Raw genomic sequence first — 72089 nt, forward strand, 5'->3', positions numbered from 1 at the left:
TCCCCCCCCACCACCACTTCCCCTGCCAGTGGCGGACTCCCTCAGACATCGGCGCGTTGGCAAGGCTGGGATGGTCAATTTGGTAAAGTAAATCCGTGGGGCATCTTTCTTTGCCTTTAGACAACAATTCTGATGGCAAAAGAGCCAAACGGGACAGGCCAAAAAAAAAAAAAAAAAAAAAAAAGAAACATTCAGGATGCCATTGTATCGTCATTTATATCTGTAGAGACCTTGTTTCAGTTGTGTGTGACAAATCATAATGCCTTTGTCTTTTTCTTTTCAGGAGAGAGCTGACATATTAGGACAAAATAATAACCATAACAAAAAACACCATTGTACACACAGAGAACGCACTTTATCTGCCAACATAATAAACAACGTGAGTTTCCACTTTTCTCTCTATTGCAGGCCTTCTGCTTCTTGTTTTGGCAAGAAGCCACAATGCTGCAGAGTCCAGGTGAAGAGAGCCCTCATCCTGCAAATGAACAGTTTAGAGTCACATACAAAAACAAAAGCAAAAAAAGAGACTGTCATTGCACCCATCTTATTCATGACTGTCTGGTGCCTTGTAAACAGATAATTTTGGACTTTTAAAAAGCCATGACTGAGTGCACATCTGAGTGATACTGCTGAACAAGTACAAAATTGCTTTCCTTGAGTGTCATTTACTTAAATCAGAGATATCAGAGAAAAATCTGATGAAGCTCTAAAAAGAGTAGAAGAAATCTAACATCAAAAGGCAGAATGAGTGCTACAAATAGGATAAGACAGCTTTGCTGGCAATTCACGGTTAATGTTGCAAAATCATACTTTATATATATATATATATATATATATATATATATATATATATATATATATATATATATATATATATATACACCCAGCACGCACCTGCGGGCGGTTTATCCTTCAAGCTCGGGTCCTCTACCAGAGGCCTGGGAGCTTGAGGGTCCTGCGCAGTATCTTATCCTGCGCAGGATAAGACAGCTTTGCTGGCAATTCACGGTTAATGTTGCAAAATCATACTTATATATATATATATATATATATTTTTTTTTTTATTTTATTTTATTTTTTTTTTTAATTACTCCTTTTTTTTATATAAAGGCTATCACAGTTATAAATTACCTGTAACACAGCTTTTGAATAACAAAAAATGTTCTCCATCTTGTTTCTTTCAAGATGCAGCTCGTTCTTTGAGGCTAAAACACAAGGTAAAAAGTTAGAAGTTTGTACATGATTGTTACAGATAGATGAGGATGTTTAATAAATCACTTTTTTCTGTACCTGCATGAAGCTGCCTCACTTTAATAGCCAAAGCAGCAGAAGTCATCATGAAGAAAACAGCCATGCTGATAAACATCACAGTGCCAGCTTTTGTATTTCCATTACACTCTTCTGCATTGATTGAAAAGGTATTTAAATGGTGTTAGAAAGTTACCCTAGCATGCCAAACTGTTTAAGTGGATGTTTATCAATTGCAAATACAAGGCCAATCAGACCAGGAGTGACATATTTAGCCGCATGTTCTCCTTAAATTGCTGGCTGTCTAAGTGGTGTCCAAAGTGGTGTTTCCTGAAAACCCTCTCCTGTCTGATCATTTCCTGATAACATTTACATTTACAATAATGGATTAAAAAGCAGTGGAGAGTAGACTTTATCATAATAGATGTCTTTCTGAAAGCAAAGACATCTTAACTCAGTTTAAAAATATAATCCACCCACTGTTATCATCCTCAATGCCCTGTACCAACACAGAGCAGAGCAGCTACCTGAACGCTACTCCAAACCAAGGTTATTATCGTTAACGAAAACTAACGAAATAACGAAAACTAGAAGTGAAAAAACATTTTCGTTAACGGAAATAAAAATAAAAACAAAAAAAGGAAAACTAACTGAAACTGTAATGAGTGTTCACAAAACAAACTAAAATTAACTGAATTTATAGCAAAAATTCATTGATGTGTGCGTGTCATACAATAGTCAAGGGTGAAAATGAAGTTTAGTTTCCAGATTTTTTTCTTGCTGTGTTTCATTATGCCAGCAGGTGGCAAGTACGTTAGTCGAGTCGTCTGTGTTGCTGCTCCGTCCACGCGCAGAATCATGTCAGGAAAAGTCGGGAGAAAGCGCCAGAGTCCAATTTGGGATTACTTTGAATATGACTGTGTTTTGGATAAAGCAAGTGTCTTGTAGTGGAAAGAGACAAATTATGAGGGACATTTCTAAAGGGAAAAAAATCCCACAAACCTTAAAGTGCACTTGAAAAGCTCACACAAGAAGGCTAACCTAGCTTACCTTGAGAAGGTAAGGGAGCACACTCATCCCTCATCCCCAGAAAACAGAAGCTAACCCCAGGCAAGGCAGCGTGATGCATCCCGAGAAAACAGTAAATATCTTAATGACCTTATGTACCACATCACCCTAATAGCGCATTCTTTCCTTTTTGCTAAAGCGTACAGTTAGGGCTGGACCAGGTGACCCTGAATCCTCCCTTAGTTATGCTGCAATAGGCATAGGCTGCTGGGGGATTCCCATGATGCATTGAGTTTTTCCTTTTCAGTCAACTTTCTCACTCACTGTGTGTCAATCCGGTCTTTAAGTCCGATGACATTAGCCGTGCCTGGACTCAAACTCTGCTGCAGGTAGGGTTGCGAACCGTCCCTTAAAAAACGGAATCGTCCTGTATTTAGAAACAAAAGTACACGTCCCGTATTGAGCTAATAAGGGACGCACTTTGTGTGGGGGCCTCCCTGCTGCTGCGGAGTCGGGGCGGTCTGCCTCTCCCCACCGCAGGGAAAAGGGTAACACCACCTGGGTCTGGGTGCAGTTCCCCCCTCCAGGGGCAAGGGTACCTAGACCCGGTTTGTAGAGTACGCTTGGGGAGTGTGATCGTGTGTACAGCGTCTCTTTATGTCTGTCTCCACGTTGGTTGAGTGTGGAGCAAGTGCATATGAGAGCATGAGGGTGGGAATGGATGTTTGTGTCTGTGTGTGCCTGTATGTCTGTGTCTATATGTCAGGTTGGGTATCAGACACCACCTCTCTGGGGACATCTCAGGCCCTCCAAGGTTTGGAGGCCTATCTCCACCCACCACCACTTCCCCTGCCAGTGGCGGACTCCCTCAGGTGTCGGTGCGTTGGTGGTTCTTTGTGTGTGGGGGTGGGCGTCTGGGTACACACCGGCTCACTCCTTGGCGGCCGCTTATCGGGGCCTGGAGCCTGGGGCTCGCTCGGGCCACTTCGGAGGTGGGGTGCCCCCGGCCTCTCGGCCTGGGGCTCGGTCACTCAGGCACAGCTGGCTGCCGGCGGAGCTCACGGGCGCGTCACTGCAACTCCCCCTGGCTTCTGCTCCGCGGCTGCTGAGTGAGCCCTCATCTGGGACTCTCCTCAGCTCTTACTGGGACAGTGGCGCGGCTGCCCCTCTGTTGGTCTTCCTTGGTCTCTTGTGTTCTGGGGGCCTCTGGATGTCTGGAGTTTTGATCTCCTCCATACCTGCTTCATACCATAGAGGACAGGGCTGTGGCTCCCCACACTCCCTAGCAGATCGTTACATGGAGAAACCTTTGGAATGCAAGCGCGCTGATCCACACAGGTATGCACACAGGTGTACACACGGGTATTCACAGACGCGGACTACAGCTTTCTTGGCTGCTGCCTCAAAGCACATTGTGCGCTGTCTATCTTGCGTGCTGCACAATATCGTTTATTATTTAGTATCTACTGATATCTACTGCTAGCTAGTTTATTGTGATGGTGCTTTTTTTTTTTATGTTGCTCTTTGTTGTTTGTTTTCTCTTCTGTTTTTTTTTTCTCCATACATTTTGTTTTTTTGTTTTTTTTCTTTCTTCCCCCCCTTCTCACCGTCTCTTCTCCCCTTTGGTTTTCTTTCTCTCCCTCTCTTTCTTTCATTCTTTCTCCCTGTCCTATCCCCCAGTCATGTCTGTCCCGTTTGTAGCAACTGAAAATAAAATAAATTCATAATTATAATAAAGGTCAATCAAATGGACCAATATGGCAAGGCCATGATGATCCACTTGGTAAAATAAATCCGCTTGGCATCTTTCTTGGCCTTAAAAAAAAAAAAAAAAAAAAAAGGGACGCACTTTGTCCCGTAATACAGTGATAATCAAAAGTAGTCTATAACTTTTAATGGAATTAACGCTTTGTTTGAAAACATAATTCCCAGCCCCTCTCCTGCTTTGTGACCAATGAGCTGACAGCACACTTATGACAATTCGAGTATGACAATTCAGATTACCGCTTATCTCATTGGTCGAGGAAAGGTCGCTTGTGGAGAAAATACCGGAAGACAACAGATGACCACAACAAGAAGCATGGCCAACAGGGAAACAAACGCAGACACTGCGGTGCAAGTCTCGGATGACAGTACACCTAAAGCTGGGCAAACACTGTGCGATTTTTTCAATTTTTTCAGTCACGTTATTCAGCTCCTGCTCAAACTGCACGATTGACTCGCAGGGGTTAGACGTTGGTAGGTCACGATGCAGGGTCTCACACTATACTGCCTGATGCTTTGATGCGACCTGAGTGCTCACACTGTGCGTCCATAAAATGAAGGTTATAGCAGAAAATCTGTCGCTCGCTCTCTCTCTCTCTGTCTTTCACTCACACAGACACACCACCACCATCAACTTTGCTAAATTGCTAATGAAAAACATTAATCAGACAGCTGTGATTGAGCAGCAATGTAAATGCAACTACTTTCACGGTTGTTGTGGTCGTGATAATTTTGTGATGCCACATCGAAAAAGCTCGGATGAGCTTTCCAAAGTTCTACAAGTTGTGCCTCCATCGCTTGTGTCCAGATCACACGCCGCACAGCTGTGCTGCTCCATCTTTTTCACCGACGTTTACGTGTTTGCGCGTGAGCAGTGTGAGCAGCTGCGGTGACACCCTCACGAGCGATTGATGATCGGGAGCTGGTCGTGAGGTGTTAATCGCTTTTCGTTACCCCACGTATACTACACGATGCACGATGAAGGCCAAAATTGGTCCGATCACCAAATCGGTCGCACGACTCAAAAATCGGCTCAAAATGGGCCAAAAATCGCACAGTGTAAGCCCAGCATTAGAGCAGCAATGTTTGTTCGCTCAGAGAAAGAAAAAAAAAAGGCTGGAAAAGTACAGGGAGGAATGGGAAAAGGAAAACACCTGGCTGGAAAAGTGCACGATAACACCTATAAAGCGCACTGCACTGTGTGCCGGCGCACTTTTTCCATAGGCATGCTTCTAGTGGTGGGCACATGAAGAACATGAGGGGCGTGAAAGCTCGGGGAACCCTTAACCAATTTTTTGTCCACCAGGCCACGGCAGAAGCAGATATGGTATGTAAACATTGGTTTGTTTTTTTTAAACCCTCTGGTTAAGGTTAATATGGGCATGTGCAGTGAATATCAGCGCTATGTGGCCAGAAGTGTGATAATATAATTTATTTTGTGTAATAAACAACTGCAAGGATAGATGATTACAACAAATAGATCACTAATACATAAAAGTAATACATAGATGAATAATGATGATGAGTTAAGATGCGTAATCATGGGAACAAGCGGGTTTACAAACAGGAGCAGCTGATTAGCATTAGAAAAGCTGAAATAATACCTCAACTGAAGCCAATTGTACTAAATGCACTATATGTGCACTGTTACAAGAATGTTTTTCGTTCTATTGCCTTCTATTAATTTATATAATTTTAAGTTAAACAGGACAGAGTTCTTTTAAAGAAAGATTTACTTATATTCTCAAAAGTTAAGCATGACAGGCCTGAAAGAGAACTGTTTTATTGTGTTAATGTTGTCATTTTGAGCTAAAAATAAATGGCTAAATGATCATTTGTTTCCCATATGGTCATATCACAAAGAATATGCATCTGCTTAAATCAAATTCAAGTCAAATGCTTAAAAAATAATTTCACACACAAAAAAAAGAGCTACCACACTGGGAAGGGTGAAGACAACTGGGTTGCCCGGCCCTGGCCACGAGTTGTCCCTTATTTATTTTTCAGGGAGTTGGCAACCCTAGCTGCAGGTCCCTAATTGTGGCATCACTGAGAGTTAAAAACTGTCTAAATCCTTTCATCTGTAATAAAATGATCACCATTGCTGCTCTAAGTTTAACATCCAGGCATCCACGAAAACAGAGTTTAAGAAATTTAGCAGAGTTAGAAGTTAGCAGGAAGTTAGCTTGCTACTTTGCATCTACGTGATTGCTAGCGACACAGCTATGTTAGCATAATATAAACAGTGAAGCTGGAGGATGAACGCTAACTTTTTTCCATTCAATAAAAGTTAAGGTGAGGATTCCCAAAGGTTCGGGACAAATGCAATCGCATGTCAGGATGCTGTAAACGGACTGAACTTCAATTGGAAGAACAACTGAGATAATCCATGAACAATACGAGTTTAGTTATCAATACACTGGCTGAGCTCTAGTTATATTGTAAGGTTTTAAAAATGAGCTTTAAAATGATTAGTGATAATAAAAAACGAGAGGGCCTGCCAGTGATCACTGACTGCTTTCAGGGGCTTGTTGAGATTAAATAGAACAACAAACAAGGTATTAAAACATGCAAAGAACACAAAAGCCTTATTAAATGTGGAGTCGTTTGGGCTCGGAAGCAGGATTCATCACGTCATCACTTAAAGACCGGATAGACCTCTCTGCATTGAATCATGCTTGTTATTAATCTCTATCTCTCTTCCACAGCATGTCCTCTATACTGTCCTCCTTCTCTCATCCCCAACCGGTCACAGCAGATGGCCCCGCCCCTCCCTGAGCCTGGTTCTGTAGGAGGTTTCTTCCTGTTAAAAGGGAGTTTTTCCTTTCCAGCGTTGCCAAAGTGCTTGCTCATAGGGGGTCATTTGATTGTTGGGATTTTCTCTGCATATATTATTATAGGGTCTACCTTACAATATAAAGCGCCTTGAGGTGACTGTTGTTATGATTTGGCTATATAAATAAAATTGTTTTGAAAAATTGAATTGGATATAGGATTATGTATTTCAGTTGCACATAAAAGTTTCATACATTTGTATTTGATAGTTAAAAAAAGATGTAATACACTTGGTCAATCAAAAATTAAAAATGAAGTAACCTAAATTGATGTTAAATATTTTTACACAGCAAATGTATTTAAAACAAAATATGTAGGTTTATTTGCTAGATTATTGCTGTGTTTTAAAACATAGAAAACAGATGCTTACTTTATCTTTAAATGGCAAATATACAACACATTGAGTTACACTGTTACACTGTTACAGATATATAGATGGCGCCGGTGAGGTCGGCTGCCGTCACGACCGCTCCGACCACTTTTTCTTTGTCTTTGCTTTTTAAGTTAGTTTTCAGCGTTTCTAAATCGGTAAAATCATCACCATTGGGTACATTAGGTATGACAGTGACACTCTTGTTTCTATTGGTATACAATGTACTCACAATTCGAAGTTTTTAACTCCGGATCCGAGCTGGCCGAGTGAGATCTTGAGGGAGAACAAAGGGAAGCGGCGGCCTAGAGGGAAGCGAGCCGGCGTCAGGAACAGGCTGAGAGCTCGTGCACACCGCACACCTCTGCCTAGCATCCTGCTCGCCAACGTCCAGTCACTGGAGAACAAGCTTGACGACCTCAGGGCCAGGATAAAGTTCCAGAGAGACATTCGGGACTGCAATCTCCTCTGCTTCACCGAGACATGGCTGAACCCAGCGGTGCCGGACCACGCCATCCAGCCGGCCGAGTTCTTCTCGGTTCACCGCATGGACAGGACACGGGACTCGGGGAAGTCAAGGGGAGGCGGCGTGTGTTTAATGGTGAACAACAACTGGTGCAACAGTGCGAACGTTGTTCCTCTCACACGCTCCTGCACACCAAATCTGGAACTACTGTCCATCATGTGTCGTCCCTTTTATCTACCTCGGGAATTTACATCGGTCATTATAAGTGTCGTTTATATTCCACCACAAGCGGACACGGTCACCGCCTTATGCGAGCTGCATGAGGCACTCACACAGCACCAGACACAACACCGGGACGCTGCGCTTATTGTGACGGGGGACTTTAATAGCGCCAACCTCAAACGCGCAGCGCCGAACTTTTATCAACACATCACCTGCCCCACCAGGGGTGAAAGGACACTGGACCACTGCTACACTACGGTCAAGGACGGCTACAAGGCACAATCCCGCCCTCCGTTTGGCAAATCTGATCACGCCGCCATCTTCCTCATGCCAAAATATAAACAAAGGCTGAAACAGGAAGTTCCGGTTCAGAGGAAGGTCGCGCGCTGGACGGATCAATCAGTGGCCGCGTTACAGGACGCACTCGATGACGCAGACTGGGGCATGTTCAGAAACAGCTCCGATGATGATGTCAACGTGTTTACGGAAGCGGTTGTGGGATTCATCGGGAAACTAGCGGATGATACCGTGGAGACAAAGACTATCACAACGTTTCCCAATCAGAAGCCGTGGGTGGATAAAACCATCCGCGACGCTCTGAGATCCCGCACCGCTGCCTACAACACGGGACTCACGACGGGGGACATGGACCCGTACAAAGCCGCGTCATATAACGTGCGGAGGGCGGTAAAAGAGGCGAAGCAGCGCTACGGGAGGAAACTAGAGTCACAACTCCAACAGAGTGACTCTAGGAGCCTGTGGCGGGGACTAAGGACAATAACGGACTATAAAGCACCAACAACCGGTATGACGAACTCGGCCGTGACTCTGGCAGACGAGCTGAACACTTTCTATGCTCGCTTCGAGGCTGCAGCTAAGGACTCCAACGATGCTAGTGCTAGCGGCGCTAACGGCTGCAGACAGGAAGATACTGCCAGCACCGGAAACGTGCTCGTCATCTCCGAGCATGAAGTAAGGAGAGCCTTCAAGAGAGTGAACACCAGGAAAGCAGCAGGACCAGACGGCATCCCAGGTCGTATCCTAAGAGACTGCGCATACCAGCTAGCTCCTGTGTTCACGGAGATATTCAACATCTCTTTATCTCAGTCGGTGATCCCCACATGCTTCAAAGAGTCCATCATTGTTCCTGTCCCGAAGAAACCCCACCCTGCTTCTCTCAATGACTATCGCCCTGTAGCCCTCACCTCAGTAGTGATGAAGTGTTTTGAACGCCTGGTCAGAGACTTCATCATTTCTTCACTACCAGACACACTGGACCCACTACAGTTCGCTTACCGTCCAAATCGTTCCACAGACGATGCCATCTCTCATCTCCTCCACACATCACTCACTCACTTGGACATTAGAAGGGGGAATTATGTTAAAATGCTCTTCATAGACTACAGCTCTGCATTTAACACCATAATTCCCTCCACACTCACCACCAAGCTGGAGCATCTGGGACTTAGCTCATCTATGTGTCAGTGGATCTCCAACTTCCTAACTGGCAGACCACAGGCAGTAAGGATGGGCGGACATGTCTCAGCCTCCACCACTCTCAGCACTGGAGCCCCCCAGGGGTGTGTTCTGAGCCCCCTGCTGTACTCTCTGTACACATATGACTGTGTGGCCACTACCAGCTCCACCACCATCATCAAGTTTGCTGACGACACCGTCGTGGTGGGCCTGATCTCTGATAACAACGAGACGGCCTACCTGAAGGAGATTAGGAATCTGGAGAACTGGTGCCAGAGGAACAACCTCCTTCTAAACGTCAGTAAGACAAAGGAGCTGATAGTGGACTTCAGCACTAAGCAGGAGAGGAACTACCAGACCCCCGTCATCAACGAGTGCCCAGTGGAGAGAGTGGACAGCTTCAAATACCTCGGAGTTCACATCACGCAGGACCTGTCATGGTCCTGTCACATCAACTCCGTGGTGAAAAAGGCCCGACAGCGTCTCTACCACCTCAGACGCTTGAGAGACTTCCAACTGCCCTCCAAGGTGCTCAGGAACTTTTACTCGTGCACCATAGAGAGCATCCTGACAGGAAACATCTTAACCTGGTTCGGGAACAGCACCATGCAGGACAGACGAGCTCTACAGAGGGTTGTGCGGTCAGCTGAGCGCACCATCCGCTCCGAGCTCCCTGACCTGCACTCAATCTACAGCAGGCGGTGCTGGACCAAGGCCAGGAAAATCGTGAAGGACCTCAGCCATCCCAACAATGGACTGTTCTCTCTGTTGAGGTCAGGAAAGCGATTCCGCTCCCTGAAGACCAACACAGAGAGACTGAGGAGGAGCTTCTTCCCGCAGGCGATACGGTCTCTCAATCACAATCACACCACCACACAGTACTGACCCACACATATAGTTCTTACACACACACTGGACATTCTGGACATTGTTTTCACTTCATCACTTAAATCACTGCTGCTGTTATTGTGTATATATTTATTTATACTTCTTGTGTATTTTGTTCATACATTCTTATATAGTTCTATATTGTGTATTTTGTTGTACAGTTATTTTATTTTCAATTTAATTTATATATTTTATCTTATTCTTTCCCAGTGTGTTGTACAGTTATTTCATTTTTAACCTTAATTTATATTTTATTCCTTCCTAGTTAAATTTACCCTTTTTAATTTTTCATATTTATTTCCTATCTTATTCATAGCCTTTTCCTTTTTTGTTTTCTTTAGGTCACGACCAGTTGTCCAAGCATTTCACTACATATCGTACTGTCTATGACTGTGTACGTGACAAATAAAAATTTGAATTTGATTTTACACTCTTTATGTTAAAATCATATAATCCAAATTTGATAGTCTAATATAAGATTTTAGATACGCTGACCCTATCCCAGCTGTCATAGGGCAAGAGGCGGGGTACACCCTGGACAGGTCGCCAGTCTGTCGCATGGCCAAGAAAGACCCCGGCCTGATGGGGGAATAGAACTCAGGACCTTCTTGCTGTGCGGCAACAGTGCTAACCACCGTGCCACTGTGCTGCCCAGCCCACGGAGTCATCAGTGCATTTTCTAAATACATGACATATCTGTTATACTATTTTATTCTCTGTTATAGAGGCTAAGACCACAGTTGAAGCCACGGTGGTGTTCATTGGTAGGGGTGACGTAATGCCACTGTTATGAATGAAACATGTAACCAAGTCCAATAACTCCAGCCATACTTATCTTGTCCATTTAACATCTGTATGGTATTCCATCAGTTGCATTTGTTTTTGAACAAATGCAACTTTATCCAAAAACATTTATCACAACAGAACGACAGTCACAAACTGGTTCTTCTTCCGACCAATAACACCTGGCGCCAATTACGTATGTGTACCTTAAATATATTCCCATAAACACACCATACTGTAAAACACATTAACACCTAGCAGCGCATATAAGGTAACAACACAAAAGTTGCTTCTACATCAGTTTTCTTGTTTCAGTTGTCTTGTTCAATATTCATTAAATATTTTATGTTTTATTTTCAAAGGTGATATATAAATACATTTTTACTAGATCCTTTTTTTCCTCATCCATGTATGTGTTACTGTGAATGTGTTTCTAATTTTTACTTCTTTGAAATTTGAGGAAATAAAGTGCAAAGGCATATTAATCCACTTGTATTACTTTAGGAATGAAAATTATGCTACAAAACAGGTCACAGTTTACTAGAGTAAAGTGACAAAAGAAAAACATTTTAGAGAGATAAAATTAACCATACCTTGACTACTGAGTTTCACTTCATCATTGGGTTCACCATTTCCTGTAGGCATGGTATAACTTTATACATAACAATTTGATGATAAATCATGTGCAAGAAATAAGCCTTTACCCCACAAGCTTACCTTGAATTCTTAACTCTACTGCATCCGAAATAACTGTGTGTTTATTTGTGTAAAATCCACAGAAATACAGCCCAACATCAGATAAATTCACTTGCTTGATTTGAAGAAAGACAAAGGTGATGTTGGAACTCATAATAAATTTTCCATTTTGAAATCCATCGCAGAACGATGCTGAGCCACGAGATTCAAACATAGAAGAGACACAAGTGGGCTTAGTTTGGTTGACCACTTTAAACCAGTCTGCCTGTGTTTGATGGTTGGAGATGTTGGTGCACTGCAGTGTCACTTCTTCACCGGGCTGGACCTCCACAGTCTGAAACCCAGAACCTGAGACAGAGATCCAGCCTGAAACAAACACCACAGACAAATTAGTATTAAATTAACTGTAATCATTTTCACAGGGTTCCAAAAATATTTAAATTCTGGTAGGATCCATATCTTGGACTGAGAATCATTAGATGCCAGTACTTACAGTGAATACAGAAAAACAACGCTGTTATAACGGTGAAGCTCCCCATTGTATGCTTAATCCAGTTGCTACTCGGACATTTAGTAAACCACACAGCTATTACAAAGGCTTTTAGAGGGCGAGGTGTTTCTAGTTTTTCATCCTGTCAGTGACCTGTTAACACATTGCAGTACCTTGGCTTAAAAATCATCAAGCCACTTCCTCTTGGTGGTGACGTGCTATTGGATCACAGCGTTGTCACATCACTTCCTTTGCTAGTGGTGTTTTTTCTAATCTGTATAGCGCATTTAGCTACAAACCTTTACATAACAATTTAGTAACAATGTTTATTTACTCCTTGGCCTCCTTTATTAATAAAGATACCTATAATAAATTTAGCTTGGTTGTACCTTTGGAGATCACACTCACTTAACTGAAGACCCAGATCTGCACCCTTGACAACCCTGTAACCAGCCAGGCCCCTGTGATATGTGCAGGTGAAGGAAGCTAAGCCACTGTTAGGTATTCTCCACCAGATTATGTGTGGGCCTGGACCTTCTCTCTGTATGTTGCTGAATTGTTGTTGATTATCATCTGCGCCATGGATATGTTATCTGCAAACTTATATATGAAATTTGTGCTATGAATGGGATTGTAGTCATGTGTGAAAACTGAATATAAGAGTCGACTGAGACCACAGCCCTGAAGGGTGCCAGTGTTAAGGATGGTATGACTGAAGAAGAGAAACTGAAGGAAAATAGCATTATTTCATTCATTTTTTGCTAAAAAAGAAAAAAGAAGAGGGTTTTGTTGCTCTGTACAAATTATTATAAAGAATCCCTAAAGCTAAGAAGCCCATAAAGCCAGGAAAGCTTAATGTTGAATAAAATAACATTTAGTGAAGAAAGTAAGAACTCCAGGTTTCATTTCAGCACTGTGTGAAGACTCAGAGTCAGAGATCTGTTGAACCAAGTACTAATTTACCATGAAGCTTAAAAGCCAAATACTACTAGCCCTCAAGGTAGCTGTAAATAAATCATTACCTAACGCATCACTTGATCTAGCTTTTATTCTTCCTGTCCTGCCACTCCTGCATCTGCATCAGTCATATTTCTGTAAAAGAAAGGATGGACAAAATGCTGGAAACGAGACCAAGAGTGTCCAATTCTCTTTGGTCCACCTATCTTACATCTTCATCTACTGCTGCCGACAGAGTACGGGCAAAAACAGAAGGTGCACGTGTCGAGCTCTCCTTTGTAGCTGAGCAATAACATACTGACAAGGTCACAGTGAACTTTCTTAAAACTGCATATCTATATCTATATATCTATAGATAGATAGATAGATAGATAGATAGATAGATAGATAGATAGATAGATAGATAGATAGATAGATAGATAGATAGATAGATAGATAGATAGATAGATAGGTGTGTGTGTGTGTGTGTGTGTGTGTGTGTATATTATTTAAATGTAATTTGTTTGTAATACTAAGGTTCCACATGCCACTGTTGTAGTAGGGCATTAATGATGTTGCATGCGTGGGGGCTCCCAGCCAGAGTCGTATGGACTTCACGCAGGTAAGGCACATTTCCTCCTCTCCCTGTACTAAATTATAAGTTTAAATTTGGTGCATTTTGTTTTATTAAGAATTAGTTCTGAGGGCTAAATATCCCCAAAGTGCTTTTGATTTCTTTGAACGACGAAAATAGTAACCAACAGCCTTTTATCCATTATACCACCTATTTATGTGTTTTAGTTTAAATATTAAAAGTGATTATCAGTAGTTTATTTTTGAGTATACTTTGCTTCATATTTGTCTCAACTTAACCCACTATTACATTTGATTTTGATTTTGCTGTTGAGAGAAACCACACCATTGTTTGATATTTGTATGTTTGTATATACTGTGGCCCACAGTGGGATGAAGAGGCGCCTGCTGCTGTGTATGTCCACTGATTTTACTGCTGCATTTTGTCTTTTGTTAAATAAAGCCATATTTTACAACCAGTCCCTGTTTTTCATCACAAGGCAGTCTACCATTTGAAATCTGCTACACAAGCAGAAAGATAACATCCTGAAACAGGATGAACAGCTTAAAAGGAAAACAGATCTGGATGCAAATCTACACATACTCAAATCACAGAAAGCAGCTGCAGCTGCATTAGCTGAGGCTCAAGCTTGGGAAATTTCTGCACAAGAAAGTGAACATCCAAAACAGCCCCAGCTGGGCAACATGCAGCAAATCAACCCAACAGAACAAGTTCAAGAGTATGTGTGGCAACAATCAGTACTCAATAATGATCTGCAGACTCCACAATTGGGCAGCCACTGCCATCGAGGCAACAGCAAAAGCTTGCAAAGAACCAAGTATCTGTCAGCCCAGTATGACCAACAACCAAGAGTTCACTCCTTTGCCAGTCATCTGTGTTTTGAACCCAAAGAGAGTCTTGCAACTGGAGTTATGGTGAACAACCAGCAAATAATGATCGATTTCACCATCATCAGTCCAAGATTTGGGCACCCATACATGTAAGGGGTAGACATGCTGACTCTTCAGATCTAACAGAATATCTAATATGAAAGGGAAATGAGCTCCACTCCAGCATCTGCCCCACTTCCTTCTTCCACTTTATGGTACGATGCTAGTATGTCTTTGCACGTGATTATCCAGATGGGCTCTTAGAGCTGATCATTCACAAATGACACATTGCTATATAGTAGGATAGTTAGTTTTACAACATGCATTCAGACAACACGAGTGGTAAATTGAGTTGCCTTTCTGCTACTTTGGTACTTTGTAGTTTTTGACAAAGGAACCTACCAGTTAAAAAACAGGCTGTTAAAAAATGTAGAAAAAAACAATTGTGTGCAAATAGTACAGGATGTGTTGTTTGTGGTTTTAAAGGCTAGTCCTTCTGTGGCTTTTTATTTGGCTTATACACAGAGCCACTGCAGTGGAAAAAGACAGGGGGAGGTGCATAAAACTTGCCAAGCTTTGCACATAGACCATGGTCAGGGAAGAAAGCTGCCCATATAAACACTGGCTGTGTCTTTATTTGCCCCTTTTGTAAGTATACAAAAAAAAAAAACAAAACAATTTCAACATATCTAGTTAGAGAACACATCTAAAAACATATGACGGGATATACCCACACAAAATAATTCTAGCAAAAACACTGATGTTGCCACAGAATTTATTGTTTTATCATTTACATCAAGAATGAAACAACAGCGTTCTTTTTAATGTAGCATTATTCTTGGTGTTGAAATCAACAGTTATTTGATATTTGTGATGAGTGAAAAGTCTTTTTCCTTAACTGTCTACACGTCCAAAGGCCGATGCGAACTAGTAAAAAGCAGAAAGTCAAATTTCACCAGCTGTAGAGGCCTTGTGAGTTCAGCTGTGCTCAGACCACAGTGTGAAGTCTCTTCCTGTGAAGTGATCAGTATCTCACTCATGCCTCCACCCAAAGACCGCCTGACTCCCCCTATCAGTAACTTTGTGTACCCTCATTTTATTGAGATGAAGACAAATTAAGGCAGAAAAAAAAGACACATAAATGTTTAGTACAGGGTTAAAAAAAAAACTTAACCACTAAGCATGCTTTCTCATCATGAACACAGAGAATCAGCTCTATGCACTGGCAGCATAAACAACATGAGTTTCCACTCGTGTCTCTTTTGCAGGCCTTCTGCTTCTAGGTGTTTGTGGGTGGAGTCTCAACACTGCAGAGTTCAGGTCAACAGAGTCCACATTCTGTAGGTGAAAAATTTACAGTCACATAGCAAAACAACCACAGACTCAGTACTTTCACTATCCTTGACTGTGACAGTCTTAGCATATGCTAGATTATTCTAGGCTAGACTCCAAAAAAGACAGAAAGAGAGCCAAATGTTTTTTGTTTTAAATGTACCTCTGAGTGATACACTACCAAATAAGTGTGGCATTCATTCATTACATTCATTTGAAACCTTCAGATAGAGATAATAGGGATTGGGACTATCAACTTTGCTTTACAATAACTCCAGGTTTCTAATTCAGACTTTGTGTCCACTCACACTAAATTTGGTGTTTGAGGTACAATATTTTCTTCACAAAATGGACCCAGGGCTACCTGCTTCTTAGTGGTTGGTAGATATCTTCAGAACAGAAGAAATTTAACATAAAAATAAGATAAGAGATCTTTTCTTCAATTCTTTTCCAGCCCTTATCCTATTCAGGGTTGTAGAGCACCTGGAATCTATCCCAGTTATCACTGGACAAGATCTGGCTAGGCTTTCCTTTCATACATAGAAAGAGCCCAGCCACTGGATTCAAACACTTCATTAAGTGAATTTATGACTATATGATATATACAATTCATGCTGCTGTAACTTTACAACAGAGCATCCTTTCGTGGTCAACAAGGAGCAATGCAATAAGCTGCACGTGTGAAATAAATGTATCTCAAATGTGCAACTTTTTCATTTAGTGAAAAAGTTGCACCTAATTTGCAACCTAATTTGAGGTGACCATTGTTTTGATTTGCTGCTATATAACTAAAACTGAACAAAATAAAACATGTAAGAGATTTCAAGCAAAAAGTTTCCAAGCACCATAGTGCTGCAGCATGGTACAAAGAGCCATGATAATAATTTCCAGCCCATTCACACTCAATATGCTGTTTGGATCACCTTCTCCAACATCGTCAATGCTGCTCTGCACTGACCTTAGTAGCTTCCCTGGGATATTTGAAGACTTTGAAGTGATTATTATTATTTATTACACAGCATCATAATCACAAGTGATCTATTCTAAGCTTTTTTAGTAAATGTAATTTGCATTTTTTTTTTAAAGCGTCACCTTGTTCCTGGGAGTATGCTGTTCTTTGTCCACTGCTGAAAGATAATATAAAAAGTTGCATTTTGAGTGTTAAAAGTCATTGTATCACATGTAATAACTCTTAATAAATCACTTGTTGTATGTACCTGAAAAAAGCGGCACAATCTTAACAGCCAAACCAACGACAGCCATCACAAAGAAAACAGCCAGTGTAGCAAACACCACAGGCACAAGGCTGGACTCTGCAACAGCAAACAGCATTGACTGATAAAATATGTTGTTAAAATGCTAAAATATATATAATAACGTGTATTTGCAAAATACTTTTTAATGTGCTTTCATGCAAAAAGTCACATTTACTAACTTAAATACAAATCCATACTCTGAAAAATAACAAAACAGGAAATGCCTTTAAAAATAGATTAGATAGTTTTAATATAATCAAAATATCAAAACTGATGTGGTTATTTATTAGTCAAAAATGAAACAGGTAAAAGAAAATGTTATTATTATATTTAAAACACTTTGGTTTATTTGTTTAGTTCATGATTTATTATTATTAGTAATGGTTATGGTTATGAATATTCATACTGAGTACACTGAATACTATATGTGAAAACTTCCAGTAATATGTATTATTTTTGTTTATGTCTTTAATTAAAAAAAACTGTAAATAATGACCAAAATCAAAGTCACTCTGACTGTAAAGCAACCACAAATGTAATTTTACTTTGTATTATGACTATTATAAATATAGCAAATTAAAATTAATGTAAACTGAAATTTAAGACCACTCTCTTGGGCCTCTTCTGCTTTCAGCAGACAGCTGATACTCCACAGGGACTTCTGCTGGCTCCCTTTCGAATGGTTACAAACAATTTTAAAGCACATTAATTTCTCTGTCAAAACACTTGAACCTATAAACTGAAGTTTATTAAAGCTCTGTTACTGTGTATCATCTTATAATGTTGATTAATAATGTTATTAGCGATGATTAGATGCTTATTTATGTAAAGTTCAAAGAAACACAGGCAATCCATGTAAATGAAATGAAGGAAAGGAAAAAAACAAAAAACAAAGTTACCCTGGAACTCATTTCAAATGTTAATATAATTAAAAACCTAAAACTAACTTTTAAGAGAAAGGAAAAGATGTTTACTTTCCACTCCATTCACTTGATCATTAAATTCCACTCCATCATTTGTTTCATCCGTACCTGTGAAGAACCATGGCCATTAATTTATTTTTATGCATAAAAATATTCTGTTACTCTTTCAGCTCATTTCATGCTACTGTAAAAATAAAATTGATGACAAAAGCTAAACATTACACAAACGCATAGAAACATATAAATAGATCATTAACTCCAATCAAACCTTGAATTCTTAACTCGACTGCATTAGAAATGACTGTGTGCCCACTGATGTACAATCCACAGAAATACAGCCCGGCATCAGATAAATCCACTCGCTTGATTTGAAGGAAGACAAAAGAGACGTTGGAACTCATAGTAAAATTTCTGTTTCTAAATCCATGACAGAACGAAGCTTCGCTGTCAGATCCATACATAGAAGAAACACAGCTGGGCTTAGTTTTATTGACCACTCTGAACCAGTCTGTCTGCGTTGGATAGGTGGAAATGTTGGAACACTGCAGTGTGACCTCGTCCCCGTGCTGGACCTCCACAGTCTGAAACTCAGAAGTTGAGATCCAGCCTGAAATGAAAGAGCACAAAATCTATTTCTATCTCTACAGTGTTAAAGTTATTGTGACTGGACAATTGTCAATTAGCTTTGTTTAATGGCAATCGTTTAACAATTTACAAGGTAACAAGAAGCCAATACTTACCGAGGCAAAGAAACAAAGTTGTTATCAAGGCAAAGCTCTTCATCATGCATTTAATCCTGTCACTGCTTTGATAGTTTCTAACACACAGCTCTTATAAAAGGGTTCAGAGGGGCGGAGTGTTTCTTTTCTTCTTCATCCCACCAATGACCTGCAAACATTTTCACTTTTGTCCCTCGTTCAACAGGTTCTTTTTAGGGTCTTCCAGCTGTGTGGTGCATGTGAAACCTGAGATTTAGTTGTAGTTACCTGTGACACTAAACAGGAAAGCAGACAGATGACTTTTATTACTCAATTTACAATACTGGAGAACTTCTAACATAGGTTGGTAGCTGGATTTTGTCACAGCACTTGATTGTAAATAACTGGTGCAAATTGATGTTTACAAGTTCATTATCTTGTGGAGAGAAACACAGTTGTGAGCTACTCCTGTGTCTGTATTGTCCTTATACAATTATTGGTTTGCCATACACCTTTCAATTTTTCTAACCTGCCACTCATCTTGCATTTGTAACAGTAAGGTGGTCTTTTTTATTTTAATGGGCTCAGAGAATCTCAGATTATGCAGAACAAAACTGCAATCTTGGAAAGATTAAAGTTTTTTGAGAAAACCTAAGAAATGTATTTGTTTCTTTGAACTTCTTTTTTGAACATCTGCATCATTTTGTGATTAAACAAGAGTTTCCGACAGCTGACAAGGTTCTTGCCTTATTGGTATTATCTGGTAAACCTACAACTCTGCTAGACTTGCCTATACAAAGGCCAAAACTAACCATGTTATCAGCAATCCTCACAAGAAACACACAAAACATGCTGGAATTATATCGCTCCCGCAGAGCCAATACTGAGTCAACTTCAATACCTAGACTCAGCTGTAATTCAGACTGAAACAGATAGGCATAACCAGTTATCCACAAATTAACTTATTTCCTGAATTCCAAATTGAACTTACCAGCATCCATACCAGCATGATTTTGAGAGGTTAAAGTTCCTCCTCCTTTTGCTCCCAATGCTCGGTTCCATTGACAGTTGATGTCAGTGTTGTAGGGACACGCACGGTGCTCTTGAGCATGCTCAAAAAGTAGACCTCCCAGTAGCTTATTTTTCTCACAAATAAATAACCAACATGTCAAATAATCTACTACTGACAACGAGACAAGACTCAGGTTCATGATGTCAGAGAAAAAAAACTCTAAAAGCTCTAAAAGCTATAGCAAAATCTGTTCTTGCTGTTTATTTTTTAACAAAAAAGACATCATGTTTGTGTGAATTTTAAAAAGCTTGTGCAATGTAATGGTCTGTGAGGTGATTGACAATGCCAGATGCGACTGATGGAGGGAACTCTTTGCTCATACCTCAAGGCACTGACCTATTGTATCGTTACACAATTAAGATGTGGAAACACAGCAGCTGGTTTAAATAGATCATAATTCTGTTGCTTTTATGCTGTTTAAGAAACTCCAACTTTAGATTTTCAGTGCAGTTCTGCTCAGATCACACTGTGCTGTCTCTTCCTTACTACCTGACTCCTTCCACAGCAGACATTTAGACTCTCCCTATGAGACGTTTTCACAGTCATCAGTGTCATTTCTGACTTCTCCTCTATATTTACACTTTAATACGTGTTTTTTTTTCTCACACAAAAGGTAGACAAAGAGAAATAAAGCAATGGATGAAAAGTTGGAAAAAATGTTTTTATTTTCCAAGGACTCTTGTCAAAAAATATATCAGCATGTCTATTCCTCTCCTCCCAGAACAGACAATGAGACATTCCTCATAAGAAAAGTTCATATTCAGCATCAGATCAAAAACTTTTCCATCATCAACACACTTAAAAGAAAAGTTGCACAATAAAAAAGACAGGCACAAAAGTAAAGATACAAAGACAACTTCAATGCAAATTTTGTTATTTTTATTTTTGTTAGTATGTTTTGCCACATCATCCACAACACATACACAAAACTACATCAGTGGGTTATTATCCTAAAATATGAGCTCCACTTCCTTGTCTACCGTGTGGCAGCATACACAACATGAGACTCCAGCTCTCTGTGTGTCGCAGGCCTGCGACTTCTTTTGAGTTTTGTCTGGATACTCATAGCTGCGTAGTTCAGGTCATCTGAGCTCTTATTCTGAAAATCAAAATATTTAGTTACAGTAGAGTTTAACAAAATCTGAAGTAGTGGATTTGTGGGTTACATGACGAAAGATTTGATTTAAAGTAACATTTTAAGAGTTTTAAAGTAAAATATGAAAACAAGATGAATAATGACACTTGGATTCCAAATAATGGGTTTAAATACTGTTTTAATTTGTCAGTGCGCCCCAGGGTGGCTGTGGCTACAATGTAGCTTGCCATCACCAGTGTGTGAATGTGTGTGTGAATGGGTGGATGACTGGATGTGCAAAGCGCTTTGGGGTCCTTAGGGACTAGTAAAGCGCTATACAAATACAGGCCATTTACCATTTAATATTTAATTTGAAGGCTTTATGTACAGCACTTTTCTACTCTACTGAGCATTTTAAACAATTTGCGTCATTCACACTAGCACTTTTTTTTTCTGCCTTTCTATGTAACACTCCATTGAACACACTAGAGTGCAACTTGCGATACTTGGCATGCACACTGGGAAAGCCGGGCATCAAACTACCAACCTTCTTGCTAGTAGATGGCCTTCTCCTGAGCTACGGCCACCCTAAATTATACTTTTTCAAATTCAGCTATTATTTTTATGTTATCACTGAGTCTTTTCCGTGCATGCATGTTTTGATTATCCACGTACTTTTCAGCTGAGCTAAATGAATGAAATGATAGGACAACATTGCTTGCTTGCCTGAAAAACATGTTCAGGCTGATATAATTCACAGAATAATTAAAAGGTTAAATGGTCTAAGGAGCTTGGAAAGAAAAGCATCTGGACTTGTTTAAGTTGCCTGAAGACGTTTCACCTCTCATCCGAGAAGCTTCTTCAGTTCTAAAGGGTCAAATGGTGGGAGTTTCCCCCCAAAGAGGGACAAAGGACCCCTGATGATCCTCTAATTACTTGAGCCAATTACTTGCTTGGAGACGAACCTCTATTTGTCCCCCCAAAAAGGGACAAATAGAGGTTCGTCTTCAAGCAACTTAAACAAGTCCAGACGCTTTTCTTTCCAAGCTCCTTAGACTACGATGACCTGGATGACTGAGAACCTTCACAGACATACAAGGTTAAATTAATCTTTTCAGTCATGACATACAATTTACACAGTGTGAGTAAAAACACATTTACCTTGATGTTTCCTGGTTGGGGATCTGGAGTTAAATTGAAAATATAAAAGTGTGTTTAGTTTATTTTTAGCAACCATAGAAATTGTCTTTTGAAAGCAACTTTACCTGTCTGAGGTGTTTTGATTTTTAAAACCAGAATGATGACCAGTATAATGAGTAAACCAGTCAGACTACCTGGGATGATGTTCATTGGGTGTATCATTCTCTCAGACTCTGCAAAAAAATTACACTGAAACATTTCAGGCTGTGTACTTCAGGTATAATACTGACAATAGTGAAATAACTATGATCCCAATAAAAATCAATTTTTTTAGAGACAGGAAACTAATCTTACTTTCAGTCTTATATTCTTCATCATTCGTTTCACCACCTGTAAAGAAACATGGGTATTATAATACTTTGTGACTTCCATTTCTTATTTAAAGTCTCATCATGTTGTTTTGCTACTAAGGAAAGCTTACCTTCAAATCTTAACTCTACTGCATTGGAAATAATAATATGCACATCCATGTAAAATCCACAGAAATACAGCCCAACATCAGATAAACCCACTTGTGTGATTTTAAGAAAGACAGAAGTGACACTGGAACTCATATTGAATTTTCCATATTGAAATCCATCACAGAAAGAGGCTTGGCCATGAGACCCAAACATAGAGGAGATGCAGCTTGTTTTAGTCGTGTCGATCACTCTGAACCACTCTGTGTGGGTTGGACTTGTGGAAATGTTGGAGCACTGCAGTGTGACGTCTTCACCAGGCTGGACCGTCACAGTGTGAACCTCAGAGCCAGAGACAAAGATCCATCCTGAATCAAACAACAAAGACAAAATGAGATTCAACTCAAAGTGTACGGTACAACAGACCCAATAACAGGGCGACAACTTTTTATTCAATTTAATTACATCACTGCTTTCTAACAATCACATTTAAATTCTGTTGGGCTCCTCGTTCCATTACTTATTTTAAGGTGAGAGTAGTGAGGTGCCAGTACTTACTGAGGCTGCAGAAAATCAAAGCTGTTATCAAGATGAAGCTCCTCATTGTGTGTATAATCCTTCACTGCTCGGACAGTTAGTGAACCACGCAGCTCTTATAAAGGGGTTTAGAGGGGCGGGGTGATTTTTTTTTTTCATCTTGCCAATGACCTGCCAAAGCAATGCAATGCATTTGTAGATATTTTAGCTTTATTCACTATGAGATAACTGAAAGATTTTCACTTGTGATTTCTGAGCTTTGAGACTCACAGACTTAATAATAATACCATGTTACATCCATTTCAGAACATATTAAACAGAGTCAAACAATGAGTCACTTATCAATGAGCTTCCTCAAAAACTCTTGGACTTTTGAGCAAATATTCTATTTTAGTCACTAAAAGTCTGGTGTGAAACATAAAACAAAGGAAAGGGGGGGGGGGGGGGGGTTACAGAGGTCTGCCCCTTTTTTGGCAGCTATCCAAGGATGCAATTTAGATTTGATCATGGAGATGAGATAAGGAAGTAACTTTATATCCTAAAGTTGTAAAATTGTTTAAAGTCTTACTGTTTTCTTGTTGATTCTTGTGCTCATTCCTGACATGACACCATCTAAAATTTTTAGATTTCTGTATGAAATTCAGCTTCTTTTTCAGACTTTTTAAACTGCTTTTCTGATTGCATGTAACGCTGGTGTGGAAACTTGAGTTATAGTTACATTTACTTGTTTATGTAACAACAAACAGCAAAAGATAAGTTTTTGATCTTTCTATTTAATGGTTATAAATGTTATATATAGGAAGGTCTTTATTCTGAATTACTGGTTGAAAGTGGCACAATGCTCTTTATAAACTTAATTATTTTATGCACGCTTTCATGGTCTATAAATGTTTAACTGAGATGAAAATCAAAGCGTGAGTTTAAAGATGTGTGTGGTCAGACCCATGATTACTAAAAATTGACTGCATGTACATGTCACCATTGTGTTGTCACCAATGGTGACCACTAGTTTCTGGACTCAGTAAAAGATTTTGGTCACAGTCATGTTGTTTTAATTCTAGCTGGATGTTACTGTATTTAAAAGAGAGGCTGGAGTTCTGAGTTCATCAGCTAATATTCTGAAGCTCGGTAAGCATGCTGCATGAAGACATGTTGGAATGTAGACATGTAAATATGCTGACTGACAATTAAAAGAACAACAACTTCGAGTTAAAGCCCTGAAATAATTCTAATAATTGAGTTACTAACAAAAAAAAATCACTCACAGCTCTTACAAAGGGCAAGAACCAGCCTACTCCTACTCCTACTGGCATTTCCAAGCCCAGACTGGTAGGATTGAGTCAGAATGCTTTACCAAATCATATTTGCAGCTCAGTTTCAGTATTAGATATTTGGGTCTAAGTTAACAACAATAACCACCTCTAGTGCGGTTGGCCAACAGGCTGCAAGTGGAAACTGTGCTACAGTTGGCCAAAGACAAAAGAAGAAGAAAGGGGGGTGTCCTGCTAGGAGGCAATGGGAGAGAAGAAAAGGGAGGAGTGTGGAGGTGAGAGTAAGAGTTTAACACCTGATCCCTGTTTCAATCCAGGGACAATAAACTGGACTGGGCTAAAAACACCTCAGCACTTTACAGGAAAGGCCAGGGCCGACTCTATTTTCTGAGGTCCTTCAACATCTGCCAGACAATGCTCAGGATTACGAGCTGGACTCTCTTAGGGTGGTGATGGAGAGGCGAATGTTATCCAGGATATAGACAATGTTGGATAATTCCTTCCACCCACTCCATGATGTGCTGGCTAGCCACAGGAGCACGTTCAGTGAGAGGCTAAGATTACCAAAAAGCACCACTGAACGACACAGGAAATCATTCCTGCCTGTGGCCATCTCCATGTACAACTCCTCCATCTAACATGTACTGCAATAGCTACACCTTTTTTGCACATGCTCTTCTTTCTTATTCAGATATTTATTAGTAAGTGACTTATTCATATATTGTATATATTGTGCTATTTCTTATTTCTTGTATTGTCTGTTTTTGTTACTGTTTGTACTGGAACATTGTAACCAGCATAATTTCCCCTAGGGATCAATAAAGTATTCTGATTCTGATTTAAATGTAGGGCCTATGACCGGTAAAAGGAGAGATTCAGCTCATGTAATGGTGAGCAGGAAGGTAAATGGGCTTAGCAGCACTTGTCTACTCTCCTGGAGTACTCAAATCGCTTAATACACCACACCACTTCCCTCTATGATTTTTAAGTGCTTATTAACTAACATTCACACATAGAACAACTTATGGTTATGCCAGGGATTGAACTACCAACCTACCAATCAGTAGATGATCTGCTCTGCCTCCTGAGCTACAGGCACCCATCAGTAAGCTGCATGTGCATGAGACCAGGTGTGAAGTAAGGCCAGGAACACTGGAGGTGGGTTCAATCTGTTCTACAGCCTAGATATAAAGAGAAATGGAGTAATGGTAATGTTTAAGGAAGAATATGTGACTAGTGTTGTGGAGAGTGTCAGACAGGATCATGAGTTTGAAAAGGGTTGATGTTGAATATTGTCAGTGTGTCCCACAGGTTAGATGCCAATTCTCGTGATCATCTAAAAGAAATTGAATTGAATTGAATAACATTGAAAAAAAGGTATCTATGCTTTAATCACATGCAAACTGGAAACTGCTGCTTTTGTATATATGTTGGCTTGGGCAAGGCATTATCAGGATTGCTGCACCATCTCCTGACTGGTAGACAAAAACATTGTTGGCAATGTTACACTGGCTGCCTTATGAAGTTATTTTCAAAAACTCCTACTTGTGAATAATAATTCAAAAGTCAGTTCATCAGCTTTTTAAGTTTGCCTCATAGCTGTGTCTTACTGTGAACAGCAGAAGTTGTATATGTTAATTTATTGTCTTTATTGATTTTATAGCTTGTTGTGTAGTTATTGCTGTCTTTTTCTATGGATTGTACAATACAATAATAATGTCCATCTATAGCTTAACTAACAGAGCTCACTGCTAAATGGAGTCATAGGTTCCACACAATAAAGGGCGGTACCTAAGATGGGGATGCCACACCCCCACACAGGCACCTCCCACAGTAGACCAGAGAGTGCAGTTGGGGTCACAACATGTGTTCGGAGAACCTGAGTTGTTATTTCAGTTGTGTGTCTGTCACCTCAAGCTAGTCTGGCACTAATAATGTACTGTGACAAAGAGTACTGCTGCTCACTCACGTTTTATGTTATGAAGCTGTTTTTAATCTCTAAAACTCTATCAGTGAATCCATTTGAAAACAGTGAAACTAGCTCGTGGTTAAAGTCACACCTTTGTTCATTCCTCTGTTGCAGGCAAAAAAAGGAGAATGAAAGCAACGCATTTCTGTGAAAACAGCAAAGCATTTATTGCGTGTGGTTTTAAAGGCTAGTGTCTGTGTGGTTTTCAGTTCATCAGATACACAGTGCTGTCACCGCAGTGGAAAATAACAGGGGGGGATGCATGAGATTTGTTGCACCCCAGAATGTGCACAAGAACATGGTCAAGCAAGAAAGCTGCCCATATACACACTGACTGTGTCAGGGTGTGATAGAGGTGCAATTAACATTTACAAAGTAATATGAATTTAGATGGCGTCCATTTAGTACCACTTATGTGGTAGTAATGTTGTATTAAATCTGCGGTTTCATCATTTACGTCAGTAAGGAGAAAACTGTTGCTAGATTTTCTTTGTTTCTTAATCATCTGTAGTCTCAAAATCAGCAAATTTTTACTGTTCCAGAGATTTTATTCGTGACTCATACACTGCTTTTCATCAAAGTTGCAGGATCAAAAAATATATTTTCAATTACATTTCATTATAAAACATATTACTGTCTTGGAGTATTTTTCTAAAGTCTGTGAAAGTACAAAGCCTGACGTTATCTAGCTCAAGCTTCAATGCCGTTTCTTAAACTTTGCTGTGAACCATTACTGACTGTACAGGCCTTGTGAGTTCAGCTGTGCTCAGACCACACTGTGAAGTCTCTTCCTGTCAAGTGATCAGTATCTCGCTCATGCCTCCTTCCCCCTGAAGACGACCTGACTCTCCCTATGAGTAACTTTATATGCCCATATTTTATTTGATATGAAGACAAATTAAGGCAGAAAAACAGACATAAAAATGTTTAGTCAAAGGTTATAAAGACTAAACCACTAAACATGTTTTCCCATCATGAACACAGACAATCAGCTCTATGCACTGGCAGCATAAACAACATGAGTTTCCACTTGTGTCTCTATTGCAGGCCTTCTGCTTCTTGGTGTTTGTGGGTGGAGTCTCAACACTGCTGAGTTCAGGTAAACGGAGTCCACATTCTGTAGGTGAAAACATTTACAGTCACAGACCTAAAAAAACTCAATCAGTCAATACTTTCAATATTCTTGACTGTGTCAGTCTGATAGCATATGAAAGATAACTGGACTTGGCTTCAAAAAGGTAGGGTGAGAACCAGTTGATGTTAGATTTCAGATGCTTGTGATTTAGAAAGCATCTGAAATCTACCACAGGTGTCAGCGGTCAAAAGGCTAGGTAGAACCTGACCAGGCTTTCATTATGTAGAAGTGGCCCAGCCGGGCAGGGGAATCAAACCTCACATTCGAACTGCAAAAGTTTAACCATGATACATGAGGTTACTCAGTGTGACTGTATTGCAGTCTAATGAAGACAATGCAGAAACATATATTAGTCTGTGCCCAGATCAAAATCAAATGCCATCCATCCATCCATTCGCTTCCGCTTATCCTTTCCAGGGTCGCGGGGGGCGCCGGAGCCTATTCCAGCTGTCATAGGGCGAAAGGCGGGGTACACCCTGGACAGGTCGCCAGTCTGTCGCAGGGCTCAAAATCAAATTAATTTCATTAATTCAATATTCTCTGTGATAAATAGATTAATCAGTCTGATTGGAGTCACTGCGATACCAGCAGTGTAAAACGAACTATATGCATTACATCATCATGTAATCACTCGATTGATGCATAAATTCAATGAATATCATTTGTTTCTGTGATGTTAGCAAGAAACTGCTGCATGTGTAACATGAAAATATGTTGCAATGAATGATGTCTGAAAAAGATTTAGTGACAATGTGGTGCTTGTAACCTTTGACAGAAACTCTGCTTTTATATTTTTCCTCAATAAGGGGAGAGATTTTCTTCCTTGCTTGAAGGCCGAGGTTTTTCTTAGATTAATCACACATTTAATTCTCCTGTTAAATCGTAAACCTTTTAAAATTGCAATAAAGAATGATTTACCTCACCGCTTTGCTCTGGCTGCTGTCTTGGAGCTAAATGCCAAATATAAAAGTGTGATTAGTTTATTACCAACACAGTACTTTTATTAGGACTTGTTAATCAGCTTGTAAGAGTAGGTGAAACAAATTATAGCCACATTTACCTGTTTGAGGTTTCCTGACTTTTAAAACCAGAACAATGACCACTATACTTAGTAAACCAATCAGACCAGCCAGGATGATGCTCAATGGTTGGGTCGTTCTGTTGAACTCTTCTAAAAAATGAATTAGATTAACTGTGTGATTAGTGTGGTTAAGACATATTATACAAGATAGTACTGCACAGTGAAGATTAAAATCTTTCCACTCATCATGGAATCTCACCTTCAGTCTTAAAATCCTCTCCTTCACTGGTTTCACCACCTGTGACCATGATTGTTGTATTATTTTACAATTTGCTGTTTGTAGTTACTGTGTTTCCACATGACATGATGAGAAACACTAAAGTTGCAAAGAAAGGTTTTTAACCTAAACTCACCTTGAATTCTCAACTCTACCCTAGTGGAAATAATTATATAATAGTCCAAGAAAAATCCACAGAAATACAGGCCAGCATCAGACAGATCCACTGGCTTTATTTGAAGAAAGACGGCGACGTTGTTGGAAGTCATATTGAATTTTCCATTTTGAAATCCATCACAGAATAAAGCTTGTCCATTGGAGCCATACATAGAGGCAATGCAGCTCAACGTAGCTCGGTTGACCACTCTGAACCACTCTGTATGTGTTGAACTTCTGGAAATGTTGGAGCACTGCAGTGTGACTTCTTCACCAGACTGAACCTCCACGGTCTGAAATTCAGAACCAGAGACAGAGAGCCAGCCTGAAACAAACAGCAAAGACAAAATTAAGATCCAACTCAAAGTGTACGGTACAACAGACGCTGTAAGAGGGCAACAACGTTTCATTTCATATATTTACTTAACTATTTTGTAACAATCAAATTTTAAATCGAATGGGTCCTCATGGCATTACTTGGAGCTGAGAGTAATAAACTGCCAGTCAGTCTGTAGATACTTACTGAATTTACAGAAAAATAAAGCTGTTATAAAGTTGAAGCTCGTCATCATGTGTTAAATCTTGTCACTGCTTGGACTGTTAGTAAACCACACACCTCTTAAAAAGGGGTTTAGAGGGGCGGGGTATTTTTTTTTTTATCTGTCCAATGACCTGCCAATACAATACAGTATATTTGCATATATTTTAGCTCTTGTCAAATTCAAATGTAGAGGTTATTTATTTCGAACATAGCTTAACAATGAGTCACATATACAGAAAAAGACCAACTCCTCAGAAGCCCTTGGAGTTTTAATGCCTGGCGTGGTATATACAAGAAAACCACTAAGAGCTAGAAGAAGGGGGTCTGCGTTTGTTTTTTTCATTTTACAGAATAGAACTCGTAGCTTAGACTTGTTAATAAGACTACCTCTTGTGCTGTTGGCCAACAGGGTACAGTTGGCTGAAGACAGAAGAAGAAAGGAGGAAGGCATGCTAGGAGTCAGCAAGAAAAAAGGAACTTTAAATATAGGGACTTAGACTGGTAAATGAGATAGCTGGGTGATATGATGGAGAGATGGAACGTAGGTAGTCTGTCAAAGAGACCAGGTGGAAGGTAAGCAATGCCAGGAGCACTGAGTTCAACCTGCTCTACCATATCCTAGATAGGAAGAGATATCATTTAATGGTAATCTTTAAGGAAGAAGAATATGTTAATAGTGTTGTGGAGGTGACAAAAGTGTCAGACAGGTATATGAGTTTGAAGCTGGAAGTTGAAGGGGTGCTTTCAGTGTGCATGGCCCAAAAGATGGATGTCAATAGGAAGAGAGAGAGGAATTATGGAGTTACATGGACAGGTGAGCAGAACGGAGTTCTAAGGTGTTGGGTAGGTATAGTGTTAAGGAAAGAAATGCAGACTGCCAGAGAGCAGTGGATTTTTCAAAGGGATAAAAAAAAGCTGTGGTGATGACATACACAAAGAGGGAGGAACATAAGATGATGCATAAGTTTGGAACAATGTGCACACATCTAGACTGGTAAAGAGAGAAGTTGCAAAGGAAAAGGCAAATGATGATTTGTATGTGAGGCTGTACACTAAGGAAACCACAAAGGCTTGTATTGGCTGCCAAGGCAAAGATCTTGAGGTGGAAAGGACCCAGCCAACATGCACACCTGGGATTTGCTCGGGGTGGATGGGTACCATGTGGGCACTGGCTCAAAATGGGTTTTTTGTATGGGTTCCACTTGGGTTCCTCACATTAAACCAATATGGACAATCCAAAGTGGGCACATATAGTAGGTCCTTGCTGGGTCAAAGATGGGAAATACTTAACTTGGTTGGAAATGGGAAAGACACATTCACGGACTCACTTGGGTCAGTTGGGGCCCATTCAGTTTCAGATTTTCCCAACATAACACCAATATGAGCTTTTAAAATTGGGGCCATTATGGAACCCGTGTACAATCCCACTTAAAACCCAATTTTTAGCTGTTGTGGTACCCAAATGGGACCCACACAAATTTGAAAGATGGGGCCCGGATGGGTTTTTGTGTACTTTGCCCAGTTGGGGCTCATTTAGTGACCAAATTTTCTCAACATAACACTTATATGGACATTTAACATGGGGCCATTACAGATCCGTGGTCCTTCCTGTATGGGTTCATTTTTCAGCCCATTTCTAAACCATATGGGCCCCACATGTAAATGTTGGCTAGAGACGTTCAGCAGGTTAGGGTGATTTAGGATAGAGACGTAAATGTCATGTACGGCTTTAAATACTTATTATACACAAAAAATATTGAACACTTTGAGGCAAGTTAGTTGCATCAAGAAGCCCTTTTTGTTGAAGACTCATTTCTTCTGTTTATTAGCTAGGTTACAAAATTGTCTTTTGTTTGCCTTTGGTTCACATTTTGTGATATTGCAAAATGTGAGCTTGCTCCTGAGGAAAGACATTGAGACATTTTCATTATGTGTCAGAAATGTTGAGCAGAAATGTTGAGCAAAAATGAGACTAAAAGCCTGAAATACTCAAATTACATCATCTACTTAAAAAAATAGATGATGCATATTTTTGCAGACAGAAACACAAAAGTAAAGATACAAAGACTTTAGTGCAAATTTTATTATTTTTATTTTTTGCCAGCCAGTTTTTGCCATGTCATCCACAAAACATCCACAAAACTACATCAGCAGGTTACTATCATATAGCATGAGCTCCACTTATTGAGTCTGTCTGGCGGCAGCATACACAACATGTGTCTCCAGCTCTGTCTGTGCCACAGACCTGCAGCTGCTTTTGCCCTTCATCTGTATATTCATCCCCGTGTACTTCAGATTTTCTGAGCTCACTTTCTGAAAATCAAATAGTTACACAGCTGAGTTTACAACACATATGTGAAATGTTTATTGACTTGTGGTTTGTACCAAAAAATATTTTGCATTAAATGGGATTTTTTGATTTTAATTCCATAATACCTTATCTATACCAGCTGGGCAGCACAGTATTAAACAAAATTTAATTAAGAATCCAAGTTAAGTTAAAATATTATCATATCCAATGAACTAAAAGAAATGAGGAGAATCTTAATGACATAAGTCCTACTGATGTTACAGTACTAAAATGTTTCCCTGCTGTGAGTAATAACGTTTTGCCTGATTCGGATAATATTTGGGATATTTGTTTTCAACTCATAACATTAAGCTTGTAAATTCTAATTTAAGACAATTTTTTTTTACCTTGTTTCTCTCTGGTTTAGGTTCTGCAGATAAGGAGCAAATATAAACATATGATTAGCTCTTTAATACCACCATACTTTCCTTTGAATTTCAAATCAACTTATAAGAGGAGGCACAAAAATTACAGCAAATTTTACCTGTTTGAAGTTTCCAGATTTTTAGAACCAGAACAATGACCACCACAGTGAGTAAACCCGTCACACCACTCAGGATGATGCTCATCACATGTGTATTACCAGGCTCTTCTGTAAAAGAGACTATAATAGAACATCACTCTAATTCAATCTGTTTGATTTACACGTAATATTAATAATAATAATGATCACAATGAAAAACAAAATGTTACGAGTCAGAAAAGTAATTTTACTTTCCGTCTTAAAACCCTCTTCTTCATTGGTTTCACCGCCTGTAAAGAAACATGGCTATTATAATATTTTGTGATTTCCTTTTTGTCTGTGAGCTGATTTTGGATTTCATATGAACATAAAACTAACCTGGAAGACAAAAGTCCTCCCTACAAGCTTACCTTGAATTCTTAACTCGACTGCATTGGAAATGACCGTATGCTTATTCACGTAACATCCACAGAAATACAGCCCGACATCAGATAAATCCACTTGTGTGATTTTAAGAAACACAGAGGTGTTGTTGGAACTCATATTGAATTTTCCATTTCGAAATCCATCACAGAATGAAGCTTTGCCCTGAGATCCATACATAGCAGCAATACAGCTGGGCTTAGTTCTGTTGATAACTTTGAACCAGTCTGTCTGTGTTGGATGACTCGAAATGTTGGAGCACTTCAACGTGACTTCTTCATCAAGTTGGACCTCCACAGTCTGAAACTCAGAACCTGAGACAGAGATCCAGCCTGGAATGAAAGAACATGATGTTTATGTCTGAGCCTACAGTGTTACAGGACAACAACATCCATTATATCTGTTTAATGACTTCACTTATTCCATTATTTGAAAGTACTGAGGTGCCAGTACTTACTGAGGCTGGAGAGAAATAAAGCTGTGCTCAAGACGAAGCTCCTCATCATGCGTTTAATCCTGTAACTGCATGGATATGTTGTACAACACAACTCATATAAAGGGGTTCAGAGGGGCGGAGTGTATTTTTCTTTTTTATCTTGCCAGTCATGTGCCTATACAATGTAATGCTTTTGCATACATTTCTGTTTATAAATCCAGTTACAAAGTTTCCAAATGTTATCATTCCAAATTTTACCAAAAAACTTCACAGTGTGGCAGAAATTCATAAAAAGTAACTCAGAAACTCCCACAGTCCTCTTCTCGGCCCTAAAATGGTTTACATTTAAAACGAAAGAAGAATGTGGTACTTTGGCATCATAGTGGGCCCATTTTGCTGTTGAATTTCAGCTTCACTGAAAATGCGTTGGAACAGACATTTATGAGAGATGTCCTGAAACATGTCAGAAGTTCTTATTTGAAGTGTGAGCTAAGTATTTACTCAGTCAGAGGCAAAACCACGTGCTTTGTTTGTGGAGAACAGATTGCTGTATTTAAAGTGGACATGGAACACCACATTTATTAAGGCTATTTTACACCATAGAGCCCTACTCTCAAAAACTGTCATAGATGTAACACTGTCTGCGCAGCTGGATTTAAGAAATAAGTGCTTAAGGTTAAAGTTTTCAAAACATGTTTAGTTGGTTGGTTGCAATCAATAGATTTACTTTATTTATGTTAGCTAACTAATAATAGAACCAAGAACTGGATGGCCCTAAAACAAAGTTTTACATTAGGGATATACTGTCCACTTTCACTCTCTGTCTTATTAGGAGGTTCTTCATTGTTTGGCTAGCTGCACTGAGACAGAAAAACCTAACTGTTAGCTGTAATGTTCGGGTTTGTAAAACACTTTATAACACAATGTCTTTTCAGCTACTCCAAGCCGCTCTGCTCTTTGCTTTTGCTCTGGCTCGAGCTCTTTTCTAATCATCCACTCTCTCTGTCCCTCCTGGACTAGGGCTGGGTACCGTCACTAATTTCTCCAACTGATTCAATTCTGATTCAAAAGTTCCCTATTCAATTCAGTTTGATTCCATCTTGACTCAGGAAGTCAGAAATATTATAATTCTGATAATTTATATTGGATATGTACTGTCAAAAGAACCCTCTAAACCTTGTAAATTAAAAAAAATAATTCCAAATTATTTGACTATTTCTCTGCAATCACAAACTCAATGTAAACTATTTAGGTATAAAAAAATTGACACTTGTGAGACTTCATCAGATGTTTTTGTGTCATGGTAATTAAAATATGAAGGAATTTTTCCTGGCCTGGCTTTTTATAGCAGATCAAAAAACAGAAGAAAACCATGAAACAACATATTAACATTACCTGATGCTGAAGTGAAGTAAAGTTACAGAGGTTTTATTAGAGACACAGCCAAGTGCTTTGCAATTTGGTATAAGTTTAAATTTCTTCAGTGCTGAACAGCAGAAATAAGGATTTCTTGTTGGAGGTCATTTTTGAAAAAAAACCCCAAAAAAAGAAAACAGCGGCCGACAGCACTGAACACAACGGTAGACTGGTGCTTAGTAAGCGAGTGAAGAATGCACAAAATAGACATTTTTAATTGGAAACTGGTCTTGAAGTACACTGAGAAGGAAGTGTGATTTGGTGGAAGCAAAGAGCAAAAGTAAGAGCGAATTCAAGCATAGTTTTGATCTTCTTTAACCGCTGGTTGAGTGAATTTTGGTTGGAGAGTGACAAAACCTGCTGTTTCGGAACCTGTAAGATTTCAGTTTTCAGCACCCGATAGTATATACGTACACACTACTGCTGCCTGGTCATCAGTGTTTGTCAAGTTACTTGAAAAAGTAATCAGTAATGATTACTTCCTGAAAAAAGTAATCCCATTACTTCACTGTTTACCTATTTTCAAAAGTAGTTAGTTACTTAGTTAATTAGTAACTTTTTAAAACATGATTTATCCCCTAAATAGGTGATAAAGCGATAGATCTTTCAGCCCAATTCTACTTTTTCTGCATAATCCATCATATAAATGTAATCAAATGAAAAAGTCTCTTTTTAAAACTTGTTTTATTAATTTTGATCATTTAACTTTATGCATCAAGCAAACATTAAATTATATGCAACATTCTCTGACTGGAAGAAATATGTTTAACATTTAAACCTATTTTCTACACATTCCAGCACATAAAATAAATTCGTTTTTTGTGTTTACACTCAGTCTTTCAAATAGATGCAAGTAAAACACAGCAGAAAATAAATAAAATCAAAGACTCAGCGGTCGTGGCTCCCTTTTTTCACCTGTATAGCAGGAGTGGGGCAGGTATGCTCTGGTGCAGGTGTGCCGCAGTGGTCAGTGGAAGGATACGGCAGTTTCTCTGTGAGTTTCCCATTACGTGGTAGCGTACTTGGTGCTTGCTCGGACGTTTAGGGTTTTTTTCACTGTAAAAAGAAGTTTTCTTCCCACGCAGTGAACAGTGGACGCTAATGTTTTTGTCACTTTTCACGGAATCAAACTCAAAGTAAGGTCAGTATTTCTACGCTTTAAACGCTGCACGCTCATACTCTCTCCCGCACTCGATATGTTATCCATTTTTGATCTGCACACAGCTGTTGCCACGAATGTCGCACTCGCGTACGTCACTGTCATGAGACACACTCGCAAAAAAAATCACGGTTTTAGTAACGCAGCGTGCTTACGGGAAAGTAACAGTAATCTAATGACCTTTTTTGCAATAGTAATCCCTTACTTTACTCATTACTTGAAAAAAGTAATCGGAACGCGTTACTGCCCAACTCTGCTGGTCATGCTTTGTGTTTACATATTTTGGGCAATCAGTTTACCTGCTCTTTAATCGTTTGTTGTTTTAGCTGTTTGGCGTTTGTCGAAATACTTTTATGAGCTTTAAGCTGAGATTCTGGCATTTATGACAAAATACATTTATATTTAAAATCAATTTCAAGAATTAATGAATTGATATTGCATTATTCACATTCAAATTGATTTGAATCAGGAAATCCATTTTTTAAACCTATCCCTATCCTGGACCCAGTATGCTACTGAAATAGGGAAAGTCTTGATGGTCATGATGAACCCTAACCCTGTGGCCTCCACCCTCCCCTAAGCTCTGTCTCTGCTGCTTCATTCCTCCCCTATAGCTGAGCCACCAGCCACACCCCACTACAGAGACCTTTCCACATATAAGCATACATGATCAGAAGATGTTAGTTTTCTTTGAACCTCCCTTCATATTTGAATAAGCAATGATGAAACAGTTCTAAGTGATGAAGTCTAATAAATCCAGATATAGATCTTCTTTCAGTAACAATCACTGTCCACTATCCTTCGCATTTAAAGCTCAGACGTTGTCCAAAACACACTCAATTTCACCCACCATAAATGAAAAACGAAAAAGATGGTAGCTAAAGTTAAACACTTTAAGATTTTGTCAAAACCTGCAGATTTTTGTGTTGTCCTCAGGTCAAAAATGACCCCAGGTGTATGGCAAACAAGTGTATGGGAATCCCGAGGACATCACAAGGGTTAACTAGTGATAAAATATTGGCTAATTCATATTTTCATTGTCTAATTGTAACATCTACCCATACCTGTATGGGATTTTTGAGCCTGATGTTTATATAACTCTAAATATTTATATAATCAATAAATTATCAAAAACAGAAGAAGATTTTAAGACCGCTCCTTACTGAATATCTTTTGCACACACACACATGTACTGAATGTGTTCTGTGACCATGGCAGATACACAACTTGCCTCTCTAAATATTCAAGGCTTGTGGTCCCTCTTGGTTAAAACACATTCAGACTGCTGTCATGCTGTCTGTATTGCTGTTTGTTGTCTTTGTAAAGATGAATAAAACTCATAAAGAGATCTTGGTTTGTGAAGTGCATTGAAGATGTCCACAACAAACTCTCAAGCACCTGTGTGGTGATACAGCTTGAGGGAGGATCAGTTTACTTCCACAACCATCTTCACTAACCAATCACTAAAACCACACACTTTTTTTTCTGGGGACATCAAGGCTTTTGTTCTCATGCAGAAGGCTGATGGCCAAACTTTCTGCACCTTCCTGATAGAAACTCTTGTTCAGATTCAGTAGCACACTAGGCTTTTATACTTTCCTTTAGCAATCAAAGTGCTTTATACTGCATGTATCTATTTACACAAGAACTTTTTTCTACACTTAAGTGCTTTCCATCCAATATTCACGCTCCAGTAAAACATTGGGAATCAATGTGGGGTTCAGTATCTTGCCCAAGGATACTTTGGCATGCAGACTGGAACAACAAGGGATTGAATTACGAACCTTCTCAAGAGTTGATGACCTGCCACCTTGTTTTTACATGCTATGATTAGTGTATTATAGGTTGTTTTTAAGGGTACATCTATAGCCTTAACTTGAAGACTATCTATCTATCTATCTATCTATCTATCTATCTATCTATCTATCTATCTATCTATCTATCTATCTATCTATCTATCTATCTATCTATCCATCCATCCATCCATCCATCCATCCATCCATCCATCCATCCATCCATCCATCCATCCATCCATCCATCCATCCATCCATCTTCATAACTACACTGGAGAAAGGAAGAGTGTCAACGTGTTTCACTTCCTGCCTACCTGAATGCGGAACTGTGCATTCTATGTACAATGCATGAAGCTGAGTGGAGTAAGCATGTCAGTGACAGCAGAATAAAGGCCGGAGTCTAAGATAAGAATGCCACACGTTCACACAGGCACCTCCCACAGTAGAACATTTAGGAAAGTTAAAGTCATAACATACATTCAAAGAACATGAGTGCTTAACTGAGTTAGCACTTTGCCACTAAAGAGGCATTTTGACAAAGGGAAGCGCTGCTCACTGAAGTTTTCTCTCAGAGCCCTTTTTTTCCCCCTAACCCTATCAGTAACCCTATCAGTAAATGCATGTGAAAACAGTGAATCCAACCTCTGCTCATGGTTAAAGACACTTAGATCAACTATATTCATTGTTCTGATGCATGCAAAGAAAGAATGAAGTGAAATAAGTAAGTGTGAAAACAACACAGTATTTGTTGCGTGTGGTTTTAAAGGCTAGCGTTTCTGTGGCTTTCAATTCGGCTGATAAACAGTGCTGTCACCACAGTGGAAAATAACAGGGGGAGGTGCACAAGACCTGTTGCGCGCCAGAATGTGCTCAAGAACATGGTCAGGCAAGAAAACTGTTGATATACACACTGACTGTGTCAGGATGTAATAGAGGAAAATGAAAAAAAAAAAAGTTAAAATAAATTTAGATGATGTAACTTTAGTACCACTAATGTACTTTTAAATCTGTGATTCCATCGTTTCCATCAGTAAAGAGGTGACTGTTGCAGGATTTTGATTTTCTTTGATTCTTAATCATCTGTAGTCTTGAAATCAGCGAATCCTTACTGGTCCTCACTGTTTTTCATGAAAGCTTGCAGGATTGAAAAAAATGTTTTAATTACATTTCATTATAAAACATATCATTATATTTTTCTAAAGTCTGTGAAAATACAAAGGTTGGTGTTATCTAGTCAAAAGACAGTACTTTAATATCCGCTGCCTCTTCTTAAACTTTGCTGTGAACCATTACTGACTGTACAGGCCGTGGGAGTTCAGCACTCAGACCACACTGTGAAGTCTCTTCCTGTCACGTGATCAGTATCTCGCTCATGCGTCCTTCCCACTGAACACCACTTGACTCTCCCTATTAGTAAACTTTATATGCCCTTCTTTTATTTGATATGAAGACAAATTAAGGCAGAAAAAAACAAACATAAAACTGTTTAATCCAGGGTAAAAAAAAAAACTTAACCACTAAACGTGCTATCTCATCATGAACACAGAGAATCAGCTCTATGCACTGGCAGCATAAACAACATGAGTTTCCACTTGTGTCTCTTTTGCAGGCCTTCTGCTTCTGGGTGTTTGTGGGTGGAGTCTCAACACTGCAGAGTAAACAGAGCCCACATTCTGTAGGTGAAAAATTTACAGTCACATACAAAAACAACCACAGTCATTACTTTCATTATTCTTGACTGTGACAGTCTTAGCATATGAAAGATCATTCTGGGCTTGGCTCCAAAAAAAGTAGGGTGGTCAAGAGGCTAGGTAGAGTCTGACCACGCTTTCATTTGTAGAAGTAGCCCAGTCAAGGCAGGCGAATCAAACCTCACTGCTATGACGCAACAGTAGCAACACTGCACCACTAGATATACTGTAGCACTCTGGCATGATAATTACTTTAACATACTAGTTGCACATTTGAGCTGGAAAAGTTTAACCATGATACATGAGGTTACTCAGTGTGTTGAGATTTGACACAGTGTCACAGCCTAATGAAGAAAATGCTGAAAACACATTAGTCTGTGTCATTTTTAACTGTGACATTTGTTCTTTACAGGATCAAGACAGGTAGGTATGAGATGATGATAAAAAAGCTTGGCTGTTGTAAAAAACACACAAAAAGAACAAAAAAACCCCAAAAGAAAAAGTATGTTGCAAAATCATTATTTCAGTTCAGCATGCAGCCCTTATTTAAGGAGCCTCTTTCAACCTGTCCAGGCTTTCACATGGAGAAATGGTCTAGCCAGGCAGTGGGCCATCAAAACCCCTGGTAGCAACTATCAGTGTTGCCACACTAGGCTGCTTTTTTGGCAGATAAAGATAAAAGATAAAAACTGAAGAAACCACAGTTCTCAAACAAGGTGAGAGATTTCGCAAGTCTGGGGGACACTGTGGGAAAAGCTTTATGTCCTTCAGTTTTGTCTAGTCTTGTATGATGTACAATAAGTATGATAGCTGCTGCTTCTCCATGGAAAGCTCTAAAAGTTGGAACCAGAATCTTGAAACGTGCTCTGGATTCAAGGCAGTGCAGCTGAATTAGCAATGGTGAGGCATCAGAGTACTTTAGTTTGTGTGTCAGAGGAAGATAATAGCAGTGCAGTCTACAGGTTTGCTGTTTGCAAGCATCTGCACAGATAGCATGCTAGCCAAGAACCCAGAGTGGCACTAAAGCCAAGTGTATGTCAACCTCAGCCCAGCACCTTGTTCAAAGAGCAAAGCCAGCGACAGGTGAACTTCATCAGGCAACAAACTATTGAGCAGTGAGGCTGCAGCCTCTGTTTCTATCGGTTCATGTGTCTATAGATGAAACACTGATTTTTAGAAACAGAATAATGATGACTATAGTGAGTAAACCAGTCAGACAACCCAGAATGGTTTTCATCATGTGTGCGCTATCAGGCTCTTCTGTAAAGGCAATTATAATAAAACGTCACTCCAATTCAGTCTGGTTAAATTGCACACAATAATAATAACAATGATCACAATGGAAAAAGAAAAAAAAATTAAGAGACAGAAAAGTAATTTTACTTGCAGTCTTAAAATCCTCTTCTTCATTGGTTTCACCGCCTGTAAAGAACCATGGCTATTATAATACTTTGTGATTTCTTGTTTGTCTCTGAGGTATTTTTGGATTTCATATGAACATAAAACTAACCTGGAAGATTAGAATTCACGTATGCTTATTCACGCAAAATCCACAGAAATACAGCCCGACATCAGATAAATTCACTTGTGTGATTTTAAGAAACACAGAGGTGATGTTGGAAGTCATATTGAATTTTCCATTTTGAAATCATCACAGAATGAAGCTTTGCCCTGAGAGCCATACATAGCAGCAATACAGCTGGGCTTAGTTCTGTTGATAACTTTGAACCAGTCTGTCTGTGTTGGATTATAATAATAATAATAATAATGGATTGCATTTATATAGTGCTTTTCAAGGCACCCAAAGCGCTTTACAATGCCACTATTCATTCGCTCTCACATTCACACAGTGGTGGAGGCAGCTACAGTTGTAGCCACAGCTGCCCTGGGGCAGACTGACAGAAGCGAGGCTGCCATATCGCACCATCGGCCCCTCTGGCCAACACCAGTAGGCGGTAGGGTAAGCACGCCATGGACACAACGACCAGGACAGAGAGCCCAGGGATCGAACCGGCGACCTTCCAGTTACAGATGCGCTTCCGACCGTTATTCATTGATAGTTTGTTTCACATAGCTCTTATAATGGGGTTAAAGGGATGGAGTGTTTTTTTTCTTTTTCATTTTAGTATTGACCTACCTATACAATGCAAATGCAGAGCTCTGATATCTGCAACACAGATAACAGCATGCTTTGATTGGATGAGGTAGAAATGGGACAAAGGGCGAGGTTTTACAAAAAATAACTGTCCAAATCTAACTGGGAAAATGTCTGGCACTGTCGGGTGCAGATCCACTGAGCGCAGCGCAAGCTAGCAAGACAGAAGCTAAGCTCGTTGGAACATGCCTCAACGTTACCCGAAATTGAACCTCCCCCACCCTCATTCAGATCTGGCCTTTGAAACTATTTTGGTCTTCATGTGAAGCATGACCCTGAAGGTAAGCACGTCATGGACAAAAGTAAAACAGTATGTCGGATTTTAGTTTTTAATAATTTTGTTGTTTCAGCAACATTAAATTTAAAAACTGTACTTTTGAGTTAAAATATATATTTATAATTTTAATATATGACAAATTAAAAAGGCACTAACATTTTTTTGTATCGAAAAAATATCGAACCGTGACACCAAAGTATCGAACCGAACCATGAATTTTGTGTATCGTTGCACCCCTAAAATATATACTTCATTAAGCTAACCCCACTTAGCTTCTGAGAGCAGATGAGATGAGACATCCATTAGTTTGTATGTGATTGTACATTTAGTTGATTCTCTATGTGCATGAGGGTACAACATGTATGTTAGTGAAGTCATTATAACATTTTTGTGTCCGTTTTTCTGCTGGTTTGTTTGTTTCTATCTTAATGAAACAAGAGCATACAAAGTTAGGGGAGTCAAAAGGTCTTTGGGGGAGGGAGGTGTGAGCAAAATACTCGTCACTTTACAGGAAGAGACTACACAGTGTGGTCTGAGCACAGTCAGAAGAGGTTCACATGAAGTTTAAGAAGAAGAAATGAAACTTGAACTACTTGCTTTTGACCAGATAAATCCAGCCTTTATACATTTACAGATTTTTTTTTACCTATTTTAGAAAAAACATTGAGAATGAGAAATTACACACACACACACACACACACACACACACACACACACACACACACACACACACACACACACACACACATATATATATATATGTATATATCTATATATATATATACTTTTTAAAAGAACAATCTGGCACGCTTTGATGAAAAATTATGTGTAGGTCATGACACTTATTATAAAGCACAACGGCTAATGAAAATTATGCAGCCAGGGATTGCACTAGAGCTGTTTCTTAGTACTGAATTAAATAATATCTTATGTGTATTCATTTGAATTTATTTTAACTTCGTCGGGTGTTTTCATTTTTCATTGTCCTCTATTACATCCTGACACAGTCGGTGTGTGTATGGGCAGCTTTCTTGCCTGACGATGTTCTTGTGCAGTCTCATGCTCCTCCCCCTGTAATTTTCCACTGTGGTGACAGCATGTTCTATCAGCTAAAACGAAAGCCCTTTTTCTTGCCTGCATCAGAAGAATAAATAAACAAAGGTGATCTGAGTAACTTTGACCATGAGTAGAGGCTAGTTTCACTGTTTTCATATTTGAGGGTGTTTTTGTTTGACTGATACTTGATCATTTTGCTTCATCTGTTTTTATTTATCATCTGTTTTTTATTTATGTTCCTTTCTCTCCATCATTTCCCTGAATGTGCATTATGCCACTTTAACAATATGTGTGGTTACATCTGGTTATAAACATTCCAATATTATGTCGCCTGCAGAGAGAACGACAGGGGCAGGTATGTGGTGCATCATGTGTCTTTGAGGAGTGGATGAAGACTGTTGCAAGGGCATTCAGTTTATGTCTCTAGGTGAGGGTGGAAGACTCATGCCTGATGGATGGAGAGGTTTATCAGTTTCATTCATGCATCCTCTTCTTATCCTTGTGAGGGTCACTGGAGGGGTGGGGGTGGGGGGGACTCTGAAGCGAAAGCACTGTATCGAACGGTTCAATACTGATACAAGTATTGTAGCACCACTAATATATTTACCCTGAATTTCCAATTTAGCTATGTTGCAATAGGCCTAGACTTCTGGAGAGGCTTCCCATGATGCATGTTTGTGTTTTTGTTCACTTTCTATATGCTTATAGATCACTGTGAATTTAGTCATTAGTCATTTTTACTCCACAGCATGTCTTTGTCCTGTTTTCTAACCATGGCAGATGGCTGCAGATCCCTGAGCCTGGTCGACACAGGCTTATTACTGTTAAAATAGAGTTTCTCCTTCCCACTGCTGCTTACTCATTCCCCTATGACTAAGCACCAGTGTGTGAATGTGTGCGTGAATGGGTGGATGACTGGATATGTAAAGCGCTTTGGGGTCCTTAGGGACTAGTAAAGCGCTATATAAATACAGGCCATTTACCATTTTACCATTTAAGCAGCAGTACCTTGAGCTGAATATTGGAATAAGTTTGCCAGTCTAATGAATCTTGGTTCCTGTTATGACATTTTGATAGTAATGTCCGAATTTGTTAGAAACAACACAAAAGCATCAATGCGTCCTGCCTTATTTAAGGATTCAGGCTGTGGGTGGTGGTACCCTGGTATAAAATGGGTATCATTTGAACACTACGGCTTATCTCAGTTTGTCCAGTCCACCTATCTTTTCATGGCTGCTTCCATCAGGATAATGTGCTACAACAAAAAGCTCAGATCATCTCAAACATGATAGTGAGTTCATTAATACTTTCTTCCATCTCCAAATCCCAATCCAGCTGTGCACTGCTGGATATGGTGGAACAGATTTGCATATAGATGTGCAGTCAGCACATCTGTAACAACTGTGTGATGCTTTTTATGTTAATATGGACCAAAATCTCTGAGGAAAGTTTCCAGCACCTTGTAGAATGCCACAGAAAATTGAGGCACATCCAAAGGCCGACATGGCTCAGAGCTAGCTGTACCTAATAATGTCTCCTCTGAGTGTTACACACCCACGGGAGCTTTTCACCAGTTGTACTGTCAGGCGCTGTGATGTTGCTTCCTTTCACTGGTCTATTAGACCACTACGGTCTACATTTTTCGACTCAGACAAAAGTCTGACAAATAAGAAAGACACAGAAACACAATAAGGAGTACCCAAACATGGCCCAAATGCAAGTTTTATTTATGCTTTATTTATTCTTAATTCTCTGCAGTCAGGCAGGCAAAGGCTATCCTGTGAGTCTATCTTGTGGCAGCATAGATAACATGTGGCTCCAGGTCTCGTGTGGTAGGTCCACAGCTTCTTTTGGCTTTTTTTTGGAAACTTAGAGCTGCATAGTTCAGATCACCTGAACTCATATTCTGAAATATCAAAGAATTTAGGTGAACGCTGTGTTTGTTAAAAATATGAAAAGTTGGTGGAGTTATAATATCTCAATAATAATACCGGATACACATAACATCATTACATATGCAAATCTGTAACACTCAGATTAATGACTATAGAGTCACCATATTATCATGTACAGAAAAACATTGAGTGGAGATGTAATGACCCAAGCCATCACTGTGACGTACAGTTTATATTGAGTTTTGAAATAGCAAATTCATAGCAGTTTGCTTTATGCACACATAGATACTTCAATAAAATATGGTGGCTGCTTTGTGTTGTAACAACATGGAAGAAAGTCTTCCTTTCTTCTTCTTTGACTTAACAAACTTCATGCTAATGCTTCTGCTTTCTAAAAACAGAAGATGTCACGGGTCTGGGTCCGTTGGACCCAGTATGTGGAGTTTCATGTTTTTGTTATTCCATGTTTGAGGTTATTATGTTTTGGTTTTAGTTTGCATCAGGGATTGTTTTCTTGTTCTCTTGTTGTGTTTATGATGATGATTATGATGTTTATTATTTGAGTTTCATGTTTAAGGATTTGTTCTCTGTTGTATCTCACGTTTAGTTTAGTTCAGGTTCCATGTGTCATTCTGTCTGTCTCTCAGTGTCAGGTCTGCGTCTTGGTGTGGTGTTCTCATTTCCTGTTTTATTGTGAAGGTCTGGGTCTCATGTGAGTGTTCAGTTTTACCTCTGTCTCGTCTTGTTGATCATTCCCAGCTGTGTCCACCACCTGTGTGTAATTCCCCTGTGTTTCTCTGGGTGTATTTAAGTCATGTCCTCCGTTATTGTAGTTGCTGGTCCGTCTGTGTATTCCACCCTGCGTCATCTGTGTATCTACCATGTCACATCCGTGTGCTCTCCCTGCTGTCCATCGTCATTCTCCTCTGCTCGTTCTCATTCAGGTTTGTGCTTTGTAGTTTAGTTGTTTCCCAGTATAGTTTAGTTCCAGCTCCATTTGCCGTTTGTATTTACTTTCATGTTCAATAAACCACCTTTACACCTTCACGACTGCCTGCACTTGGATCCTCCTTCATTTCCTCCACACGGCTCACCTCACTCGCCGTGACAGAAGAACTATTTCTTCGGCAGACAGAGTTATAACTAGCATTTTATTGTTATTGCATTTCATTTATAATCTTCGTCTAATTGCTTATATATAATAAAATACAATTTCTTTATTCTTTTATAATTTACAACTTTGACAGTTTTAAGTGACAACTCCTAAACAATATCTCTGCTGGGATTAATAGTGTTATATTGTTATAATAATTCATTTTTGTTCATTAAAATAAACGGTTTAGAGTTCTTTCTCCTTGCTTTGAAGGTTGAGGTTTTTCATAGAGTCATCAAATGTTTAATGGTTCTGTTAAATCATAAACATTTTATATAGAGAGAAAAGATGGATTTACCTCACTGCTTTGCTCTGGTTGCTGTTGTGGACCTAAAGGCCAAATATGAAATTGTAATTAGTTTATTAGCAACACAGTACTTTGCTTTGGGTTTGTTGATCAGCAGCAAGAGTAGGTGAAACTAATTATAGCCACATTTACCTGTTGGAAGTTTCCTGATTTTTAAAACCAGAATAATGACCACCATAGTGAGTAAACCAGTCAGACCAGCCAAGATGATGCTCAATGGTTGGGTCGTTTTGTTGCACTCTTCTAAACAGTGTGGTTAAGATATATTTTTACAAGATGCTGAAAGTACTGCACAGTGAAGATTAAAATCTTTCCACTCATCACGGAATCTCACCTTCAGTCATAAAATCCTCTCCTTCACTGGTTTCACCACCTGTGACCATGATTGTTGTATTATTTTACAATTTTCTGTTTGTAGTTACTGTGTTTCCACATGACATGATGAGAAACACTAAAGTTGCAAAGAAAGGTTTTTAACCAAAACTCACCTTGAATTCTCAACTCTACCCTAGTGGAAATAATTATATGATAGTCCAAGAAAAATCCACAGAAATACAGGCCAGCATCAGACAGATCCACTGGCTTTATTTGAAGAAAGACGGCAACGTTGTTAGAAGTCACATTGAATTTTCCATTTTGAAATCCATCACAGAAAGAAGCTTGTCCATTGGAGCCATACATAGAGGCAATGCAGCTCAACGTAGCTCGGTTGACCACTCTGAACCACTCTGTATGCGTTGAACTTCTGGAAATGTTGGAGCACTGCAGTGTGACTTCTTCACCAGACTGGACCTCCACAGTCTGAAATTCAGAACCAGAGACAGAGAGCCAGCCTGAAACAAACACAAGAATCATCCTAGAGAGCGCAGTACCAGAATATTGTAACAGTGAAACTGTTTTAATGAATTTGCGGTGTCCTAATAATCAAATTGAAATACTGGAAGGTTAGCTGTTGCATAATTTGGAGTAGAGAGTAGTAAGGTACCACTACTTACTTATGCCACATTGAAACAAAGCTGTTATAAAGATGAGGCTCCTCATTGTGTGATTAAATCTGCCACTGATCGGATAGTTTGTAACACGCAGCTCTTATAAGGGGTTTAGAGGGGCGGGGTGTTTTCCTTTAACTTGCCAGTGACCTATCGGTAGTGTGCAATGCCTCTGCATGTAGTCAAGTTTCATCTGTTTCAATAGAATACATAAAGGTTTTGTACATGGAGATTCCATGCTTTTCAGATGCAAAAAGAATATCTCCTATGAAATTTTTATTATTTTAAACTATTATCCTTTTCTAGTCCCTAAACATCTGGTATAACATGGAAAAGAATACCTGCAGTATCATTATGTTATATTGGGTACAGTTTTCTATGGTTTCTATTTGGAGTTTTCTTTTTGAGGCTGATATGTGTCCTGGTGAAGCTCACCAACATTTTCACATTTCTGGTGCACACTCAGGTCTTTCTTAAATTTTACATGTAAAACAAGTGTAAAAACTTGTGTTCTGGTTACATACCTGTTTCAGCTTAGTACATAGTTTAGCCAAGGTTTAGCCAAGGCTGTGTGTGTGTGTGTCTACATCTAAGGTAAAATGTGATTTTGTCTGTACAGACGCAAAAGTAGGTTTACATAGTTTTCTGGGCGATACAGTCATGAAACTTTACAGGCGTGTAGCTCAGTTCAGAGAACTTCTGTACATTAACATTAGCATTTTAATTATGCTGGTATTTTTGTCCCAGAAGTGAGAACATTTAGACAGGAGTGGATAGTGCTATGTTATGAATGCTAACATTAACAGGCTTGATTATTCAGCAGCATTTAAAAGTTACAGACAAGAATTACAAAAAGTACAATTTACAGTCATACCTGCCAACTACTAAACCTTTTTAGTTCATAGTGACTCCATGACCACAGAATCACATACCTGTTTTAGTATTTTTCACATGGTTCTTCATACAGCATTGTAGTTACACAAAGACCAAATCCTTAAAACTGCAATTTTAAGCATGTTGAGCATCGGCAATATTTTCATGGACCGGCCTTTAAGGTGTCGCAGATAAATACAACAGAAATAAAACTAGTACCGGTACCGAAAAAAAGAAAATTTATTCATAACGCACGTGAAAAGACCCAGGAAAACTGAGTAAACGATAAAAACAATAACAAAATAACGCTGAAAACCAATAAAAACCCTGAAAACTATACATTTCACACCTGAGCCTCAACTCTCGCGGCCCGGTACCAAACGACTCACGGACCGGTACCGGTCCGAGGCCCGGGGGTTGTGGACCGCTGCTATATTAGATACCAAAGGTTTAGTCCAGACTTATTGAAAGGACCGATTTTATCTAGTTATTTTGTCCCATTTATAAGCGCCTGTTTAAAGTTATTTTTAGAGCAATGCAGCACTTCCTTTTTATATATTTTTTAACTCAAGCCCAAGCTTGGAGAAGCCAAAAGGTATGGGTTTAATCCAATTTAATACAACTGAATCCTAAAAAAGTGAGAACTCATCAGATGCTTTTGAAACCTCTCAGCTTTGATGGCTTTCATTGTACTCTGTACTTCCTGTAATTTCTGGTTTGTGGAATGATGATACTGTGGTTTTTCCACCTTTGTCAGGAATGGGAATGCATCTTCCATACAACAGATAGAGGTGTTAAAGCATCCACAAACCTGATACACTGGGTTAGATGTCATAGTCTCTTAGACATGCTCTTAGAGGAGTGCTACTCACCATAGTTCATTTTCTTTTCTTTTGCTGAATAAAATATTTAAGGATAGCTTTTAAACAGCATCAGATTAAGAGTGTTGGTTATTTATTTGCTGATCATTTGAGTGATTACTAGTTGATAGACTGGGACAAAAAATCGGCCCTGGCATTTTTGGTCCTGGCAGCCCACCATGGTCACTCAAAAAGAAAAGAAAATAGGAAAAGAAGAATGTATATGTCATGCATACACATATTATGTGTATAGTTTGGACATTTAATGATTTTTCTTTCATACATCAAATATATGATGCAAAATATATGTAGCAAAGATTGATAAATAACTCTAAATATGTCTTACATTTTAGATTGCTAAAAGTAGCCACCCTTTGCTTTGTTGACAGCATTGCAAACCCTCGGCCTGCCCTCAGTGAGCTTCATGATGTGGTCACCTGAAATGGTTTTCCCTTCAAAATTTCCATCAATGTCGCCTGCTCTGGCCCCTGGAAGAAAATTGACTATGGCTGGTGGTGTCTCTAGCTTCACATGTCTCAGAACAGAATTGTCAAAAACCAAAGTTTGATCTCAGTCAAGTGTGTCGCCGAGTAGGGAAAAGCGTTTAGAGGCTGAGGAGTAACTAAACATCTGACACATGAACAGGAAAGTGCAGGAGGGGCAGGTAAAGAGGCCATGCTGCTAGCTAGTCGGCTATGAGCTAAGCTAAGCTAGCAAAACCCTAAAGACACAGTGAGTGAATACTGTAACTATACATCTACGAGTGAAGCGAGTGTGCTACTGGTGAAGCACGTGAAGATTACACTGCTACGCATATAAGCTACCCAGCACATCACCGTTTGATAGAAAAGGCAGGAAGTGATACTCTACCACAGAAAGAGTGAACACCAAGTGACAGCGCCTCAACCTAGATATTTATACACACAGTAAGGTTTCTGAAAGTCAAAATTATTGGATTTATGAAGCTGAATTTAATAAATTGTGCATAAATTAGCAGTATTTATTTTCCCATTTGGATGTACGCATTTGTGAAATAGTTTTACGTGTAACCAAATTGCTGTGTATTTGTGGGTGGATTCAAGCATGTGCTTGGGAGTCTTCAGAAGTTGCACACAAATAATTGTACACATTCTTAAAGCTTAGTTTACACTTATGGATCATATGTTGCACATTTGCAACCCTTTTGAGACATATTTCTCTCAATACAGCAGCAGCATACTGTCACTGTGAGGCCAGGTTACTAGCTATAGCTGGTACTACTGGCAGCACTGACAGCTAACATGCAGGTTAATTTTGTACATTTTGCTGAATCTATTTTTAGTTTAGTTTCTTTTTATTGTTTTCTGTCAGCTTTTGACCTCCACCTTTCCACCACTTCTTCTAGAAGCTGCGTAAAAGGTTTGATTAGGCATTGTCCAGTGTAAGTAATGAAAAAGAAGGAATGGATTGCTGTCAGTGCTTGTACGGCCAGTACATCGGCTCAAAAGTGTGTTGGCCCACCAAGAAAATGCCCAGTAAGCCACATTACCAGTCCAGACCTGGTGATGCCCTGACTTTAAATCTATTTTCACAGTGCTTTTCATTTATGTTGATCTGATGTCTCAGCAACTCCTCCATGAATTTCAATGATATTTTATGACCCTGACACTTGGATTATGTGATGACACTAATCATTGATAAAGAACATTACTGAGAACACTGAGATATTTTTTAAATTAAAAACTTGTTCATAATATAGCCAAAATATGTTCTGTGTTTAATCTCTAACCATAGGCATTATGATTGTATAAAACTGAAGCAACTCGTGTAATAAAATGTTGAGTGACGTTGTTATTATTGCCCAATAAGTTTGTTTGACAGCCTAAGAAATTTAAAAGACATTGAAGATAAAGTTAAGACATGTAAACACAGAAAGCTAGTTTGAATCGATCGATCATTATTCTGTTGCTTTTATATCGTCCTCGAGCTCTGATTTTAGAGACCTTGTGGTTTTCACCTCAGCTCTGCTCACACCACACTGTGCTTTTCTTATTATCTGACTCCTCCAGACCATTAGACTCTGAGAAAATTGCATTAATCAGTTATTTCTGAATCTTCTTTATCATGTCTACGTTTTTCTTCTCAGACAACGTGAATAAATAAGAAAAACAAAGAGGCACAAAGCAGAGATTTAGAAGAAAAAACAACCTTGAATGCAAATTTTATTCATAATTTTATTTTTTTTCCAAGATTCATGTCACCCACAACACACACACAGAAATATATCAGCAGGTTATATTAATAAGAACTAATTCTTCTTCCTAAGTCTATCGTGTGGCAGCATACACAACGTTAGGCTCCGGCTCACTCTGTGTCGCAGGCCTGCGGCTTCTTTTAGCTTTTGTCTGGAAACTCAGAGCTGCGTAGTTCAGATAATCTGAGTTCATGTTCTGAAAATTAAAATACTTTTTTAAACAGATGAACACAATCAACACAATCTGAAAAGTTTGTGGATTTGTGAGTCACATGACATAAGATTTCAGTAAGATTGTATTAGTTGAATTAAACAAGAATCAATAATGATTCTAATGTCTTAGAGTGGTTGCATTAATTTTCTTTAAAACACTGTTTTGCAACTGATTTACCGGTTGCATCTGCATTTCACAAACTACATACAACTAGCTGTAATGTAAAGAACAGCAGAGCAGGAACAGACATCCCCAACAAAGTAACTTCTAACCCAACAGGAACATTTATTTTGAGACATATTTTAGAAGAATAATTTATAATAATAATCTAATATTTTTATAATTTTTTCTACACTAACTTTTAAAGTTACAATTGGTGTTAGAAATCTCACAGACAATGTATCATAATGGTGTATGTATTCCTTGTATTTTTGTGTATAATTTTTAAACTAAACTATTGCTTATTTGCAGCTATCATCAAGCTTTTTTTCTGCTGGGATTATTTTTTTACTTTTTTAAAATTTCTGTCAGATACTGATGAATGTGGTTAATGAGAAGAAAATACATGTGGATGCCATAGGTTGATATTAGTCATAGAATAATTACATGTTTAAATGCATCTTTTTAAATCATGACATGCAGTTCACACAATATGAGTAAAAACAGATTTACCTTTAGTTCTTCACCCTTAGGTTCCGTAGCTAAACAGCAAATAGAAAATTGAGATGAGTTAATTTTCACAAACATATTTTTTATCTTCTTGTTTCAGTTTACTGTAGCAGGTGAAACAGTTACAGCCAAGTCTACCTGTTTGTAGGTTCCTGACTTTTAAAACCAGAACAATGACCACCATAGTAAGTAAACCAGTCAGACTACCCAGCACGATGCTCATCAGGTGTATGCATCTTTCAGGCTCTTCTACAAACATAATTGGAGTGGAATATTTCAGTCTGGTTGAAGTCTGAGCTCAACAACAATCAAAGTGCTTAGAGACCAAAAAAAAAATCGTACTTTCAGTCTTAGATTCTTCATCATTCGTTTCACCACCTGTAAAGAAACATGAGTATTATAATAATTTGTGACTTCCAGTTCTCATTGAACGTCTCATCATGCTGTTGTGCTACTAAGGAAAGCTTACCTTCAAATCTTAACTCTACTGCATTGGAAATAATAATATGCACATCCATGTAAAATCCACAGAAATACAGCCCAACATCAGATAAACCCACTTCTGTCATTTTAAGAAAGACAGAAGTGACATTCGAACTCATATTGAATTTTCCATTTTGAAATCCGTTACAGAAAGAAGCTTGGCCATGAGATCCAAACATAGATGAGATGCAGCTCGTTTTAGTCGTGTTGATCACTCTGAACCACTCTGTATGTGTTGGACTTGTGGAAATGTTGGAGCACTGCAGTGTGACGTCTTCGCCACGCTGGACCGTCACAGTGTGAACCTCAGAGCCAGAGATAAAGATCCATCCTGAATCAAACAACAAAGACAAAATGAGATTCAACTCAAAGTGTACGGTACAACAGACGCTGTAACAGGGCAACAACTTTTCATTTGATTTAATTAAATCACTGCTTTCTAAACTCAAATTTAAAAACTCTTGGGCTCCTCGTCCCATTACTTATTTTAAGGTGAGAGTAGTAATGTGCCAGTACTTACTGAGGCTGCAGAAAATCAAAGCTGTTATCAAGACGAAGCTCCTCATCGTGTGTTTAATCCTTCACTGCTCGGACAGTTAGTGAACCATGCAGCTTTTATAAAGGGGTTTAGAGGGGCGGGGTGATTTAGTTTGTCATCTTGCCAATGAACTACAAAGGCAATGCAATGCATTTACATATCTTTTAGCACTGGCTAATATCAAACAACATTAAAGTAGTTTGTTTATTTGTTTGTTTATTTCTTATTTTGTGTTATGATATTCACACTCTTAGGATCCAGTCTTTTATCTGTTTTTTGATCAAGTATCTTATTTTAGTCCCTTAAGATCTGGTGCAGCATATAAAGGAAAACAAAAATGGGGATCAATAGTGTTTTTAAAATTTAATATACTTTTCACATAGGATGTTTGCATTCAGTAGACCTAAGTTAAAGCTCATTTTATATATCCTAAAGTTGTCAAATTATTTAAAGCTGTTTAACCCTGTAGTTGTTTTCCCATACTTTCTGTGAGCTTTTGCAATCAGAATTATGCAGATAACCCTGCAAAGTTGATAGACGATGCATGCAAATCACATGACCAATTTAAGATGATATAGCAGCAAGATCCACCCTTGATAAGTCTTCGTTTTAACTTGTGTTGAAAGTGCAGACTTCAAACTACCAAGTAATAAAGGTCAAGTAAAAACAAAGTTATGATAAATAATTCACACCATACTTTGTCTCAATACTATCATCATTTAGTACAAGAAAAAAACTTAAACAAAAGTATTTTCTAAGAAACATGACTTAGTTAATAATCTTAAAGATGTAGGGATGTAGATCGACCAGTAAATTGAGAGCCTCACTCTTGCACTCTTATCACCACGACTGACCAGTACAGCATCCGCGTCACTGCAGCCGTAGCACCTATCTATCCATTGATTTCCCCCTCCCCCCACTTGTGGACAAGATCAAAAGACATCCTCCACTTGAGGCAACAGCTCATCTCTGATCCGAAGCGGGCACTCAACCCTTTTCCGGTTGAGGACCATGGCATCAGACTTGGAGATGCTGTTTCTCATTCCCACAATTTCACATTCCAACAGAACCACATCATCTGCGAAAAGCAGAAACAAGATTCTCAAACTATCTTGAAAATTTCTGCCACTTGGCTATGCGAGAAATTCTGTCCATAAAAAAAATATTTAAAAAACTAGTGACAAGGGGTAGTCCTAGCAGTCCAGGAACATGTCTACATCGCCACTGACACTGGCCTCCTGCTAAGTAGGGCTGGGTATCGTCACTGATTTCTATAATCTATTGGATAACAAGGTCCTGAATCGATTTGATCCATGATTCGATTCGATTCGATTCTTTTTTTTTTTTTTTTTTTTTGCCTGTCCCGTTTGGCTCTTTTGCCATCAGAATTGTTGTCTAAAGGCAAACAAAGATGCCCAACGGATTTACTTTACCAAATTGACCATCCCAGCCTTGCCGTAATGGTCCATTTGATTCACCTTTTATTGTTTATTTTATTTTCACTTACTGAATACGGGACAGACTTGACTGGGGGAAAGAAGGGGAGAAAGAAAGAGGGAAAGAGAAACAGCTGAGAAGAGGGACGGGGGAGAAGGGCAAAAAACATAAACCAACAGAACGGGCAGAGAAAAAAAAAATGCATATATCAATCACCTGGATCACCTGCTGAGAAAGAAAAAAGAAAACAAGCAGAAGAGAACAAGAGTAATAGAATAAACAACATCACAATGATATATGGGAATATGACAGTAAATACTAAATATTAAACATTATTGTGCAGCACATAAGATCAACAGAACACAGTATGCTTTGAGGTAGGAGCCAAAAAGGGTGTAGTTTGTGGGTGTGATCACCCGTGTGGACACCTGTGAGCATGGACGCGCTTGTTTTTTTTGTTTTTTTTTTAAAAGGTTCCTTCATGTAATAATCTGCTCGAAGGTGTGGGGGGGGCCACAGCCCCGTCCTCCAGGGCATGAAGCAGGTATGGAGGAGATCAAAACTCCAGACATCCAGAGGCCCCCAGAACACAAGAGACCAAGGAAGACCAACAGAGGGGCAGCCGCGCCACTGTCCCAGAAAGAGCTGAGGAGAGTCCCAGATGAGGGCTCACTTAGCAGCCGCGGAGCAGAAGCCAGGGGGAGTTGCAGTGACGTGCCCGTGAGCTCCGCCGGCAGCCAGCCGTGCCTGAGTGACCGAGCCCCAGGCCGAGAGGCCGGGGGCACCCCACCTCCGAAGTGGCCCGAGCGAGCCCCAGGCTCCAGGCCCCGATAAGCGGCCGCCAAGGAGTGAGCCGGTGTGTACCTGGACGCCCATCCCCGGACACAAAGAACCACCAACGCACCGATGTCTGAGGGAGTCCGCCACTGGCAGGGGAAGTGGTGGTAGGGGGAGATAGACCTCCAAACTTTGGAGGGCCTGAGATGTCCCCAGAGAGGTGGCGCCTGACACCCAATCTGACATATAGACACAGACATACAGGCACACACAGATACAAACATCCATTCCCACCCTCATGCTCTCATATGCACTTACTCCACACTCAACCAACGTGGAGACAGACATAAAGAGACGCTGTACACACGATCACACTCCCCAAGCGTACTCTACAAACCGGGTCTAGGTACCCTTGCCCCTGGAGGGGGGAACTGCACCCAGACCCAGGTGGTGTTACCCTTTTCCTTGCGGTGGGGGGAGGCAGACCGCCCCGACTCCGCAGCAGCAGGAAGGCCCCACACTCCAGACCGCAGTCGGATGGCCAACTCCTCCTCCTAGCCCCCCCGCTCCAGCAGGTCACAGAGAATGGGGGTGAGAGAAGACTCCAAACCTCCCTCCACCCGCTCATTGTAGTGTTGATGCATGTGTGTTCTAAGGTGCATTTAAAACCCAGGAGGGCATGGAGCTACCTGCCAGAGAGCAGCAGGTAAGCGCATAGTCCCTCCTGCTAGCCCTCAATGTCTACGTGTATTTACAATTGAGAGGTGGGCAACGACGCCAGGGGTGGGGTGTACACCCTGATGGTACTTTGGATTCCGTGTATCGTGCCCACCCCCAAGATCCTATATGTATGTGTAATGAGAGTGTGAGTAATGTGAATGTCTAAGTTGTGGGATAAAATTGAGGCAGAGGCAGCCAGAAGGGGACAGAGATTCTTGGAAATTTTGCCTCAGACAGTGAGAAATATTATAATTCAGATCACGCATCAGTACATTTCCATAAAAAGAAAGCTGACACTTGCGAGACTTTATCAAAGGTGTGAGCATCACAGCAGATGAGCTGAGGATAAAACAAAGAAAAACATGAAGGTGATTTTCCTGGGATTTTATAAAAAATATTCTGCAGTAGATCAAAAATGAAAGAAAACCATTAATCAACATATGAACATTACCTGATGCTGCTGAAGTGAAGCAGAGCAAAGTTAAAGAGGTTTTATTAGAGACACAGCTAAGCGTTTTGCAATTTTGCATAATTTTAAAAAGTTTAAATTTGTTCACTAGCCTATTGAACAACAGAAATGGGGTTTTCTTTTCGGAAGTAAGTAAAAGGAAAAAAAAAAACACAGCGTCCGACAGCGCTGTAAATAACAGTAGACTTGTGCACAACAAGCAAGTGAATAATGCAGAAAACAGATTTTTAGACGGGAAACTGTTCTTGAAGTGTACTGAGAGAGAGAGAGAGAGAGAGAGAGAGCTGTGCATGAAGTGTGGTGGAAGCAAAACAGTAAAAGTCAGAGGGAATTCATGATGATGTTTATGTGAAGCGTAGTTTGGATCTTTTGCTGCTGGTTCAGTCAATATTGTTTGGAGAGAGATAAAACCTACAGCTTCAGAATCAGCGCAAAAAGGGCGTAAACAACGCGCGGACCCGCCGGAACATCAGAATCAGCAAGCTGTCAGCTTTAAGCCCCGACCGTGTCCGTGCTGTCATGTGAGAAAGGCGACATCTCACTGATTCTGAACCGTCAGCGGGTCCGTGCTTTGTGTTTACGTCTATGTGCAGAATCCGTGTACCTGCTCTCATTTACTGTTTTAGCTGTTTGGTGGTTGTTGAAATTTTGTGAGGTTTAACCTGAAATTCTGGCATTTCGGGCAAAATAAATTTATATAAAAAAATCAATTCAGGATTTTAATGAATCGATATCACGTTATCCAAGCTAGAATTTATTTTAATCGATAAATCGATAATCAAAACCCACCCCTACTGCTAAGCCACCTGTAGCTCTGTTGTCAACATTCTCCTGTCAAGCCACGCAAGGCTTCATGTTTCTGATGATGGCGACTTGCCAAACCCGAAGATCAGGCCACCTGAACTGCCTTTGGGTTTTTTTGTTTGTTTTTTTTTGGACTCTTGTGCTTCAGATTGTCTTTGTTCAATTCTTAATCTAACAAATGTACTTCTGGAAGAATGGTCAAAACTTCCCATAAATACACACCTAAACCTTGTAAAAGCCTTCCCAGAAGGTGCAAAGGGTGGGCTGGCATCACATTAGACAGCCAGTTAAGGCTTTGTCAGGAGAGGAAGGAGGAGTAATGCTGACTCTGGCATGCTGGGTTTTAATAACAAAGAAAGAACGTGAAAAGTGAGAAAGATTGAAAAAACAAAAGAAACAGTTCTTTCAGAAGTAAAAAGTTTGGACCAGTTGGATGGGATACTATACACAGTATATGCACTACCAGTCAAAAGTTTGGAAACACCGTCTCATTTAATGTTTTTTCTTTATTTTTACCTCTTTTCTACATTGTAGATACGAACTGAAGACATCAAATATATGAAACAGGAAATTTGGAATTATGTAGCAAAGAAACAATTGATAAATATCTCATGAATAAATAAATATGCTTTATTTTAGATTCCTGAAAGTAGCCACCTTTTGCTTTGTCGATAATATTGCAAACCCTTGGCCTTCTCTCAATGAGCTTCATGATGTAGTCACCTGAAATAATTTTCTCTTTTTCTGTGGTGGAAAAGTCAGGTTGGTACACAGCTGACAGCAGTATTTTGACAACTTCATAATATAGCAAGAACCAATCAGGTCAATTGGTCCAGAAAATTGCAAATTGTAAATGTGTGCAGTTGCAAAAACCATCAACTACTCCTAAAAACTGTCCTCAACTAGACCTCAACTATGTCCAACAGTCGCTGTTTATTGGATCTGATTTGTGGGTTCAACCAGCCCCACGCTATGACAGAGGTCCAATAATGTCTGGTAGTGCCAGATGGATTTGACACATTGGGATAAAAGGACAAAGCTGAAAAAGCAGTTCAACACACTGATCTCTAATTGAAGCTCCTGCACATTGGATCTGCAGTAGAGACTGACAATCATACACCTGGTAAGCAGAAATGTTATTACACCACCAGCAAGAAAACCAACAACAGAACAAAAGCAACAACAAAGTCAAATCTGGGTCTTTTACCCCAACAGAGCAAACAGGCAGAGAGGTTTTTATTACTCTTCAATTATTGCGTAAAAATGTAACTAAAAGTTACAGCTGCTTACGTTTCTTTAAGCAGGTGTGCTGGGGTCCTCCTAAGGAAAGTTTGAAACTTCATTTCCTTCATGCTGGTGAACTTTTTACCAAATATTTTCATCAAAGCTTCTCCATCACTGACAGGGATTGTTTGGATCTTCACACTCATCTCCACCAACCCTAAAAAATGAGTCTCACTTTGCTCATATAATGCCAGGAGTGTCTCCATATTCCACAAAAGTCTATGCAAACATGTAACAGTATCCCATATTCATATAAATATTAATGATATTATAACAAAAGCTGTCACCAACACAATTGTCCCAAGTGCTTTTTTTATTAGTTATTGCAAATGCTTGATTGCAGTTCTTGCTAGATGACAAAACCACTTATTAGGTTTAGAAGGAAATGACTTTTTCTACATGAGGTAAAGTTGGAGAGCTGTTTCCCCAAACTAAATGAAATCAGCATTTAAAAAACTACAATCTGTATTTACTCTGAACATCTGTGTTAACATTTGAAATTGGAAACATGTAAGTGTAACAAACATGTTAAAACATAAGAAATCAGGAAGGGGCATGTATAGGAATTTCTTTTACTTATGCATTAATCACATTATTTTATTGTATGATACCTTGGTGTCAATGGATTTTAACATGTCTCACACTCATACAGTAAGACAAATGCAAATTCCTCTACTGTAAAAATTCATTTGACTGCCTGCAAAAAAGGAACTGTACAGTGCTCTTCCTCTTTTTAATAAAAATATAAGTAGAGCACAGGAAATATGTGGCACTCTGCCCTAAACATTTAGGATAAAGTATGGCAGTGAGAGAGAGTAAAGAGTTATAGGATCTCTGCTTTGAGCCACTAAAACTCCTAATATTAGCTATTCCCGCCACATCAGGCAGCTTTTTGATGATTAAATTTACTGCAACTGGAAATTCACTTTAATATCCAGTAAATTACATGCGACAAATGTTACTGAATGAAACTGATGTTATCAAAATGTCTAAACATAACAACCGGTTTAAATTAGAACTATGTCACCTTTATACTTCCTGAAGGGCTTGGAAACCTTGTGATTTTAACCTCAGTTGGGCTCAGACCACACAGTGTTGTCTCTTCCTGTTAAAATGTATTTCTACTCTCCCACAACAGAGCATTAGACTCTCCCCAAAAGAAAGCTTCACAATCGGTGTAAGACCATTGACTTCTCCCTCATCAACATACTTTAAGAGTAGTGTTTTCCCCCTCCAACAAAAGGTGGACAAATAAAAAAGACAATGACACAAAAGTAAAGATACAAACACAACTTGAATGCAAATTTTATTTGTTTTATTTTTTGCCATATCCTCCACAAAACAAAACCTTATCTGCAGGTTATCACAAAGCACGAGTCTATCTGGTGGCAGCGTACACAACATGTGGCTCCAGCTCTCTCTGTGTCACAGGCCTCCGGTTTCTTTGGACGTTTTTCTGGAAGTTGAGAGCTGCGTAGTTCAGATCGTCTGAGCTCACATTCTGAAAACCAGAATATTTACACAGCTGAGTTTGCTACGTATATATCACGTATTTGCTGATATGTGGGTTAAACCAAAAATGATTTTACATAAAATGTGATTTTTAGAGTTTAATACTAAAACATCATACTGGAAGAACACCTGTGCTGTCCAGTGTTAAACACAATTCAATTAGATTATACAGTAAAAAAAGAGTTTAGCTTCAGTAACATAGGCCAGAAATTGGAACTAATGCAGCTATGTAGGTAAAGATGTCTTTTAAAAAAAACATTTTCAGAGAAGAAAACAAAAATCTTCAGAAGAAGGAAACTACTGAGCAGGGATAGCTCAGTAGGTAGAGTGGTTGCCCTACAATTGGGAGGTCGGGGGTTCAAATCCACTGAACAGCTACCCTGAGATACCCTTGAGCAAGGTACCGTCCCTACACACTGCTCCCCGGGCGCCTGCTTAGTGGCTGCCCTCTGCTTCACTGAGTGTATGGGTCAAATGCAGAGGAAAAACAAGCAATTTCCACATGGGGATCAATAAAGTATACATTATTAATTCTACAGTTACCATGACAAACTCTTAGACACTTCTCTTTCCAACATTAATATATCATGACATATTGGTTGCGCATTCTAAGGAAAAAGAAAACAACAGGAACAACAAAAAACAAATAAACATTTACCTTGTTGCTTTTTGGTTCTTGTTCTGCCACTAAATACCAAATACAAAAGTGTCATTAGTTCATTATTACCAGCGTACAAGAGGAGGTACAAGATTTACCTGCCAAAAAGAAGTGAAACAAATTAAAGCCATGTGTACCTTTTTGAAGTTTCCAGATTTTAAAAACCAGAATAATAACCACTATAGTGAGTAAACCAGCCAGACTACCCAGGATGGTGCTTAGCAGGTGTGTCATTCTGTCAGACTCTTCTGCAAAAAACAAATACAAACAAAAACCCATCAGTCCACTTTAGTTGGATTGATTGAAACATAATATTGATATTAACTTTTAGCACATTGAACAGCAAAATTTTAGAAGCCATAAAATAATTTTACTTTCCGTCTTAAAACCCTCTCCTTCATTGGTTTCACCGCCTGTAAAGAAACATGGCTATTATAATATTTTGTGATTTCCTTTTTGTCTCTGAGCTGATTTTGGATTACGTATGAACATCAAACTAACCTGGAGGACAAAAGTCCTCCCTACAAGCTTACCTTGAATTCTTAACTCGACTGCATTGGAAATGACAGTATGCTTATTCACATAAAATCCACAGAAATATAGCCCGACATCAGATAAATCCACTTGTGTGATTTTAAGAAACACAGAGGTGTTGTTGGAACTCATATTGAATTTTCCATTTCGAAATCCATCACAGAATGAAGCTTTGCCTTGAGATCCATACATAGCAGCAATGCAGCTGGGCTTAGTTCTGTTGATAACTTTGAACCAGTCTGTCTGTGTTGGATGACTCGAAATGTTGGAGCACTTCAACGTGACTTCTTCATCAAGTTGGACCTCCATAGTCTGAAACTCAGAACCTGAAACAGAGATCCAGCCTGGAATGAAAGAACATGATGTTTATGTCTGAACCTACAGTGTTACAGGACAACAACATCAACTACATTTGTTTACCGGCGTTTCTCATTCCATTATTTGAGAGTACTGAGGTGCCAGTACTTACTGAGGCTGGAGAGAAATAAAGCTGTGCTCAAGACGAAGCTCCTCATCATGCGTTTAATCCTGTAACTGCATGGATAGTTTGTATCACACAGCTCTTATATGGGGGTTAAGAGGGGCGGGGAGTCTTTTGTTTGTGTGTGTGTGTGTGTGTTGGCTTTATATTTTGTGTTTCATCTTGCCATTGCCGCCCTATACAATGCAATAGCTTTGCATGTTTTAGCTTAAGCGAATATCCATTAACATAAAACTTCCACTTTATCATTTTACATTATGTCTGCTTGAGATACGATTTTCAGAAAATTATACAAATACTTAAAAATCCAGTCTGCAGCTTCTGCAGTTAGAAGTATTTATGTGTTTCTAGTCCTTAAAGGTCTAAAAGGAAGCAAGAAGGGGGTACATTGGTTTTATGCTTGGTGCATTTATTAAGGATCCCATTTATCATGTATTATAATGTCTTATAATCCAAACTTCAGCTCTAAATTGTCTTTGATCTAGTGACACAAGACACAAAATAGAAAATATGAAATGTACACAAGTATTCACGACCTTTCCTCAATACTTGAAGCGCTTTTGGCAAGCTCAAGCTGCATCAGACTGGACGGGGAGGATTGTGCGCAGCTATTTTCAGATCTCTCCAAAGACATTCGGTCGAGTTCAAGTCTGGGCTCTGGATGAGCTCCTCAAAGACATTCGCAGAGTGGTCCAAAAGCCACTGTTTTCTTGTCTTGGATTTCTGCTTAAGTTTTTTGGCCTGTTGGAAGATGAGCCTTTGCTCCAGTCCGAGGACCACAGTGCTCTGGAGCAAGTTAATATCAATGATGACTTCGTACATTGCTGCATTTATCTTTCCCTCGACCTTGACAAGTCTCCCAGTTCCCACAATATAATGTTGCTACCACCATGCTTCATTGTAGGGATAGTATCCTTGTAGCATTATTCTCAAAAAGACTTGTGGCTGTAATTGCTGTCAAAGGTCCTTCAACAAAGTATGGAGCAAAGGCTATAAATTCTTATGTATATGTTATCCTTGACCTAGCTTTGACCCAATATTGGTCATGTGAAACATCACATAAGCCAAGATGAGAAAAAAGGCAATTATCATCATTCATGGTCAAGGGTGAAACGTCTGTGAGACCTTGCCCCACCTCATCATGTGACTTATTAAAGTTACTGGAGGCAAGATATGAAGAAGAGGTTGAATTTGAAGGGAAGGGATCATAAGACTGGATTATAAGTGGCTGACAGCTGGTGTTGTAAGCCACCACCTCTGTTCAATGGCATTCTTGAAAATATTGCTTTGCATTTTGTACAGATATGACCTTTTTACTCTAGTATCACCATGAATATGACTTTTGTGGTTCCAGTATGTCCTTAACCTGCTGTTTGAGCTCTTAGGTATAAGAATACCAGTCCTTTATTCTATGTTGTTTTTTTGTTCACATTGTGGTGGCACGAAGGAGGATAACCAGTGAAGGTGACTAAGGCATGTTGACAACACCACCTGGGGAGGGAGCTACCCCGCACGAGAGATTTCTATAGCCAATGTGGATGTTATACTAGCTACCAAAGCCCACAGGCTCGTTATTAGCAAGCAGAGGTGAGGCAGATCAATTTTACAAATCAAAATTTATTAGGAAAAACTATTAAAAGCATAGAACTGTAAAATCAGAGAACTTCTTAAGGTAGCAAGGCTGAGAATGCAAGACTGTTAATTAAAGCACTTTATTAACAAACATTAATTAAAAAGACAAGGCTCGCTGCCACAGTGCTAACCTAGTAAAATAGAAGCTCGATAGAATAACTAAACAAAATGGTGAAGACCGGCCACTTGAGGAGGCAGCCTACAGAGAGGAGTGCCCAAGGGTGCCACCAATTACTCACCCGTGTAGTTCCACTGCAAACCTCACTGTCACTCACACTGCAATCTAAGTGGTGCAATCTACCTATTCCTGCTGTGTACACTCTCATGCATCAGGGGGGTATTCCACCTCACGTGGCTAACCCCACAGCAAGAGGCCGTACCTCCACTAAAGCAACAAAACAACAAAACATATACAATATTAAACAATTCAGTAAAAGAGATAAACAAAACAAATACACCCTAAGATACACTTCTTTATAAAAGCATGATTAAAAGACCATGAAACCATGAGTCAGTCAAGGCCAGTCCATAAACTTTTATAAAATGACAACAAGACTGAAAAAAGACAGCAGCAGTGGCACAATCCACTCTCTAGAGGGCAATACTGAAATGAGCAGCTTTCCTGAAGAAACAAACTGCACTGCAGTGCTTAGCCATCTATCACGCTCGGCCACCTTGGATGTGAAAAGTTAACCAAATTCTCCGTGTGGTAGTGAAGCGCAGCTGTTTCTTATAAGGCCTCTAATTATCTGCTGGGAAGGTGTGGATGTTAGCGCTGCATTCGCGGACGTTATGTAAAAGCCTACCCAAAATCTACTTCACTACAACAAGCTAAACAATTTCAGTGAATACCTGAAAATATTTGGCTCTTGACCAGACTATGGACAAAGGTCTTCGCTTTGTATAAGTTCAAAGCATAAATACTTTACATGTTTACCTTCACACAAGTAATGTGACAGTGAGTGAAGTGATTTACCATTGTCAGGTGAGACTGGTATATCCTTTAAACGGAACTGTGTGTTTGTGGTTTCTGGTGAATACGTTATTTTTGGCTCACATAGTATTCGCACATAGTCACTTCTGGGCACTGGCATATTCTGTGATTATTTTATAGTATTTCAGATGTATAAATATAGCCGCTGGTTTTAATAGATCACATTAATGTTGATTTTATACTTTTTTAAAGCATTTTTTACTATCGAAGCCTCATGATTGTCACCTCAGTTGCGCCCAGACCACATGTTGCTCTTTCTTCCTGTCAGACGTCAGACTGACATATGTATGTCACTCCACCCACAGCAGACCATTAGATTCTCCCACGAGGAAGTCAACAGACATCACTCTCATTTCTGACTCACTCACTATAATCACTTAAAGTTTTTTTTTTAATTTTATTTTTTTATCACAAAAAATCATCTGAAAATAACAAAAAAGCAGAGGATGCAAATATGGACTGGATGCACATTTATTTAGTTATTTTGTAAGACATTTATGTGAACCATGACACATACAAACAAAAAGAAAAAAATCATCAGAAAATTAACAGGAATAAGGTATATTCTGTTCAGAGCTTGAGCTGCAGGCGCTTCCTCAGTCTATCTTGTAGCAGCATACACAACATGAGGCTCCTGCTCTCTCTGCGCCACAGGCCTGCAGCTTCTTTTGGTCTTTTTTTGGAAATTCAGAGCTGCGTAGTTCAGATTGTCTGAAGTCATGTTCTGAAAATCAGGATATTTAGTTAAACACTATATGAGACAACCAAGGTGGATTTGTGGGTTATGTGAGTTTCAGAGTGAGATTTTTAGAGTTAAATATAAATAAAAATGAGAAACCACATATACAGTACAAATTATTTTCTTTCTTTTTTTTTTCCGTTTTGATTGAAAAAGTTAAAAAAAAAAAGTCCTTTTGGAAAAATGAACGTGTTTAAAAAGCTTCCCAGACAGGAAATATGTCATAAGGACAAACTCTTCACAGTGAACGCTTCAGCTAGCATTTTACCCACATTACATTTTAGAGTTATAGTTGGAGTTTTGCAAACTATAGATTTTGCCTGTTTTTAAAAAAACAAAAAAAAAAATAACTTTAGTCTAGATGAACTATTACTAAATAATTTAAAGTTATTAAGTTTTTCTACATTTCTGATATTACTTAAAGTCAAAGAAAATAAAAGATTACAATTGCTTGCTTGGGTTTACTCTATGAAGCAGCAGGTTGAGGCTATTCACAGAGTAATTAGGCATTTCAATGAAGCTTTTAAATCAAAGAAAACAGTTGTTAGTTGTAAAAAAAGAAGAAAAACTCAAAAAGTGAGTTTACCTTGTTATTTTCTTCTTGCTCTCCAGCAGCTAAATGGAAATACCAAAAATTATTGCTTGTTATTAACAACCAAATACATTGTTTTGGACAGGTTAATCAGTTTAGAAGATGAGTGAAATAATTTGTAAGTAACCTCACCTTTTTGAGATTTCCAGATTTTTAGAACCAGAATAACAACGACTAAAGTGAGCAGACCTGTCAGACCTCCAAGGGCGATGATTATGAGGTTTGTCGTTCCACTGGGCTCTTCTACAAAAATAATTAGATAAAAACATAATTTTTATGATTACTTTAGATATACTATTGATGATAGTGAAATAACTACATGGAAACTGAAAAACATATTTTGAAACAAAAAAATCAATCTTACGATCAGTCTTATTAAAATCCTCCTCTTCTCTGGGTTCACTGCCTGTAAAGAATCATCGTTATAATATCATTTTGTGATCGCATGACATGTTTTCATGCTAAACATGATCAAGAAACGAAACAAAAATATCTAAATCATGAACAAAAGCTTACCTTCAATTCTTAACTCAACTGCATTAGAAATGACTGTGTGCCCACTGATGTACAATCCACAGAAATACAGCCCGGCATCAGATAAATCCACTCGCTTGATTTGAAGGAAGACAAAAGAGACGTTGGAACTCATATTAAAATTTCTGTTTCTAAATCCATGACAGAACGACGCTTCGCTGTCAGAGCCATACATAGAAGAAACACAGCTGGGCTTAGTTTTATTGACCACTCTGAACCAGTCTGTCTGCGTTGGATAGGCAGAAATGTTGGAACACTGCAGTGTGACCTCGTCCCCGTGCTGGACCTCCACAGTCTGAAACTCAGAAGCTGAGATCCAGCCTGAAACAGAAAAACAGATACAACATAACACTGATTTATGTAATGGACAGATAGAATTACATTTGTTTAATATTAAATCAGAATAATGATATGCTGTACTTACTGCGGCTGCAGAAAGCCACTGCTGTTATTAAAGTGAACCTCCTCATTCTGCGTGTAACCGTCTTACAGTCAGGAAACTTTATGTTCTGTAGGGGGGTTTCATTTCATTAGAAAGGGGTGTGGTATTGAATACATCATGCCAGGAGATTTGAATCTACACAGCCTATTTTCATCAGTACCGTTTAAAATGTCAGGCAGCAATTTATTCACACTCGTGCAGGTTTATAGAAGAGTTATCGACGCCTTGTGTGGAAGTAACAGCACACCAGAAAGTGAGACAATAAACATGAATCTGGTGCTGTGCTTTATTGGCAAGAGAAGTTGTTTTGAAGGTATGCAAGACTCTTATTTGGGTACTCCCCCCACGCGCTAAGAAACCAGCTTATTCCACTTATGTCCAACTGCAAATATTCACTTCTGTTTCTTATTGCAGCCCATGAGCGTCTTATTTGTCCTCATAAAGATTCAGGTTATCCATTCTTTGCTACACAAGTAGATGATGATACTTCCTCTTTCTGTTTACTGCTAATCATTATCAAACTTACCAAAGCAGCATAGTGTCAATAGTACTCAGTCAGCTATGTAGCCTTTTGGGATACCAGTGCCCAGTATGGAGGGGGTCAAAGGTGAACAGCCACAAACACTCTGAGGCACTAATGTTTATTCAATATTTGTTAGTAAGAACGCTTTTTAATAGTTCATTCTGTTCTATCTCGTGTTTCATGAACAACATGTTCCAACATGTTCTTTTTTTCAGCTCTTTTTTAATGTAGTTATCACAACCTCTGTTTCCTTGTCATGTCTAGGTTATATCACTTAACTAAACAGTGGATGAATAATAATAATAATAATAATAATAATAATAATAATAATAATAATAATAATAATAATAATAATAATAATAATAATAATAATAATAATTTCAAATTCCTTTAAATTTAAATATGTTTATATTGTCTATCCTGTAAAATAGTCAGATGTCTATTCATATTAATGTACAGAATTCACCTGCTTGCTGCTACTACTGCACATTCACCCAGTGTATATACTATATATATATATATATATATATATATATATATATATATATATATATATATATATATATATATATATATATATATAATGTTCCTCCTCTACACCCCCCCCCCCAATTTTTGCACATGTCGAGGAGCGTGTCAGGCTACATTTCACTGTGTGTTATACTTGTATAACTATGCATGTGACAAATAAAGAACCTTGAACCTTGAACCTTGAACACTGACCCCTCTAGCTGATGTGTGTGTTTGAATGGGAGACTGACCAGGAATTGCATGTCAATGAGGCCAGTAAGTTACGTTAGGTGCTTTCATGAAAAAATGAAAAATTTATTATCATTTATATTAAAAACAAATTGTTATGCTCACTGCTAGCTCTGGTATTTTATTCTTTAATACCAAATAATCTGTATTTATCTTATACTGGGTCTGATAGGCCCTTGGTTCATCCGCCATCTGAAATGAGTCTGCAGATTTTCTTGGGAGTTGCTGCCTTTTCTAAACAGAAAACTGACCTGAATGTGGGGCTTCTGTTCTTTTAGGGAGATCAGTTCTTGCTCACAGGTAGAAAACACTGGAGTGGAAGGAGCATTTTTTACATTCAATAATCTCATTTTATGAAACTTTGGATTTGTTTGATATGAGCATTCATATCAAACATATAATGCCATATACATGGAAGAAAATGGGAAAAGGGTTTATAGGCCTAGTTGAATATATGCAAATTTAGGTTTGTTAGAAAATCAGACAGTTTATATCACAAATAGCTCTGTTTGTGGATGCAGCTTCTAATACTCTATAAGACCTCCAAGAGTCTTCTTTATCAGCTGATTCTCTGAGATCATAGTCTGGCTCTATGAGTCAATCTCAGCAACACGACCACCTGACTCACTACACATTTCAGCTTGTTAGCTCTAGGAGGCACTCCAGATCTCTGTATACTTAAGAAGAGCTGAATTCCACTGCAGTAAATATTTAGCCTGAGTCAGTTTTACTGGTGTTTTAAACAGTTTGAACAACTTTTCACCAGGACATCATTCTTTTTGGTCTGAAAAGAACTTTGAATTTGCTCTCTGTGTCAAGTTCAATTAAACTGCATATAACTACATATAACTGACAAACAATATTAAATGTTTAGTAAACAAATGACTTCATGAGGACTTAAATATAAATTTGTTTCTCAAATATAAGTGTTTAGTCTCATATACATACAGTCAGGTATTACAAAAAAGACTTCCACGTATTTATTTTATTTATTTATTTTTTTAATTTTAAAAATAGATAATATAACTGCATGACTATTTAAAAAGTGGAGAAATGTAGAATATATTTATTTGACATGTGTGGCTTTGCTGTTAAACAGATTAATTTTTCTATGACACTGAGACGGAAGTTTAAAACAACACACGGGGTGACCCTTTTAAGAACCAATCAAGAGTAACCCAGTTTTTATGCTGTTGGCTGCTCTTTTCCTCCAAATCTTCAGTTGACGAGACCTCTGAAAAGATGCATCTCTGTATCATCCTCTGTGGGATATGTAAGTGTCTCAGTAGAAGATTCATGTATATTCAGGTAGGGTTATATTTTCATACCTGATTATGCTTCTTTAACAATGTGTATTTTTCTGACACAGTTCATCTGTCAGCTGTGATCCAGTCAGCTACAGTCAAGCAGGAGACTGGGGTGAGATTTGCTGCTGTTGGGGACAACGTGACTTTGCGTTGCTTTTATGAAAGCCAAGTGGCGATGCACTTCTCCTGGTACCGACAATTCTTAGGAAGCCAACCTAAGCGCCTCTCTACAATTTACAAATATGATAAGCCATCTGAAGTCCTCCACACATTGGAGAAGAACCCTCGTTTCTCTGTGGAAAGAAAGGAAGGGACCAATCATCTACAAATCTCTGGTGTCCTTCTCTCAGATTCAGCTACATACTACTGCGGGAGCTCACATTCCAACATGGTGGAATTTGGAGAAGGGATCTTTCTGAGTGTTCGAGGTATTTTGCTTCTATTTTTCATGAACACCTTTTATTCCATGTTCCTTTAGCGTTCCCGTGCTTAGACTCTAGGGCCGATGTGCCATTTCCCCCCAGTCACTCCCTCCAGCTCTTCCAAGGGGACACTGGGGCCTTCACAAACCAGACAAAAGATTTACTCTTTCCATTGAGTCGTTGTCTGCCTTGTCTGAATGACCTCAACTGACTTATTTTCTTTTTTTAAAATCCTTACCATCCAAAAAGATTCGTGTTTTATTGTCTAAATATTATAACTGGTATGAACTGGTTCTGTAATGGAGCTTTTCTACTGTAACTGAGCACTCAAATCGCTTTAAACCAGCAGTCCCCAACCTTTTTTGTGCACGGACCGGTTTATGTCCGACAATGTTTTCACAGACTGGCCTTTAAGGTGTTGCAGATAAATACAACAAAATAAAACCAGTACCAGTACCAACCCCCCCCCCCCCCCCCCCCCAATATTTATTCATAACACACAGGAAAAGACCTATGGAAACCAAGTAAACAATAAAAATTTCACACGTGATGTGGATTTTTATATTTCTACTTACCTCCTTTGTTTTTTGTCCTCTCCACTTATTATTATTTTTAGTTCACCTTTGCCTTATCAGCCTTTGTCTATTCAGTGTAGCCTACTGTGCATTTAGCTTATATTTTTTTTCATCTAGCCAGTTAGCGAGTATATTTTTTTACCTGCCGTTATTGTGCATTTTTTTGGTTTTTGTTTATTTTGCAGTGTCCTTTTCTTTGAAAACCTGTTAATATTTTGTTGGTGTAGATTGGGAAGATCATCAACAGTATGTTCATTGATACATGCATATACATTCCAGATCTACAAAAAATGACACATAAAGCTACTTTCTCAAATTTCTACTTTTTTTCAGCAGCTAATCACCAGACAATTGACCAAGAACCAGCATCCATGACCATCCAAGTTGGTGACTCAGTGATGTTCAACTGTACAGTACACACTGGAACCTGTGACGAAGAACATAGCGTCTACTGGTTTAGACGCGGATCTCACCCAGGAATTGTTCACACATATATAAATACAAGTAAACCGGTCTCTGTGAAGTCTCCTTCACAGAGCTGTGTGTACCATTTGCAGAAAATGAACCTTAGCTCCGTTGATACTGGGACCTATTACTGTGCGGTGTCCTCCTGTGGGGAGATACTGTTTGGTAATGGAAGCAAGCTCATCATCAGCGATGATGTTAAAGACCGAGATGCTGAGGTAAAGATTTTGATGTGGCTCTCTATCATTAGAGCCGGGATTCTCTTGATCTTTCTACCCTCGTGTATTTGTGTATTTGTCAGAAAGAGCTGTTAATTCAGCAAACTTGTGTTACGCAAAACTTAAACACAAGTTTATTTGGTCAAGAAGAAAATAGATGAAGAGATGAACGGGTGTCAACATGTTCATGTACTCAGTCGCAATATTTGCCGTTGTACATTTTTATTTTTAGAATATAAGTTTATTACTGTAAAGACTTTTAAAAAATTGGACGCAATTAGTAACACCCACCCAGACACAGGGCATTTCAAAATCTGTATTATAGATTTCATACATTCGTTGTCATAATGATTGATTACATTTTCACATTGTGTTAGAGTTTGCTCATGTTTCATTTATATTAATTTTTTACATGACTGTATAAGTACCCTAACGTGTGTAGTTAGTTTGTTGACCATCCCCGTGTATACACATATAGTTGTAACTGGAGTGATAATATGTTTGTTGCTTAATAATTGTTAAAAATAAAGACGTATCAAGAAACTTGAAATTTCTTGTTTGACTTGTTTCTTTTAGTAAATGAATTTAACCCCTTCATTCCTAATTCACAAACCATAAGCTCACACACACAGACACACACACCTACACACACACACACACACACACACACACACACACACACAGCAAAATAATGCAAAGAACCAAATTTTTAAGACTGAGAATCCTTTGCAAACAGTAATAGTTAATTAGTAATCAGCAAGTTTCTAAGCAAAAACATAGCTTACTTTTCTTTACTCGTTGTTTGAGAAGGGGAGATGTCATTGTATTGCATATCATGCTTAAAACCACCGATGTGTAAGAATAAAGTGAATGTGGAGTTTCAAACAAGCACATGACGTTTTGTTTAGGACTATGATAAGATCACTACTACCATTATTTTTTGATATGTAGCGCACAAAAAACTAATGACGACATAACATATAGAAATGAGACTGATACCTAAATTCATTATACATCTATAATGTAAAAGCATAAACATAAAGTACGGTAGCACACAATATTTTCAGATACAATCATAATGTTAAATAGGATCTTGCTGATACTTCTGTAAGAAGCTTTCCAAGTCACAGTGGTACAATGGTCCTTTTTTTTTTTCCTGGTGTATTTCAATTCAGGCCTTTCAGTCTCTTTGGCTGACCATGACATCAGAATAAACCACGGTGTCCTGACTGTTTTTGAGAGATGACGAGATGAGATAGCCTTTATTTGTC

General features: G+C 39.0%; 3 protein-coding genes and 1 long non-coding RNA gene across 4 annotated transcripts in view; 1 reads left to right on the forward strand and 3 right to left on the reverse strand.

Annotated features, from left to right (window-relative positions):
• Positions 1 to 336: 336 nt before the first annotated feature.
• LOC113011831 (uncharacterized) lies at positions 337 to 12436 on the reverse strand. The gene is made up of 6 exons (XM_026151621.1): positions 12250 to 12436; positions 11778 to 12122; positions 11654 to 11695; positions 1291 to 1401; positions 1132 to 1205; positions 337 to 475 (listed from the first exon to the last, which is right to left on the reverse strand). Exons 1-6 carry the CDS (start codon positions 12293 to 12295, stop codon positions 356 to 358), a joined length of 738 nt encoding a protein of 245 aa, XP_026007406.1. The 5' UTR covers positions 12296 to 12436; the 3' UTR covers positions 337 to 355.
• Positions 12437 to 20833: 8397 nt separating this feature from the next.
• On the reverse strand, positions 20834 to 23216 carry LOC113011842 (uncharacterized). The gene is made up of 6 exons (XM_026151631.1): positions 23159 to 23216; positions 22624 to 22968; positions 22497 to 22532; positions 22268 to 22375; positions 22164 to 22186; positions 20834 to 21026 (listed from the first exon to the last, which is right to left on the reverse strand). Exons 1-6 carry the CDS (start codon positions 23202 to 23204, stop codon positions 20904 to 20906), a joined length of 681 nt encoding a protein of 226 aa, XP_026007416.1. The 5' UTR covers positions 23205 to 23216; the 3' UTR covers positions 20834 to 20903.
• Positions 23217 to 31759: 8543 nt separating this feature from the next.
• LOC113011850 (uncharacterized) lies at positions 31760 to 32428 on the reverse strand. The gene is made up of 3 exons (XR_003270619.1): positions 32342 to 32428; positions 32205 to 32227; positions 31760 to 31820 (listed from the first exon to the last, which is right to left on the reverse strand). It is a non-coding gene; the product is annotated as an uncharacterized LOC113011850 (long non-coding RNA).
• Positions 32429 to 69069: 36641 nt separating this feature from the next.
• Positions 69070 to 72089, forward strand: part of LOC113011760 (uncharacterized) — a 3775-nt gene continuing 755 nt past the window's right edge. The window contains exons 1-3 of the mRNA XM_026151477.1: positions 69070 to 69104; positions 69201 to 69566; positions 70469 to 70818. Coding sequence (XP_026007262.1) covers positions 69074 to 69104; positions 69201 to 69566; positions 70469 to 70818 — 747 coding nt within the window. The 5' untranslated portion in view covers positions 69070 to 69073. The remainder of the gene's footprint in view (positions 69105 to 69200; positions 69567 to 70468; positions 70819 to 72089) is intronic.

This window comes from Astatotilapia calliptera, chromosome 3 (assembly GCF_900246225.1).
Source record: "Astatotilapia calliptera chromosome 3, fAstCal1.2, whole genome shotgun sequence".
NCBI lineage: Eukaryota > Metazoa > Chordata > Actinopteri > Cichliformes > Cichlidae > Astatotilapia > Astatotilapia calliptera.

Coding starts and splice junctions, on each gene's coding strand:
- LOC113011831 (XM_026151621.1), bottom strand. CDS start 12,295: ATGGGGAGCTTCACCGTTATAACAGCGTTGTTTTTCTGTATTCACT. Junction 11,696..11,777: donor AGTAGAGTTAAGAATTCAAG/GTAAGCTTGTGG, acceptor CCATGCCTACAG/GAAATGGTGAACCCAATGAT. Junction 476..1,131: donor ATTCAAAAGCTGTGTTACAG/GTAATTTATAAC, acceptor GTTCATTTGCAG/GATGAGGGCTCTCTTCACCT.
- LOC113011842 (XM_026151631.1), bottom strand. CDS start 23,204: ATGAGGAGCTTCATCTTGATAACAGCTTTGATTTTCTGCAGCCTCA. Junction 22,969..23,158: donor TTTGATTTTCTGCAGCCTCA/GTAAGTACTGGC, acceptor TGTTTGATTCAG/GATGGATCTTTGTCTCTGGC. Junction 22,376..22,496: donor TGAAGAATATAAGACTGAAA/GTAAGATTAGTT, acceptor ATTTTTTTGCAG/AGTCTGAGAGAATGATACAC.